The 72,089-nt window shown below is 32.8% G+C and overlaps 6 protein-coding genes and 1 pseudogene across 6 annotated transcripts; 2 read left to right on the forward strand and 5 right to left on the reverse strand.

The window, feature by feature from the left end:
- Window positions 1-517: 517 nt before the first annotated feature.
- On the reverse strand, window positions 518-2,908 carry LOC115979877 (60S ribosomal protein L18-3). The gene is made up of 5 exons (XM_031101953.1): window positions 2,797-2,908; window positions 2,607-2,696; window positions 1,349-1,477; window positions 1,071-1,253; window positions 518-918 (listed from the first exon to the last, which is right to left on the reverse strand). The coding sequence occupies exons 1-5, from the start codon at window positions 2,797-2,799 to the stop codon at window positions 760-762; spliced, it is 564 nt and encodes a 187-aa protein (XP_030957813.1). The 5' UTR covers window positions 2,800-2,908; the 3' UTR covers window positions 518-759.
- A 4,049-nt stretch (window positions 2,909-6,957) lies between these two features.
- Window positions 6,958-8,609, forward strand: LOC115980503 (annotated as a pseudogene).
- A 1,772-nt stretch (window positions 8,610-10,381) lies between these two features.
- On the reverse strand, window positions 10,382-12,475 carry LOC115979879. Its single transcript, XM_031101956.1, has 2 exons — window positions 12,408-12,475; window positions 10,382-11,133 (listed from the first exon to the last, which is right to left on the reverse strand). Exon 2 carries the CDS (start codon window positions 10,950-10,952, stop codon window positions 10,440-10,442), a length of 513 nt encoding a protein of 170 aa, XP_030957816.1. The 5' UTR covers window positions 10,953-11,133; window positions 12,408-12,475; the 3' UTR covers window positions 10,382-10,439.
- A 13,312-nt stretch (window positions 12,476-25,787) lies between these two features.
- Window positions 25,788-30,633, reverse strand: LOC115979878 (malignant T-cell-amplified sequence 1). Its single transcript, XM_031101954.1, has 8 exons — window positions 30,424-30,633; window positions 29,176-29,257; window positions 29,005-29,072; window positions 28,637-28,734; window positions 27,185-27,321; window positions 26,966-27,033; window positions 26,344-26,407; window positions 25,788-26,177 (listed from the first exon to the last, which is right to left on the reverse strand). The coding sequence occupies exons 1-8, from the start codon at window positions 30,432-30,434 to the stop codon at window positions 26,160-26,162; spliced, it is 546 nt and encodes a 181-aa protein (XP_030957814.1). The 5' UTR covers window positions 30,435-30,633; the 3' UTR covers window positions 25,788-26,159.
- A 5,980-nt stretch (window positions 30,634-36,613) lies between these two features.
- Window positions 36,614-40,507, forward strand: LOC115978851 (bidirectional sugar transporter SWEET17-like). Its single transcript, XM_031100727.1, has 6 exons — window positions 36,614-36,755; window positions 36,897-36,933; window positions 37,541-37,751; window positions 38,336-38,497; window positions 38,934-39,053; window positions 39,965-40,507. Exons 1-6 carry the CDS (start codon window positions 36,722-36,724, stop codon window positions 40,301-40,303), a joined length of 903 nt encoding a protein of 300 aa, XP_030956587.1. The 5' UTR covers window positions 36,614-36,721; the 3' UTR covers window positions 40,304-40,507.
- Window positions 40,508-48,367: 7,860 nt separating this feature from the next.
- LOC115980504 (pectinesterase inhibitor-like) lies at window positions 48,368-48,880 on the reverse strand. Its single transcript, XM_031102740.1, has one exon. The coding sequence runs from the start codon at window positions 48,878-48,880 to the stop codon at window positions 48,368-48,370; it is 513 nt and encodes a 170-aa protein (XP_030958600.1).
- Window positions 48,881-53,369: 4,489 nt separating this feature from the next.
- Window positions 53,370-53,882, reverse strand: LOC115980505 (pectinesterase inhibitor-like). Its single transcript, XM_031102741.1, has one exon. It carries the CDS (start codon window positions 53,880-53,882, stop codon window positions 53,370-53,372), a length of 513 nt encoding a protein of 170 aa, XP_030958601.1.
- Window positions 53,883-72,089: the final 18,207 nt, after the last annotated feature.

Here is a 72,089-nt window from a genome sequence, read left to right on the forward strand (position 1 = left end):
TAGCATACTTCACAAACACAAGTTTAGTCGTTTAGCACACACTTCACAGACATCAGCTTGACACATTCACCTAAATTGGCTACGTCCCACCATTTTTAAGATTTATCACTAGTCCCTTCCCATTAGAAGAAAAAATTAGTCAAGGTCAAACTCAAGCTACTCCACACTTCAATTAGGGTTCCTCTACCAAAAAATAGTTGATTTGTTTACGTCCCTTAGGGATTAACAAGGAATGCATGCAACGGTTGTGAGAAGTTAGAACTAGAATGTAGGGGTAAGCCATTTACGGAGGCATTAGATTTTAAAGCTTCCTGATCATTCCATCCTTTGGTAAACCTAGCAAGAAACATTAGCTAACATTTCAAAGCCATTTGATCCAACAAGTTTGTAAACCAAATTTGAGACCTGCTATTTACACCTATATATGCAGTGGGCATGATAAGCAGCATCTAGAATATCATCAGTGCAAGAGTCTGAGACTTCTGCTCCTGAGGACTGGAGCTATAAACAATAATCATTCACTAGATCCGTTTAACAAAACTTGAATATCATAGATGAACCCAGATACACTTTTAAACAAACCGGTTTGTAACAAAAGTAAAAACGAGTCTCTTAAGTAACAAACATTAAATGATCATTGCCCAGAGTGCATATCAAAATAAGAATGACAAATAACCTCAAGTACCTAATAGTCTAGCAAAACTTTGGATTGACAAAGTCAGAAATGACACTTCTTGCTCAACAATTACTAAAATCAACTTAAACTCTAAATCCCCTGCTGTTCCTCTTTCCTCTAGCCCTCTCAAACTTCCTTCCCTTTGCTCGCACATAGGGCTTGGTGTGGCTGTGTGGCACACCAGGAGCGGGACCAAAATGTTTCACCGCTTCACGACCCTTCTTTGGACCTCTAAGAAGAATCTGCATCCAAGATAATGTTTACTAATTTAAATTTTGGACCTCTCAAGTGATTCAATAGTCAGCAATTATGACAATCACCACTATAGAAAAATTACTAACAGAGAACTATACAAAAACATTAAAAACATTCATAGTGGCATCAAAATCAATACCGTGTTCTGTCCCAATGGAGCCCTTAGCGCCAGCTGATCAAATGTCAAGCACTCACCGCCTGCCGTCTCAATCCTGGCCCTTGCAGTCTCGGTAAACCTAAGTGCTGTAACCTTCAAAGCAGGAACTTCATAAACCCGAATATCATCAGTCACAGTCCCCACAACCACAGCAATCTTACCATCCTACAAGGTCAACCACAAATGCAATAAGATTAAAAAGACCAATAAGATTTACAGTTTAGTTTCCAGGAATTAAGTAGACAAAGAAAAATACAAACCTTTCCTTTCATATATCGGATCAACTTAGACAATGAAAGTGGAGGCTTGTTTACTTTGCTCATGAACAAGCGCTTGAGAATCACCGCATTGAAATTGCTGCCAGTTCTCCGAACAAGGAACCGGTAAAGCTAATCAAGTAGCATCAAGTCAGGTTAGATACAATTGACAAACATACACATGTACACACACATGGAAACAAGAACCATTATCAATCCATTAACTACAAACATGTTTTTCGCTTTGAAGATAAAGAACACAATGAACATTATTGAAATACAACCAAACTTATAAATAACCATTTTAAGAAGAAAACATAATCACATAACAGAGTCCTTTTACCTCAAATTACTTGATATGAACGAAAAATCAAACAGGGATAAGCTTTAGCATGGTACAAACTAAGGAAAAAAAAAATATACAGAGCAAGAGCAGAATAGCATTTTTTTTTTAAATGTGATAGGGCTTATAGGGTCAGCAGAGATCTATAAATTCACGACAACTGTGATAACTCACTTTATTTATTATGTAAGTTTATATAATATTTTTAAAATTACATTATGAGTAAGTAATATGTTAAGCAAAGAACACCCCCACACCAGTGGTGTGTGTCCTGGGCTCAAACTAGGATACACAAATCTTTTTTTTTTTTTTGGGTCTCTAATTTCACTTCTTACCTTTCAAGGACACTAAAAAAACCTTAGGTATTAAACTATGGTTGGGTTTTTATAGTAAACACAAAAACAATAGTGAGTCTCCAAGGTTTTCCTCAGACCGTAAGACACCAAAACCACATCTTGAACATCAGGCATATGTCAGAAACATTAAAAACACATAAACACTAAATTAATAACATTTCCTCAATCAATATCTTTCACTCTTTTTATCATTTTTTTAGAGTTCACAAACTTATAAAGTGGCTAGGTTTCAAAATTTTCTACGTCTAAATCCAAATCCTGCCCATAAACAAAAGTGGGTCATCTTCAATATTTCCCCCCAAGACCCCAAAACCAAATCACAAACACATTACACAAGAACTCAAAATACAACATTTCCTCCAAATTTTTTACATTTCAACAACAACCGAGAAAGATTGTCAAGTCCAAATCCTACCCACCAACAAAAGGAGAAGCTAAAAAATGGGTCTTTTCCAATGTTATCCAAAGATTAAAAACCAAATCATAAATATAAAATCACACATACATAGATACAAACATGCGTAAATATACAAAAATAAAAAGTGGGTTTTTGGGGAGAAACCTTGACGAGTAGTTTAAGGTATATATCATTGGACTTTGGAGCCGTACGCTTGCTCTTCTTGACCTTGCCTCCTGCTACTAAATCAATCCCCTAATGAAACACACGAAACATTAACACTGATTCAGATTTACAATCACAAACATAATAAACGGACATACAGACAAAGATAGAGAGAAAGAGAGAGAGATACCATTGGAGCTAAAGGGTATGCTAGAAGAGCTCTCTCTGCGTTGTTGAGGTGGATACGCCGACTGCTGTGAGGAACAAACTAGCTAGGGTTTTGCTTTTGTGAGAGTTTCTGCCTTTTTATGTGGCGTGGCATTAGGGTGTACTGGTTTTCATGGGCTTCGTTTCTTGGGCTCTAGTTGTCTATGGGCTAAACAAAAAAAAAAAAAAAAGGCTGTTCATGTTGGTTGTTGGGCCACTTCACCCAATAATACTACATGGGAATGGGATTGTCTTAGTCACCTCAATAATAACTTTTTCTTTTTCTTTTTTTAATAATGTTTTGATAGGACTACTTTGTAATATTAATTAATGGCTTTTTGTTGTTACTGCAAAAAATAATAATAATAATAATAATTAGTGACTTTTGTTAATAGGTGTCCAAGTGCATTCATTAAGGAGGCTTTTGAAACGACCTCATCTAAAGTTAATAAATAAATAAAAAATATATGGATTTTAGACTAAAAGTAACTCAAATCCCTTTATAAAGTGGCTCGACTGCATTGTTATTTTAATTTTATGGGTGCGCTTCAGTCGTTGTCAACTAGAACCTCATTTAACTAAGAATTTTATTAGTTTTAAATCAACTTTTTCTTTAACGGGTATGAAAATATTCATTATAATTAAAATATATTTGTTAAGAGTAATTTAGATATGAATGTAGTACATGACACCATTCATTGATATGTTCAATTATTTATTTTGTTTCTACTCGCATTGTTTTCTCAATTTTGTGTGGTTTAGCTTGTGTTCATTGTCTACATGACTTAGAGAGAATCATTTGTCTCTAAAAGATGACATGATGTACAAAAGAATCATGACATTAGGATTGGGTTAGGTTGGTTAAATTTCAACTCATGTAACCCAATACTCATGACATTAGGTTGGGTTAGTTTGATTTATTTTGATATTTTTAAGACAATACACATGTCCTTAAAAGATGACATGGTACACAAAATACATGTAACACAATTGCTAATGGTGTTGTAGCTTGACGATATTGTTTGATACCTTGAACTCTTCCACAAGAAAAGCCTAAACTTGAGTTCATATATCCTTCACAATTTTGTAAGGGAAAAAAAATACATGACACAATTCTCTCTCTCTCTCTCTCTCTCTCTCAAATTGATTACATGAGTGTGGACACATACAAAAGAATCAAATGTTTTAACATCCCATATACTAAAGAATCCAATTCATTGACACATAATACACAATTCATGACTTTTGTTGTCTTTTTTAGGGCCAACTCTCGCATATAGGCGACCAAGGTAGTCGTCTAAGGCCCCCCTAAAAAAAGGCCACTCTTTTAATTCATATAATATAATATATTTATATTATATTTCAATTAAGACTTATTTATCCTTTTACCTAATTAAATAAAAAATATTTAAGGTCCATTTATTAGCTAATAGAATGCATTGTATATTAAAAATGCCCTACTATAATTCAAGTCATTGACAACTAGTTTGTAATTTTTTTTTTAAACAATAAAAAAAGAGTCTATAAATTCTAGTCATTATCACATGGATTGATGTATCACATCAACCCACATTCAGCTAAAAATTGTTACATCAAGTCATTTGTTACTTTATTTAAATTTTTTTATATTTTTTAATTAGGGTGATTTTTCCCATTTCTATTGTACCTATTTAAAAAAAAATTGAAGTAATTCATTTAATTTGTATCTTTTAAGTATATTTTCATTAGTTATTTTTTAAGAATAATCTACTTTTTGGACTAGTACCAATTTATTCAATTATATGATGAATAAATTTTTATTTGTACAAGTTTAGAGTGTAAAGTGACTACATCATTTAGTAAAGTTGCAATCTTAATTTTGATAAATTAGGTCTAGTATTCTATATTCAAAATTTGATTTTAGTTAAATTATTATTTTCTATTATAAATCATGCTTCATTTATTTATAATTAAAAAAAATTATAAATATCTACTAGAAAATATCCATCTAGACATGAAATAAAAAATAAAAAAAGGAGAAGAGAAAACTAGAAAAATAAACTGAATCTCAAAATATATTTATAGATAAATTTGTTATTAATATTAAACAAAACAAAACAAAAAATTTAGGGGAAAATATAAGAAATGAACAAGAAATCGAATGTGACAATACAAATGTTATGGGTTCTATTTTGTCTACTGGACTTTAGTGGTCTTGGCCTGGTCATGTGTTGGCTGATATCCAAGCTCTCCTAACTCGTCTATGGTGGTTCTCAGTTTGTAGTGTTCACCGAGATGCTAATTTCATGACTCATGTTTTGGCCCGTTATGTTAGACATATCCTTTCTAATGTATTTTGGTCAGAGGACTCTTCTCCCCCTACTATGGAGGTTCTGTATTCTAATTTGGCTCATTTGCCTTTATAAATGATAATTTGATTTGCTTTCAAAAAAAAACAAGAAACTCATTGATAATAATGTAAATAGTCTTAATTAAATAAATATTATTTAATATTTAAATATAAAAAATAAAATAAAAAGTCTCATTTAAAATTTTTGCCTTAAACCCCTAAATTAATTGTAACATCTCATAAATTTAACCAAATAAACCAAAAGATGTAGTGAATAACCAGTAAGGGTGTGTTCACAATAACAATAATCAAATTTATTGGAAAACTGCCTCATAGACTTGTACAATCTCTTGCTTTAATGCTAAAAGTCTTGCTATGTTGAATATAAGCAATATGTCTACTCTCTACCCAGGTGAAGTTTGAGCAAACCTTTGCTAGACCGACCATGAAAAACAATTTGATGATCACTTTTTTAGCCATAGTTCCCCAATGTTCTCTCTCTCTCTCTCTATTTTTTTTTTTTTTTTTTTTTACAAGATAAAAATTCTACTCTAACTTAATATAAGTATATATGTGTGTGAAACTCCCTCTTGGAGACTTGAACCCCTCCATACCCCACAAATATTTATACTTGTGAAGTGACTATCGCATCAAGGGTGTGCAGTGGTATAGTTCCCCAACGTTCTAACACAAGGGAAAGGCTGCTCTCTTTCATTCTACATTTCAAATATTAGCCATTGACCTTCCATGTAATGATGTTTCCTCCTTCCCATTTTTATCAAACACAATAAATGTACCAAAAACATTTTAAAGAAACAAGAAATTTTAGTATTTATCCTTTTAAAACCTATTTTTATGAACACATCATTTGACAATACAACCTATATTAAAACTTCTATTTTTATTTTTACCATTTCATTCAAATAATGTTTCTTTATTATTTTTCAATAATTTTTTATTTTATTTTCTCTCCTTTGTCTCTCTCTTTCTCACAGCACCGCCGACACCACACTACCAACCACCCATACCACAACCACCATTAACAAAAAAAGAAAAAAAAAATCAGAGTAGAAAGAAACCTCCACATCCACGTCCACCCACAACCACCACATCCACTCAACACCACCAACCACTGTAAAATAAAAAAAAAAATAAAAAAAAAAAACCCTCCACCATCGCCGCCACCAGCAAACCCACCACCACCGACCCACCACAAATCATACCCATCCAAAACCAAATCACAAACCCACCACCCAAAACCAAATCACAAACCTACCAAAATATGCCCAAATCAGAACCCCTGTACAAACTCACAACCTATAAATCGAAACCCAAGGTGTGAGAGAGAGATAATCATTGATTTGAACCAGTGAGGGCGAGTGGGAGAGCAAATTAGAGGCAGCGGCCAAATAGTAGAGAGATTGGCAACGAACTAGCGACATTACAGATGGAGTAGAGAGATCAACAACGAGTAGAGATCGACGACGAGCACAATAGACCATGAACCATGGAGAGAGAAGAGAGAACAGAGATGAGAAGTGAGAGAGGAAAGAAAATGAGAAATGAGAGAACCGTTGGTGAATAAAATACAATTTTTTATTTTACAATACAGCTACAGTGCGCTCTCAAAAACGGGAGAGCACCATAGCAAGATTGTAAATTTTATACAACATAACAGTTTTGATGGAGGGTACGTTTTGGGGTTCAGCTGTTAAAAAATAAGGATTTTAGCATATAGGAGCCTTAATGAGAATGCACTTAAGCTCATGAGAAAGAGCAAAGAGAAAAGAAGAGTTTTTACACAGAGAGACAAGCATGGAGGAGGGGATAGATCATAGGATTGTGAGTGTCAATGGCATCAAAATGCACATAGCAGAAAAAGGACAAATTCATTCTTTGAGCTCACTTGGATACCATGCTATAGCACCAGATCTTCGGGGCTTCGGTGACACTGAAGCACCAACTTCCATCACCAACTACACCTACGATCACATTGTCAATGACCTTGTTGCTCTCATAGAATCTCTGGGTGTGGAGCAATTGTTTCTTGTGGCACATGACTGGGGAGCCATGACTGGGGAGCCATCATAGGTTGGTACTTGTGCCTGTTTAAGCCTGAAAGAGTGAAGGCATTTGTGTGCCTTATAGTTGCATTCACGCCAAGGAGTCCACAGATGAAGCCAATGGATAGAATGCGAGGTTTCTTTAGAGATGACTACTATATATGCAGATTCAGGTTCTTGTTTAGCTAACATAACCAGATTTGGCTTCTTGTATGCTTAAATGATCATGTTTTAGTATAAAATCTAATTTGTTTAATCCCATTTACCTCTTTGGTGCCTAGTTTCTATGAAACAGCTGAAACAGTTAGGTAAGCATGCTTGTTTGATTTGAGCAAAAGTCACATTATTTGCTTTGTTATGATTTTTGCTCAAGATTTTTAGGCTTAGACTTTAGTACACGTTACATTCCAAGTTATAAAAGGCTAATCTTGGACTTTGAAAATTGAAAACCAAAACTTGGTAACTAATATCTTATATTGCCACCCAATTTTACTTTGATATTTCTATGTGTTGCAAGCACCAGGAGAAATTGAAGCTGAGATTGCTGAAATAGGTACAGCAAATGTACTCAAGACCATTTTATCAATTCGAAAACCAAGTCCACCCTGCTTCCCTAAAGGAAATGCATTTGGAATCCGTACCAATGCTTCAATTTCCTTGCCTTCTTGGCTTTCAGAAGAAGAGCTTACTTATTATGTCACAAAATTTGACCAGAAAGGCTTCACTGGAGGATTGAACTACTACCTAGCAATTGACCAGTATGTTACAAACTTCAATGAAAATGTTTCAAAATCTAAATGTCAAAACATTTCTTATGCTAAAGACTTGATATGTAACAAATTCTAGGTGCCCATTTCACGTTTAAGGTTTTAATTCTTAAATCTAACTGTGTATAGAGTCATGTTATTTAAAATGACTATATCTTAGATTTGTAATATTTAATATGAAACATTAGATTGATTCATTTAAGATGGAGATGATCCTCTTTCAAGACGCTCACCTGGCACGTTTTTAATCAACAAAAGAACCAAAATCTTGGGTTCACATAAAATATAAGCATGAAACTTAAATCTTGGCCTTCCTTAACGTTAAATGTCCCAGTACTTTGGTATTCATAAAACAAACGTTTGAGAATTAATTTCTGATTATTGCAGAAGCTGGGAGGTCACAGAAAAATGGATCGGAGTGCAAGTGAAGGTACCTGTGAAGTTCATAGTGGGGGATTTGGACATGGTGTACACCACCCTGGGGACAAAGGAATACATACACAATGGTGATTTCAAGAAAGATGTGCCATTTTTGGAGGAAGTTGTTGTGATGGAAGGGGTGAGTCACTTCATCAACCTAGAAAGAGCAGAGGAAATCGGTTCTCACATCTATGACTTCATTAAGAAGTTCAAATAAATTCTGTTAGTAAATACTGTAAATTGTGCATTGTTTCTATGGGTTCATTAGGAATTCAATCTGTCACTCTTGTGGCACTAAGCTTGGTGGTTGAATAGACATTGTCATATGATCAACAAGGCTGCTTTATTAAGTATGAATTTCTTCTTGAATATCTATTTCTTTACAATTATTTCATTATTATTGAGAAGCACATATTGGTACATGGATTCCCCAAATCCCAGTTATTCATGGCTAGTTAAAATTTGAATTTAAATTGTTGTTTAAGACTCACTGAGTGTGTGTGTGTGTGTAAATTAATAGTAAAAAGAATTATATAGTTATTTTTGTAGAAGTGGAAGTTTAATGGAAGTAGATAGGAGCTTTTGAAAGAAGCCGAAAAGACTTTCATAAATTAAAAAATAAAATAACATAACCAAAAGGCTATATGCAAGAATCAAAGAATGGCAAAATAGAGATTTCTTGCTTGTCACGTCCCAATTATTGTTGGATTTAAGTGCAAAAGCCTAAGTAAATATGATGGGCGTCTAAATTTATTAAACACCAATTAAGCTACATTAATATTTTAGACTCTATAAAATAGATTTGGCTTATCTCCGGTACTTTTTTTTTAAAAAAAAAAATCACCTTTTGTTTTAATAAAAAATTGTAATATCACCCATTAATGAAATAAAATGTGAAAATTTAAACCCACTATCATTTGTTTTTTTATATTTAAAATAAAAGAACATGTTCAATTAAAAAAATACTTTTGAGCTAAGCCAAACCCCCAATGGAATCAGAAATTTGTGGAAATTCTACGCTCACAAGGTGCATTGTACTAATTTTGTATGTGACATACTTATTTGGGACAAGATTATATAACCTAAATGAATTAGAATGCCATCAGCTTCATTAATCTTCTAAAATACTTCAAGTTCTTCATCATATATCACACTACACCGTTCTCACATTGCAATATTTTTCCGAATGAATTTTAAGAAGAGGCAAAAATGGAGAGAATGATCAATAGCTCAGGAAGGAGTTGTGTTTCAAGGATTTGCACCGGGTGCAATACTACTAATTCATCTCACATTAATTTTTACAATCTTATTTTTAAACTTTAACTTTAATACTTTAAATTTTTTTTTTTTTTTTAAATTCATTCGATCTCAAATTGTGTTTCAACACTATGCACATCCACGCACACCCAAAAAAAAAAAAAAAAAAAAACACTCTCAAGATTGGAAATTGTCAACGCTGCAATGCCCAATAAAGAAGATGTTATGGATGTGAAAGGAATCATTTCTACTGGGTGTGTGTGGTAAAGTCTGACCTGTTGAAGTCAATGTTGGATGTGATTCATTCAAGTATCATAATATTAACTACAAGAATCAATTCCTTCATATAATTGTTACTAGTGGCTAGTCACAAGTGCAACAACTTTTCGGGCTGTTTTTTTTTTTTTTTAATTGAGACTGCATTAAATTCTCCTTTTTGTGTTTTTTCAATTCTATAATGTCTAAGCTAGAGGTACGTTGCATTAGACATAAGAAATAACTGGCATTCTATTGCAGCTAATATTGGTTGTGTTAGGGCCTTATGATGCATGCGTTGCTTGTGCTATGAGCCTATGAAAAAAAAAACATGAAATAAGATAATAATAAGATGTATTGAATTGTATTAATTATAAACCATTAGCTAGTACAAACTAGTAGATGTTATTGATACTTTATAGAATATGGGACTTCTATTTAACCTTTTTGGTAACAAAAAATTGGGCAACACGGATATAGATGAGCACCAACTTGATTGTTGGAAATTTTATTCATGTCAACGTGGAATCAAGGCTTAGATGTGAGCGATAATGGATTCCGCATTGTTTTGCATCATGCCAAGTTTGTTAGTCAAGTCAGATATTGGAGACTTGAAGGGTTTACCCTTGAAACCTTCGTCACACTTGTCTCTATTGACCGTGGCCTCTTTCAGCCAGGTTTTAGCACCATCAACGTCGCCATATGCGAAGTAACTTTCCGCGGCCTGTATTTTCTCAACTACAGTTAAATATTTATCAGAGCAATTGCTTAGGACTGGCTTCACGTCCCCCGTTGCTGAATTTATCAGTTGGATGATTTTGTTATCTATATCGGTAGCTTGATTCTCTGTATGTTTTAATGCAACTTTGGCTAAAGTCTTGAGATCTGTAGCTGAATGGGCATCAGAGTCCGGTACAAGAGTTTCTAGGCACAGAACCTTGTAAATGGTATAACCACAAGCTTGTTCAATCAAGGGGGTTTGGCAAAGAATTTGGGTTGGAAAGACAGTCAAAAGAAGCACAAAGACGAGGCTTGAAATGGGATTCATGTTTTCACTATAATGTTTTCTTTTCAGATAAATTTTATGTTTTTGAATAGGTGTGGTCAATCTAGCTATTGGGCTTCTTTTTTGTGTTTTTGAGAAACTTGTAGCTATTGGACTATGGTTATATAGAGAAGTGTTAGGATGTGATTGGTTCTAAGTTCAAATACCTATTTTGAAAGTTGATCTGTAAAAAGTAAATGAAATATTTTAGTGCAGGATTGAATTACATATGACCACACAACCACACTGTTCAATCGGTCCCTTTGACCTTGCAGTGGTTATTACGAGGAGTTTGTATTTAGAATCATCCACTCCCAAGTTTCTAGCAAAACTTTACCATCTTCCCTTTATTTTTAGTTGACACAAGTAATTATTATTTGATTGGGATTAAGTCTTGTTGTATAAGAATGTTCTTCTCTATTTCATTTAATCATCTAATAGAAGATTCGGTACTTGTTTGGATCCAATATTAACCTATAAATTATTGGTTCCATGGTCATGACAATTATTAAGAATGAAGGGGCTTGATTTTACTTTCCTTCCTAAATAGAAATATAGGTGGGGGGAAAATTGATGGGTTCTACCCCTTAGAAATAGGGATAAGATAACCAGAATTGCACATATAAATTAAGAATAGGTTTAATAACAACTTTTTTTTTCCATAATTTGCTAAAGTGATAAATTGTGAATGGTGGTAAATATTTAGTATACTGTAATAGACATTGTAATGTAATAGCTATTCATATGGATTAGCTATTCTTTAGTTAGTTATTTTTACACTACATGAAATAGTCATTCCTTATGAATAGTTATTTTTCAAAATGAAGAATAGTTATTGTTCTTTAAATAATTTGTAGTAGCTATTCTTTAGCAAGTGCAATAATTTCTAAAATTAATATATTTTCAAATAAACAAACTTGTCATATACAAGTAACGATTATAAAAATAAAAAATCATTAAAAAAAAGCTCATTTCTCTCTCAATTTTTTTTAAAAAAAATATTATTTTTAAAAAAATATAATTGTTTGAGTAAGATATTTCATAAAATAAATTTTAAGTTATATTATAATGTTACAGCTCATAACCAAACTTATGAACAGATTTAGTTATTCTATTACAACACATTCTATTCTCAATAATAAATATTACAATTCTTATCGTAATCTTCATTCAGTATACTAAATATGCCTTTAATGATAGGCTTATGTAAAAATAATTTCAACCAATTACAACTGGCCAAAAACAAATTGCAAAAATAAAAATTAAAGAGAGTGAAATTTTGTGTCAATAGTAGAGTTGACAAGAGGAACAACAAATTGCAAAAATAGAAATTAAAGAGTGTGAAATTTGTGTCAATAGCAGAGTTATTAAGAGGAACAAATCCCTTGGTTGAAATTTCTAATTTTATGAATATCACCATAGTTTAAAACTGAAATAGAGAGAAAGAGAGAGAGTCACCATTGGAGCTAAAGGGTTTGCTAGAAGAGATCTCTCTGCGTTGTTGAGGTGGATACGCCGACTGCTGTGAGGAACAAACTCGCTAGGGTTTTGCTTTTGTGAGAGTTTCTGCCTTTTTATGTGGCGTGGCATTAGGGTGTACTGGTTTTCATGGGCTTCGTTTCTTGGGCTCTAGTTATCTATGGGCTAAACAAAAAATTAAAAAAAAGGCTGTTCATGTTGGTTGTTGGGCCACTTCGCCCAATAATACTACATGGGAATGGGATTGTCTTAGTCACCTCAATAACAACTTTTTCTTTTTCTTTTTCTTTTTCCTTTTTTAATAATGTTTTGATAGGACTACTTTGTAATATTAATTAATGGCTTTTTGTTGTTACTCAAAAAAAAAAAAAAAAATTTAATTAGTGACTTTTGTTAATAGGTGTCCAAGTGCATTCATTAAGGAGGCTTTTGAAACGAACTCATCTAAAGTTAATAAATAAATAAAAAATATATGGATTTTAGGCTAAAAGTAACTCAAATCCCTTTATAAAGTGGTTCAATTGCATTGTTATTTTAATTTTATGGATGCGCTTCAGTAGTTGTCAACTAGAACCTCACTTAACTAAGAATTTTATTAGTTTTAAATCAACTTTTTCTTTAACAGTAATGAAAATATTCATTATAATTAAAATATATTTGTTAAGAGTAATTTAGATATGAATGTAGTACATGACACCATTCATTGATATGTTCAATTATTTATTTTGTTTCTACTCGCATTGTTTTCTCAATTTTGTGTGGTTTAGCTTGTGTTCATTGTCTACATGACTTAGAGAGAATCATTTGTCTCTAAAAGATGACATGATGTACAAAAGAAACATGACATTAGGACTGGGTTAGGTTGGTTAAATTTGAACTCATGTAACCCAATACTCATGACATTAGGTTGGGTTAGTTTGATTTATTTTGATATTTTTAAGACAATACACATGTCCTTAAAAGATGACACATGGTACACAAAATACATGTAACACAATTGCTAATGGTGTTGTAGCTTGACTATATTGTTTGATATCTTGAACTCTTCCACAAGAAAAACCTAAACTTGAGTTCATATATCCTTCACAATTTTGTAAGGGAAAAAAAATACATGGCACAATTCTCTCTCTCTCTCTCAAATTGACTACATGAGTGTGGACACATACAAAAGAATCAAATGTTTTAACATCCCATATACTAAAGAATCCAATTCATTGACACATAATACACAATTCATGACTTTTGTTGTCTTTTTCAGGGCCAACTCAAGCATATAGGCGACCAAGGTAGTCGTCTAAGGCCCCCCTAAAAAAAGGCCACTCTTTTAATTCATATAATATAATATATTTATATTATATTTCAATTAAGACTTATTTATCCTTTTACCTATATTAAATAAAAAATATTTAAGGTCCGTTTATTAGCTAATAGAATGCATTGTATATTAAAAATGCCCTACTATAATTCAAGTCATTGACAACTAGTTTGTAATTTTTTTTTTTTTTTAACAATAAGAAAAGTGTCTATAAATTCTAGTCATTATCACATGGATTGATGTATCACATCAACCCACATTCAGCTAAAAATTGCTACATCAAGTCATTTGTTACTTTATTTAAATTTTTTTATATTTTTTAATTAGTGTGATTTTTCCCATTTCTATTGTACCTATTTAAAAAAAAATTGAAGTAATTCATTTAATTTGTATCTTTTAAGTATATTTTCATTAGTTATTTTTTTAAGAATAATCTACTTTTTGGACTAGTACCAATTTATTCAATTATATGATGTATAAATTTTTATTTGTACAAGTTTAGAGTGTAAAGTGACTACATCATTTAGTAAAGTTGCAATCTTAATTTTGATAAATTAGGTCTAGTATTCTATATTCAAAATTTGATTTTAGTTAAATTATTATTTTCTATTACAAATCATGCTTCATTTATTTATAATTAAAAAAATTTATAAATATCTACTAGAAAATATCCATCTAGACATGAAATAAAAAATAAAAAAAGGAGAAGAGAAAACTAGAAAAATAAATTGAATCTCAAAATATATTTATAGATAAATTTGTTATTAATATTAAACAAAACAAAAAAAAAAATTTAGGGGAAAATATAAGAAATGAACAAGAAATCGAATGTGACAATACAAATGTTATGGGTTCTATTTTGTCTACTGGACTTCAGTGGTCTTGGCCTAGTCATGTGTTGGCTGATATCCAAGCTCTCCTAACTCATCTATGGTGGTTCTCAGTTTGTAGTGTTCACCGAGATGCTAATTTCGTGACTCATGTTTTAGCCCGTTATGTTAGACATATCCTTTCTAATGTATTTTGGTTAGAGGACTCTCCTCCCCCTACTATGGAGGTTCTATATTCTAATTTGGCTCATTTGCCTTTATAAATGATAATTTGTTTTGCTTTCAAAAAAAACAAGAAACTCATTGATAATAATGTAAATAGTCTTAATTAAATAAATATTATTTAATATTTAAATATAAAAAATAAAATAAAAAGTCTCATTTAAAATTTTTGCCTTAAACCCCTAAATTATTGTGAACACACCCTTACTGGTTATTCACTACATCTTTTGGTTTATTTGGGTAACATCTCATAAATTTAACCAAATAAACCAAAAGATGTAGTGAATACCCAGTAAGGGTGTGTTCACAATAACAATAATCAAATTGATTGGAAAGGTCGTTACCTAACTCTAGGACTGGTGATGTATTTTTTTTTTCTCCTCTAGGTTTCTCTAGAAACCATAGAGCGGTGAAACACTTTTGCTATCTGTGATAGCCTCTTTCCCCGACAGGTGGGACCTTTTACTGCCACACTACCTATCCCTACCCTTTCCTTCTTCCCACCCATCTCACCCATCTACACCTTTACCGAAAACTCAATCTACCTGACACCATGGATGAAATCACTTGCAAATGGGACCGATTATCCTTAAACCAAAGAGAGAGCTAAATTGTCCCCTTAACGTCTGATGTGATTGGTGATGGCAAGGTACTCGTAGCCAAGTTTTTCACAAAGCAACATATCAACATGGAAGCAGTTTTTCGGACACTCAAAAGCATGTGGAGAACAGAGAAAATTTTTGACATCCGTGACCTAGGATCAAACTTGGCGATGATTCTTTTTGACGATGAGTACGACTTGGACCACATTCTGATGCGTGGACCATGGTCTTATGATAAGTACTTACTGGGCCTGTACAAACCAAGGAAAAATGAGTCAATAAAGCACGCTCGTTTCGACAGAGAAAGTTTCTGGGTACAGATCCACGATCTCCCAATTCAACATATGAGCAAGACAAATGCAGAGGCTATAGGAAGCTCTCTTGGGCTGGTTGAACAAGTTGACGCAAGTCCTACAGGTGACTGCCGAGGACGTTGTCTCTGAGTACGAATCAATATTGACATTAGCCAACCACTCTATCGGGGGATGATGGTAGACATTGGAGAGTTGTCCCCCTCGTGGGTATCTTTCCAATACGAACGAATGTCCATCTTCTGCTACTGGTGTGGACTCCTGAACCATGACGAAAAGGATTGCAAATTTTGGATACGTAGTAAGGGCACTCTACGCAAGGACGAACAACAGTACGGAGCATGGTTGCGAGCAAGCACTAAACGTAACTAGAAATCCCATGCGCAGTCAACTCACTCCAGTACCCCGACTTAGACTGCTAGCGTAGCGCCATCAGAAACAGCCACCGCCACCGTGGCCAGCAAGCCACCATGCATTCCAGCTACTGTTTCAACCGTTACAAGGGAAAAAGCAATCGCGGAAACTACGGTGACGGTTACTCACCAACATATCCCGTCAAATACGGAAATTTTGAATAACCCTAAAACTTTCCGCGTGCATCTTGCGAAGATTCATTAAATGCTAAAGATAAGCTGGCAAAAGGTAAAACCATGATAATGGATGGGGCACAAAATGAGGAAACGCCTGCAATTAAAGCTGCCATGGCTGACGTAACTATGATTACGTCACATGAGGAGGCGCGGATAACTAATGGACCATAAGATGGGCCTTCCACAGCCCCACATGACTCAACAGCCCAGTCCCAAAGGAAACAGAAGAGAATTGTCCCAGCCCAAACTCCTAGCCCTACGACGACTAACCAAGACGTGTTAAGCTCCAAACGCAAACTTGATGACACAGAGGGCTATGTAGACAACGAGAAAAAATAGAAACTTGATATTGAAACATGTCTTCTGAGCAGGATCTTTACAGAGCATTTAGGATCGGCGGTTGCTGCTACGCAGCAGCAACCGCCAGGTCCAATGAGTACCATCAGTTGGAACTGTCGAGGGCTTGGGAACCCTTGTACAGTTCACGCTCTACAGAGAGCACTCCACACAGAAGCTCCCCAGTTGGTTTTCTTGATGGAGACCAAACTGTCACAGGAAGACATGAAGTACAAGAAGCAAGAACTTGGCTACACTCAAGGACTGGTGGTATCCAGTATTGGCCAAAGTGGTGGCTTAGCACTATTATGGAAACCAGAAACCAAGGTGGCAATCCAAGGATTTTCACGATGGCATATAGATGCTCATATTACATGTGCTATTACTGGTGTAACTTGGCATTTAACTGGCTTCTATGGGCAGCCAGACACAAACAAAAGGGAAGAAACATGGTCCATCTTAGAATCACTTGGCCGAACAAACCAGTTGCCTTGGCTCTGTATCGGGGACTACAATGAAATATTAAGCCACTCAGAAAAATCCGGCGGTAGACTAAGGCCAGCTAGGCAGCTTGATCGATTTCGCCGTGCCATTGACTTGTGTGGATTTCACGACTTGGGGTTTGTTGGCTCGCCTTTCACCTAGTCCAAAACAGATCGCTTAGAGGGTAGTTTGAGAATAAGACTAGACAGAGCACTTGCCAATAATGCTTGGAGACTGATCTTTACTAGTGCTATCGTCCACCATATTCCCATGTCAACATCAGACCATTCCATGCTTTCTCTCCACCTTCAAGATGACAACCACAACCGCTGAAAGAATAAAATACTTTTCTGATTCGAAGAGATGTGGCTAAGAGACTCTCGTTGCTCTGAAGTTGTTCAAGAAGCTTGGCAAGAAGGGCTTTATAAACCTGATGGCTTCCCTATCACAAATTGCCTTGAAACTTGCCGAGATAGGTTGCAACAGTTGCAAATGTTGGAGGCTCCTCTGACCAGACTACACTAATTCATGAACTACAGCATTTCTTGTAATTAAATATAGTTTATAGTAGCCCACAAAGCAAGCTTTTGCAAATGGAGGTTCTTAGTTATTTCCCTTTCATATTAGTATCTTGCTAGTTACTCTTACACCTCACAAGAGAACACTCAAAGAGTAATAAGTGTATACTTTTAATACATCTCATACAGAACACACACAAACTATCACCAATATATCCCCTCTAAATTTAATCTTATACTATAAAGCATTTAAACTTTTTTGCGCAACATAGATCATTAAACTATTAACTTGAACTTTTTTTTTTTTTTTTTTTTGAGAATCTATTAACTTGAACTTGATATTTGTCAATAACAGGCCTTTTTAAACATACACATATTAGTAAACATAAAATTGGTTTTAAACATGTGAAAGAAATTAATAATTTTTAGATTAATTCCACATGTGTATTTATTTTTAATATGCTATGTATATCTTTCATTTTCACCATATTGAACAATATAAAAGGTGAAAAAAAAAGGGTTTAGGTTAAACACTTGAAATCATGTGTAAATAACGAGTGTCTAATAAATATTGCTAAAAAAGTTTTAGATTTGCACAAGGTGGCTTCTTTAATGGAATATTATTTTTAAAGAAAAATTCTACTCAAATTTAGTTTTTTCTTAACTATGGTGAATTCTATCCAACTAATGATACTTTCCATTTCCTTATTCTTGAAAAAAAAAAAAAATCTTATTCTAGAATATCCAACAAGCATGCCAACATGACTAGAGTACAAAAATTCATTGTGCTGTAGTAATGATGCATATCTGCGACCTCTATTTAAAAAAAAAAAATATATATATATATATATATATATATTAAGTTTCACTACATATGTATTCGTCATTTTCATATATATTAAGTTTCACTACATATGTATTCGTCATTTTTATTTATTTGTATTAATAACATCATAACATTTAACTCTTGTCAAGTAATACTTCTTTGCCTAAGCAGGTTGTCTCTACCATTTACATTCCAGCACCACTTAAAAATACAAAATAAGTAATTCGTGTTACCTTTATTGTTCTTCTTTCTTACATAGCCGCCCTAGAAAGAGAATGTTTAGTTATTTCTCCTTAGGGAACCTTTGAAATAAATTGAATTATAATAAATTTAAATGGTTTCAAATTATATTATCAAGGCAATTGTACAATAAGTGTTGCATATCTTACTTTCAAGTGAGAAATATTCTTTAAAACTTGACGTATTATTTAGTGCCTTGTTTTTTACCTAACATTTTTTTAATAAATATTATCCACAAATAAGGATTAAAATAAGAAAAAAAGATATAAAAAACTTTTAAACTCAATAAGTATAAAGAGCTTTTATACAATAGCTTCCTCGATTGTATTCCTTTCAAATATTTAATATAAAATACTCTATCATTTGTCAATACAAATTTGAAAAACAAAAAATATTTATCATAAATGTGAAGTGAATGTAAAAATTAATTATCTTTTTAACATGTTTAAAATTTATGTTTAGAATTGTCAACAACCTTGTACCTCGATTGACAACTCCTTTTTGTTTTCTACAAAAATGACTAGGGTTCAAATCCTCCCAACCCATGTTTGTAACAATAGTTATTGAAAAAAATGTTTACATTTAAGTATAAGTTTATGTTTAGGAAAAAAATTTGGGCTATATAATGCAAGAGAGAGATTATATAAAAACCAATGTTATAAATTCATTATATATGACTAAAATAATGAATATCGAATAATAAAATTGTTTTTAAGTTTCTTAAAATTTTAGGTAGTTGAATTTTAATCTGATATTGATTCAGATATCTATTGTTTTGTTAATATCTTTGATTTGCTAATCAAATCCAAGAAACCCCTCTCTGGAAAGTTCCTTTCTCCGCATTCTAAAACAACTATGATTAAAATAGTACACTAGCTTATTTTCTTTATTTTTATTTCTTTTTGAGAAGGAGCCCGTTTGATGTTGTTGGAGAAGAATATTGAGTGCTGATTTTCTGCCCAACTTTTTAAATTTTTATGGGTGTAAAACATTGGGTTGGATTTTCAGACTTTTTTTTTTTTTTATATTATCTTTCATACTTTATAATAGTTTTTTTTTTTTTTTTTAAAAAAAACTTGGACAACGAATCTTTGACAAACCAAAAAAAACTGAAGAAGTATGGTGTCAATTATCAACTAGATAAAATGGATATAGGATTTAAATGTGGCGAGAGAGAGAGAGAGAGAGAGAGAGAGAGAGAGATGAATATATTCAAATCAGCCAGGGACATAATTGTGGCCAGTGTCATCATTTTTTTTTATAAGGAGTATGAAAGTATTAATTTGTTTTCTCCAACGCTTTTGTTTGATTAAATTGAATACCCATTTTTCAGTCTTTGTCAATTGGGATTATATTTTTGTTGTTGAGTTTTCCACTACTTCTTATATATTTGTTATGCTCAAAATCCATAACTTCCTCAAATCTTGACATTGGTAACTTGGTCCCTATAACAAATTATAAATACCACAGATTGTAATTCTTCAATAATTAATATATCCTTGATAACATTACCAGGATATTTTTAATGGCATTACCAGAATCAATGTAATGTAATAACACATTATTATTTATTTTTAGGCTAAAATGCAAAATCCACCTTTTAAGTTTCTCTAAAGTTCATTTTAGTCCTCTAACTTTACTTTCGTTCATTTCAGTTTTTAAGTTGTAAGTTTATTCAAGGCATTGAGTGGCATTTTTTCATTGTGAACATAATATTTGGGAAGCCAAAACTGAGACTCCATTTTGGGCTTATGATATGGCCCAAAAGCTATCAGTAAAATGTGAAAAACCCCATTTTTGCTCAATGTCCTGATTACATCCAATAAAGATTATAACAAGGCTCCAAAAATATTTTTGGCAAAGATAAGTTAGCAAAAAAGATGACCCACCACAATAAGTGTTTAAATAATAGTATAGGACTCCAATAGTATATAAGAGAAACGTCCAACGGTTAGACCACTGACAAATTAATAAATGAATTCACATTTTAAAAATCATGTATTTCCTCCATTATTATTATCCACTTAATAAACTATTTAGAGAGACCAAAACTAAGACTCAACGTTGGGCATTAAGACATGGCCCAAAAGGCTTTCAGTATCATGTGATGGCATGGTTTCATCCTTAGCTTGAGATATAGGTTGCATTTGAGTAAGAACAAAAACAAAACCCAAAATATAAAAGTAGGCGCATTTTAATAAGTACACAAAGGGAAGTGATCCAACAGTGAAATAAGACAAAATAAGACTTGTAGCAGTGAAATAAAATATGATAGATCTCTAGTGGTCAATTATTAAGTAAATTGAACCACCGGGCCTAGTTGCCCAAGTGGTACCCGCTTCCTCAAGTGACCTCTAGCTCGGGGGTTCGATCCCCCGAATAAACAATTACCCAGCGAAAAAAAAAATATATATTAAGTAAATTGAGAAATACATTATATCCTTCATTAATAAAACAGTAAACAACAATTAGAGGTTCCAAGAAAGGGAAATTTTAGTATGGAATGGGGGGAGAGAGAGAGAGAGAGAGCAGCTTAATGTAACAGATATTTAACCAAGGGTTTTATACCACCCATGATGGAATATGTGGAAAGATGCACAATAAGTGATGGAAACTACTTTTGTGTGAGTAGGTGAGTACATATGGAATAATATGGGAAGAAAATGGTACAAAAACTTGGCTATTTTTGGCCATGGTGGAGAGAAGGCTGCTTATGGCTAACTAGAGAACATTAATGGTCCTAGGATTTGTTAGAAAATATAATGAATGTTTGTGGGTAAATGAATATGGGCATTTATGGACTAAAAGAAGCTATTTATGGACCAAGAGAGTTGATCTATGAACTAAAAATGAATTTTTTTCTAAACTAAAGGTTGAAAATAGCAAGATTGATTGAAAATTTAAGAGGAGGTGGTGTGTGTTGGATGAGTTGATGGTGGTTTCTTTTTCTAGTGAAGTTTAGGGAGCAATTAGCAAAGGCCAAAAACATTAGGTTCGATTAGCAAAAAGAGTGTTAGAGTATTCAACCTAGGATTTGGCCAAATGGTGTGAATTCCTTTTGGGATGCTTTGCTCTTTTGGGTAATGTCAGATGGAGTTGAGATTTGGCTAATCTTAGCATTAAATCCTAGGATTTGGGGTTCGATTACAACTACTGAGATTAAGGCAAGTGTTAGGCCTAGATCATTGGCTACTACAACTAAGATTTGAGCTTCAAAGAGTAGGGGTTGTCATCCCAAGTTAGGTGTCAAGCTTTGAGCCTACTTTAGGGAGCTCTGTTGAAAATCTCTTTCTGCCCTCCAAACCACATTTCCCTAAGGGTACATTTGGTTGGAGAGATGGAAAAATGGGAGGATAGAAAATTAGAAGAAGATCGAAAATTTTTTAGTTTTCCTCATTTGTGTTTTGTTGGAGGGGTGGAAAACTCATTTCTTTGGTTGAGAAGAAAAGTGAGGGGATAGAAAGTATAGTTTGTATAAAATTATTCACATGCCCCTATTGCATAATTAAGAAATAATTTCCTTACAATCATTAAAAAAAAAAAAAAAACTTATTATCAATTAAAATTAGAAGAATAAAATCTTATAAAAATTAACACATCATTAATATTATAATATTACTTTATATATATATATATATATATATATATATGTATAACAATTAGAGGCGCCTTCTAAAAAAAAGTGAAAGACACCAAGAACATCATTGATTAAAAAAGAAAAAAAGAAAAAGCAAAAGCAGCTAAAACATTGGAAAAAAGAAAAGAAAAGAAATGTAAACGTAACTCAAAGATGTTTAAAAAAAAAAAAAAATCAAGGAAAACTTAACACACTAGCACAGTGATGGGGCAAATTTGGTCTTTGACTATCATCCATGTTTTGTCTTTAGTTTTCTCCTCAATTTGGAGAGAAAACATTTTAGTGGACCCTAGGAGAAAATATCTAGACCCTACTAGTTTTCGTTCTACAAACCCACCTAACCAAACACCCCAATAAATTTCTTTCCCTCCCTATTCTCTCTCTCTCTCTCTCTCTCTCTCTCTCTCTCTCTCTCCCTCTTTTTAACCATCTTCCCTAAAATCCACCAAACCAAATGAACCTTAAATTTCCCCTTTTGGAATTCAAGGGCTTGGTTCATGAATTGGTTTTAGGCATTTTTAGCACTTTACAAGCCAATTTGTTGAAGCTTGGATGATTTTGTTATGGCTTCCTTCAGCTGTAACCGAAACTTGGGGAGGAAGATGTACATTTACTGCCCATCAGCTTTTAGGTGCCAGCCCACTGGGTACTATTCACATAAAAAATGACAGTGGTTGATGGGTTAATGAGACAAGTGGCTAGCTTCTCAACTTAGCTTGGGGCTAGGTTGCTTCTTGAGGGATTGTTTTGTTGGAGCTTGGTCAGGTTTAAACTGAAGAAGGGGTTGTCCAGCTAGGTTGGTTGCTTACTTTAGGTTGTTTTGGCTGAGATTTTGGGTTGGGCTTGGTCATGAGGATTGAGCATTTCGGTGGGATTCTAACTTGGTGGTTCTCTCCACTTGAGCCTACCCCTTTGCTTTCACCTTTTGAGCCCTACAAAATGGACAAATTTACTATATATTACCATGATTTTTTATTCCACATGTGCTTTAGTTGTTAGTAAAAATTGAATATGTTTTTGGGCTTCAATGAATAGGTTTTGGATATTAATTTCCATGGGCTTTAAATAATTTTGTATAGTTTCTCATAATATTTAATAAGCTTAAATAACATTTGCTATAGATTATTTTGTAAATAATGTTTTCTATAGGGCTTTTAAATAATGACTTCCATGGTTTTTTGTGAATAATATTTACCATGGGTTTAAACTTTTAATAGGGGCAATATCCATGGGTTTCAAATAAGAAACGATAAACAACCACTATGATGAAATAATGTGATATTCCCATGGGTTTTTATATAGATAATCATAATGGGCTTGTAGAATGAATAATCACCATGGGTTTTGAAAATAAATATAATTGTTAGAGATATGAGTATTGAGGTATAAGATAAATAGTAACCATGAGGTTTTTTAAAACAAATTCCATGGATAAATAAGTGACATGACTTTCCATGAGTGTCATTGGTTTAAGATAAATAATCACGACTTTCCATGAGCTTTTATAAAATGATTACCATGAATTTTGAAAATAGATAATTGCCATGAGTTTTTGAGATAGATTCCATGAGCTTGTAATATGATGTAAAATAAATTATAGCTGTGGGTTTAAAATAACTTTACTTGTCAAGAATTGTTCATCAATGGGGCTTTGATAGTGCCAAATAGTTAGTTTGAGCTTTTGATGGTGTCATGTAGCAATGAGCTTTGATGGTGCCATGTAGCAATGGGTTTTGATGTTGCCAATAAGAATTGGGTTTTGATGGTATCATGTAGCAATGAGTTTTAATAAATAATTTGCCATGAGCTTTGAGTATGAGATTTGAATTCCATTGATAAAATAGTTTTGTTATAGACTTAAATCATGGACTTTAAAAAGAATAAGATATGTCCATTGGGCTCATAGGGCCAGTTTTAGACATAGCTAAATAATGATGATGAAATTTGATAGGATATGAGTTTTTGACTTTTTGTGATAGTTTATATTACGGCCCAAATTAGATAATGAGACAAGAAATATTTGTAAACCAATTTATTAATGGGATGAAAAATATTTATGGAGACTCCAAATAATTTATGGGTGATATTTGGATCTTTCTTGGTAAGTGGATAAATAATATAGAATAGGATTGGGCATGTGGCATTTGAAGAAAAAATTTAAAAAAATTGGACAATTAACCATAACATATAGAAAAAGTTAGCAAAAAAGGCTTAATTAATAAATTTGAAACTTAGAAGACTGAAATGAAAAAAAAAAAAAAAAAATACAGTTAGATGACTAAAATGAATTATGATGAAACATAGAAGGTGAATTTTGCATTTTAGTCTTATATCTGTTATTAATTGTTGCTTCAATAAGTTATCCCAAGGATATATACTAAGCTGCTTTGATGATAAGATGCTTTTTTTTTTTTTTTTTTTTGAGGGAAAACATCGAAATTTTTTATTAAAAAGCGCCTCTTAAATCGGCTTGAACTACAGATGTTAAGATTACATCCATAAGATGTTAGATGATAAGATGTTAAAGTAGTTCTATTACATCTTAGAGAAAGCTTCCATAAGATTGCTTTGTTTATTTATGTGATTTTCATCATAGTTTTTTCTTCACTATTACAGATTTAGTGAGTAATTTATTGGGCCCTATTTTATTTGTTAGCGGGAGTGAGTCTTGATGCTACTTAAAAAATGTTCTATCGATTGATACTCACCAATTTTTAAGGTATATTATGGGTGTACGTCCAATTATTGAGAGGCAAAGAATATGCATTTTTGTCAATGAACTTAATGATCTAATGGCACCTCCCGGGGAGTAGGTGTTGGTCTCATGTTCAAGAGCCCCCGAGGGTAGGGGTGGGGGTAGATTTAAGTTATTTCTAACCATGATATGATGTTTCCTCTCACCCATTTTTATTCAAGAATAATTATAGGATTTTGAACTATCAGCCCTTGTTTTTGGACAAGGGGGTGGTGCCCCATTACACAATTAACCTTGGCCAGATAACTCTTAAACAAGGCTTACAAAAGGTGGAGCTGCTTTTTGCATATATGAACTTGGCCAGATAGAGCTTGTCAAGCATTTGCTTACATATCAGGCAGGGCACACTATTATTTCTCCCTTAGGCTTCCTTAACTTCACATCCAGTAGTAGAGTAGGATAAACTAGCAGCATTTTTGGAAAGGAGAAGAGAAATGGAATGGAAAGGATTGAAAAAGGATTTTAAAGGAATATACAATTAACGAGTTCCCTCTAGTTGACTTTGTGGTTAGATATAAACTAAAGTAGGTATGAAGTATGATACAGAACATGTTCTTGTTAGCGCTACCAATACTGGCAGCAAGTAAAGATAACCAGCACTAATTGGTTTCCCAAAAGGCAAATAAATCCCATCATCTTGTTAAGTTAGTCCATAACTAATAAATCTGTTGTAGGCATGTGCTTCACACTAACGTAATTCATGTGATATAAAATTCAAATTGAATCATTCAAACTTGATGTCGTTCAAGCACAAAATTTAGGATTGAATCAGGCAAGCATTGACGAATTCAGCTCTAACATTTCTGCCAACTAACAAAACAAAATTCACCAAAGTTACATGAAATATGCATGATAAACTGATCAAAGGATCAATCTATACTGCAAGAAATGATTTCTTTACTGTATACAGCAACCAAAAAAGGAACAAGGGGCATGGTATACATATAATCTCTCTATCCGCACAGTAATGTCAAGAATATAGTACACCATGTTGCATAGATGAAGAAATAACATATGTTACTTCTTTATCCTGAAATGAGGGTACTGCAGTGGTTCTTGCACATCCTCAATTAAGTCGCTCCATCTGCAAAGACAAAACTCAAGATTATTGAAACTCAAAATACCATACAAAGCGTCATAATAGGCAACAATCAAATTGTTTATGATGAGAATCATTACTGATGTGATAACAATCACAAGTCACAAGTAGTGTAGAAAAAAGGAGAGGTAAGGCTTTAACCATTACATACCTTCCAAAGACCATCATTAAGATAATGCATGTTGTCCACTCCAATTCCCTTGTTGATTGATTTTCTGTAGATTATGCAAATGGTTCAACTTATTAAATATGCCAATCAGCAAAGGAATTACCTCTCTACTTCCCAAACAATGCTAGGTACACAAATTTTTTAACAACTTATTTAGGTGGGAAGTTGTGATTGGAGCAACATCATTATAATATGGCCTCCCCAAATAACAATTTTATGATTCACCAATCACAACAGGCCACATCAATAGTGGTGAAAAAATTTGTTAAAAGTTTTGTCTCCCTAGACTTTGACACTTCCCAGCAACAGTGTACATTTGATAAATAAATAAATAAGCATGTCTGCATGGGTGTGTGTTTAGCATGATATTAAGAAAAATAGGGAACATAAAGTATGCTACTAATAGGTAAATAGTGTATCCCTAGTTTTTGCTCAATAAGATTGACAGCAAAATGTTATAGGCATGTGCTTCACACTATTGTCATAGTCACAAATTGCTCCCCTAACCTTCTAGGAAAAGGAGGGGGAAAGAGAACTTATAGTTATCTACTTTCCATTTCCACTTTTGAACTCTTAATTAATTGAAAATACAACAGAAACTTACATGTCTTTTGCTGACATTTTTGTAAATCCAATTGCAAGGGCATGTTGCTTTCCTTCAGCCATAATGGCCTGAGAGTATTCAGTTCTACAGATCAGAAACATATATAACAAACTAAACTTTAACACTTTCATATGATATAATTATAATGGATGATGGATCATAACAATCCAAGTGCAACATTATACGACAGTAGCCACAGACAAAATGTAGAATTCATACCACAGGAGTTTCTGCCTCCACCTCTTCATCCAAAGCACCACCAGGAGATGTAAGACCAGGACACATTATGTTGGCACCAGCAAGAACAAATTTTATTGCACCTCGGTCAACTTGAAATTTTTTCATTATATTTGGATCTGTAAAACCAATAATACAAAACCACATTATGGGCTTTGACTTTAGGGGATAAGCTTCTATTGCTAGATGAGAACATCAAGTCATATGATTAGATGATCCATAAAACAATAAAAAAATTCACTGAATTCAGTGAGAACCTAGCATCTCAATTGAGGTTTCATAGATACTTCCTGTCTAACTGGGAGTAGAAAAGAAAGGGTTGGTCAGAGAGCTCTCTAATTTGGGTATGAAGACAGGTGTATGGAAGAGAAAGGGGAAGAAAGCAAGGATGAAAATTACAGAATACGTGGTCCTTTTCCTCTACAATGTGCAACTTATAGAACTGATCCCCTCTCCTGTATGTGAGTCAGAGCACTTTAGTAATCACCAGAACCTTAATGGTTTTGCAATGTCAATACCATTTCTTTTTCTTATCTTTTATTATAATTTTCCCCCCTTTCTGAGCTGTGTGTAAGCATTGCCCTTAGGATACAGTAACAACCCAACTTTTTATGGGGTTACTACTTGGACACTAACATCATATAGGGAGCCAGCGAGTGCTGATAGACCATGAGGCCTGTGGTGGGTGCTACTTGGATGATTAGATGAGTCAAGAATATTGAAGAAAGTTTTAAATAAAAAGTCTAAAATTACTAAAAAAATTCAAATCAGTGGTATACAGATTTGCAACATCCCCCAAACATATAACCTTTCATCTGCCAGAAATCAGACTCTGAATCAGAAGATAACTATATAAAGAAGTTAAAGTGAAAGTAATCTGATGATATACAATGAGGTGTATGATTGACAATAGGACTCACCCACACATTCAAAGCCTCATTCATATGTCACTTGGAAACAACATGCCTACCAAGGGAAGTAAAATCTAAATAGATCATTACCCAAGACCCATTGTCATTTTATTACCACACAGTTCTTTTTAATTGCTTCTGAGGCATACAATTGAGAAATCTATTGATTTTTTCTGTTTCTTTTTGATTAGTATGACACGTACGCATTTAGTGGGTCTTGAACCCATGACTACACCCATGAAGGTGCTATTTGAGCAAGAGCTCATAGGTGAAATCAATGGATTGTTATTATTATTATTTAAGAACCATGCAGCCTTTGATACAATTTTTAATGTTTCATAAATCAAATACAATTTCCACACCCAAAATTCACTTTGAATTCATTTCAAGACGTTCATATCAGATTAAGACAATATCACAAAAAACATAATAAGTAATTTGTAAGTCACAAAATTATAACTGTTGCATTAGAAGTGATAATGTAGATAAGATACTACTGTCAATTAAAAAAGAAAATACTTACATTGATGAAGGAGTCGTAGGGTAGGCATGTATGGTCCATCACGAATGTTAAAAAATAGCGGCACATCATTCACCAATACCAGATTTAGATGGTTTTGACTATAAGGCAAGGGGAGAAAAACAGTTATTCAGATTTATGACTTAATATATTTGGTTACACAGTTTTTTTTTTTTTTTCAACAATTCAATAGTTGAGGGAGGGGGAATTTGAACCCTAGACATTTCCGTTGGAAACACCAAGAGGTGCCAGTTAAGTTACAAGACTCTTGGCTTTGATAACACGGTTATCATTAAAAAAATTTGAGGGGAACATATCTGGAATGAGAACTGCAGATAAATTACAGAAACAGGACCAACAGGATTACAAACCATTTAGCAACAACGAGAGCGGACTTCTTTGGAAGCAACTCATCCAACACCGGTTCAAGTCCTGGGTACTGCAATGGAGGTGACAATGAGTCATGCACGTACATAAATAATTTTTGAAACTTTTTGTTAAGAACAAGGAATGAAAAAAAAAAAATCACAAGTAACCATCACCTCCTCTGCAATACTTTGTCGAATTTTACGTTGCACAGATGCCTTGACTTGATTTTGTGCAGAGACTTCTTCGGAGGAAAATCTAGATGAAACAAAACATGCATGGCTCATGATGAAATTGTTGCCTTTATTAATAAATGGAATCATATTAACAGATAATAAATAAACAATGCATAATAGGAATTACAACACACCAAAGACTGTTTTTGTAGAGTTTTGCCATGGGATTAAAGAAAAGCTTACTACAAAATCAAACCAATGAAACGAATGGTACACTACTTTTTGGTCAAAAAAGCAGTAAACAGTTAGTAAATCCATGGACTTCAATCAATATCATCCAATTCCTCTAAAAAAAAAAAAAAAAAATTAATAGCACCAGAAATGCATAACAAAATCCAATCTTGAAATTTCCAACATCGCCACCAAGCCTAAGTCTCAAAACATTTTGGTCGACTATGGATCCTTAATAGACCAATAAGGGTTGACCACATGTATTCTTCTTTGTCATTCTATCCTAACCACACTCATACTCCAGTCACTTCCTTAATTGACATGTCATTTTTTACTATTTCTACTAATTATTATTTTAGGTTTTCCTCTACCTTTTTCTTGTTCAATCGACTTGAATCAACAGACACCATCCCATATGCAGACACATCAAGAAATCCTGGAAGAGCCTAAAACAAGGTGATCTCCACAGTCCATGAATCTATAACCTCCCCAAACAACAACTTATGGATTGCCCCATACCTAAATGTGGTACTTGATTACTTAAGCATGGCCCATAAAGCTTCAGAATGCCCTCTACAACCAGCAACAATGTGCACCTCCAAATCCCAAAAGAAACAACCACCATATGGTAACACACACACACACACACACACACTAAATAAGCCAATATCCATAAAACCCAGCTACCCAATTTCTCAAAGTCACTCCCCAAACATGGCATGGTTCATTGTTCAAACATGATGAAAGCACCACCACCAATAACAGTCAAGGCATCAATGAATTGCAAACTGCGAACCACAACCGCCAATACCCCCAAAACACACAACCTTTGATTCATACATGACAAATCCAACACAGAAACAAATTAAAAAATAAAACTTTATCATAGTCTAATCCAAATTACAAAAAACCCACAAATAATTTGCCCAAAATAATTAAAAATAGATACATATAAATATACATTATACATAGACACATACCTACAAACAAAGAGAGAGAGAAAAGAAAAGAGCTTACTTTTTGAACATTTTGCAATTCAAAGAGGAGAGGGTTAGAGAACTTGACAAACTGAATGAAGCTGGTTTTGTATTTTTTTTTTTTTTTTTTGTTTCGTGGGGTTTTAGGTTTGGGATCGATCTAAATTCTAAAACCTTTTTTCAAACTCAGTTTTTGGAACAGAGAGAAGTGTAAGAGAAAGCTGGGGTGGAACACTTAGCTCACCGCGCACTATAGCCAGCGTGGTTGCTAAGCCACTTTTTTTTTTGTCAGTCTGGGCTGGACTCATTTTGGAGCTGTGGTTGGGACTCGGGTCACAACAAGTCCTCTTTTGGGGCCGAGCTGGGCTTTGTGAAATGGGTTTAGGGTTTCCTTGTAGGGGCCTAGTGGTCACAACAAGTCCTACTTTCTTTTTATGGTACAATTAACCAAATAGGGAACATGGAAGTGGGGGTGACTCTAGTGATGCATGTGATCACGTACAATTAACCATTTGTAATTTATATCATAACTGGTGGGTTTCAATTATCACAATTATTAAAGTCTTTGATGATTGAATAAGAGATCTAGAATTTAATCCCGGCTTATACTAAAACTCGATTGGTGTTTTGGTCTCATAATAAAGAGTTATAATTAGGAATGGACATCATAAGTTGGAACTCTCTCAAAAAAGTCATTATATAACTCCATCTATGTTCATGTTCAATTACTTCAGTATCATACTATTATTATATACTTTGTTCAAACTAAATTCTAAATTTATAAAAAGAAAAAGATTATGGTTGGTTGACAGTTAACGAAAAATTTAATCATCGTTTTATTATGATAGTTGCTCTCAAAGTTTTGAGATAAAAAACTTGGTTGTTGGTATGATTAAAACCATCATATGATAATCTTAATGTGATCTTATGGATAGGACTAATTGTGTATAGATAGGTTTAATTTGAATGAATTAAATATATTAGCCTCATTGCACACACTTAATGTGTGTGATGAGGATCTTTTTATTTGGGGTATGGGGCTAAAATTTTCTATTTATCCCAATCTGAAGTTTACACATTTGCTCACTTAGGAGTGTCATGACTCACAAGGCTAGCTTAAAAAAACTGAACAAATTAAGATGAGAAAAATCTATAATATGAGAGATTTAAAGATGCAATGTCTACTTTTATGAAGGCGGAGTAATTAGAGAAAGAGAGATAAAGGGAAAGAGAAAGCAATATAATGAAATTTATTAACAACAAATAGTATGTTCATACCTTTTTAATTGAGTTTTGAGTGATTGCCTTCTTTTTAAATTAGTGGGAACGTGGGAATAAATGTGCATGTTGGATTTGTTTTTAGAATTTGAAGAAGAAAGAGAAAGACGACAAAGATGGAGAGACATGTATAATGAAGTAACTCTTTGCTATTGAGAGTATGAAGTTAGTGGGAACGTTGGAGTAGATATGTTCAAAAGAGCAAAGGGGAAAAAAAAACCTAAAGAAAAACCGTTAACCTTTTGTTGGTAAATTGCTTTTTTAAAAATTTATATAAAATTTAGGAGTTTTAAAATTAGTAATTTTACATGTCCAATCCTATTATTTGAACTTTCTAAACAAGTGAATTTGACAGTATTTTTGGATATCAAAAAGTAGGAATCCAATTGAAAGAAATTTCCTAAATAGTAGTATAGAATAAATAAAATAAGAAAATAATTTTTACTTTGTTTATCTTTGAATAAGAAATTATTGTGATCATTTTTTTACGTAGTTAAACTCGCACACACAGGGGTACAGGGAAGGGGATTTTTGAAAGACTTATAATATGTGGTGCACACTCATAAGGGCCTTATATGATGATTGGTACAATCATAAAAGATTAAAATGTTTTTAAATCAAGATCACTTTCTCTATGTTTTATAAACACCACATATACCTGCCATGTTTAAATTCCACATTTGTCCAATCCCAAATTGTTTAGTGTTCATTTGACTATAATTTTTGTGGAATCTTATTTGCCGAAAGTTGGTTAAAAATAATTGTATCTACAAAAAAGTAGATTTTAAAACGTTGTACATACATAAAGAAATGAATTAAAAAATAAAACTGTTCACAAACACAAACTTAATATGTGAACCAAGGAAAAATCTGCATGAGATAGCAGCTCGAGAACCGAACATCAGGTCGGTACGTAGTTCTCAAAAAAAATAAAAAAAAAGAGAAAGAAAAAATCAGGTCGGTAAAGTACCTTTGAGTGTTAGTAGCAACGATTTATTTCGTTGAAATTAAATTTTTTTTACTAAAAATATTATAAATAAAAATAAAAACTATTTGAAATAGTACTAAAAATTATAAATAATAAAAGAAATATAGTGAAAATCATAAATAATAGTGAAAATAAATTAAAGTAGGTTAGGTGCGTTTGTTTTGGCGGTTGTATTTGCAATTGTTTCCGGCGTGTTTTTTTTATCTTGTCCATGACATTGTTTATGGACCAGTCAAGTGCTAAAAACGGTTTGTAACAATAAAAAATATTTTGTGATAATATTTTTAATAATAAATTTTTAATTTTCAACAAAATAAATCATGGGGTCCGTTTGGATTGAGCTTATTTTTGCTGAAACTGAAAACTGAAATTGAAAACACTGTAGCGAAATAATTTTTAAATGTGTAAATAGTGTTGTGGGACCCATTTTTAATGAAAAAATTGTTAAAAAGTGTAATTTGTGGGTCCATAAACAGTAAATATGAATACTGTTCATGAAAAATCTGGTCAACAACTGCGACTTAGAAAAAAAAAAAAAAAAAAAACGTAGAATTACTGAACGTGGACGCGCAATCCAAACACTGTCCATATCTAAACGCACATCAAAAATATAAAAAAAACATATTTTTCAGCAAGTGGGAAAAAGTACTCATAAAAGCAAGGTCATTCTCCAGTTGAGTGTCAATTCGCTCCCCAAACTCTTGACAAAAAAAGACAAGTTGTCGTCCCATCCCATCAGTCCATGGAAGTCAATGAATTCTACAGATAAGCCTCAATTATTTACATCAAAGAATTTACTAAAAAAATGATTCACATTAAAGCAAAAAGAAAAAAGAGATAAACAAAGTCTTTTGTGGCATAAAAAGAATTAAATATATAATTTTCATCTACAACATTTTACCTTGTACATATGATGAAAGAACAAGTATTTTGTATTCAAACAATAGTGGTAAGGACTTCTCAAAAAAAAAAAAAAAAACAATAGTGGTAAGGATTGAAGAAAATGACCACTTGTTAGGAAAATACTTTCACATATTCCATATACCTTGCTTCATCAAATAAAAGATATTGGTGATTTAAGAACCACCTCTTGTTGTGTGTCATGGCATGTTCTTAAACCCAATTTAGATATGGCAAATAGTGATTTTCCCATCACTTCCCACCATCATGGAGTACCTAAAAGACTTGAGCCTTTTGTAAAATGGTAAAGCTTTTGTTGAGTTATCCTACGTACTTATATGTTTGCTATTAAGGCTGCGTTTGAATCGACTTCAAAGTGATTCCGAAAATGATTTTTCGGAAAATACATGCGTTTGGCTGTCACGGAAAACATTATTTTCCGGAAAATGATTTCCGGTTGACCACGAATTTTCCGTTTGACCACGGAAATCCATTTCTGCCTTCATTTTCACTTCAATTCACTTCTGGAAAAAGAGAGAGAGAGAGAGAAGAGAGAGCCCAGATCAGAGAGAGAGAGGGACGATCGCGCCGACGAGCGCATCGCGCGGACGAGCGACGCGGTGCACGATCGCGATCGTCGATCGAGCGGCGCGATCGACGATCGCGATCGACGAGATCGCGTCGGATCGAGATCGTGATCGACGGTGCGATCTCGCGAAGCGTCGTTCGCGAGATCACGCCGTTGATCGCGATCTCGCCTTCGCGAGATCGCGCCGAATCGAGATCGCGATCGACGGCGCGATCTCGCGAAGCGTCGATCGCGATCTCGCGACGTTGATCGCGATCACGCCAGCGAGATCGCGACGTTGATCGCGATCGACGGCGCGATCTCGCGAAGCGTCGATCGCGATCTCGCGACGTTGATCGCGATCACGCCAGCGAGATCGCGACGTTGATCGCGATCTCGCCTTCGCGAGATCGCGATTTTTCTGGGTTGTGACTTGTGTTTTTCAGGCGAGATCGCGATTTTTCTGGGTTGTGGCTTGTGTTTTTCTGGGTTTGTGTTTTCCTTCTTCTTTTCCAAACACCAGAAAATATTTTCCGGAAAATTTTTTGAAATGCAACCAAACACACAAAAATATTTTCCTTTTCCGGAAATTAGCATTTCCAGAAAATATGTATTTTCTGGAAAACGTTTTACGGCAACCAAACACAGCCTAAATTTGAATCCATTTCTTTTAACAGAAAACAATAATGCAATCAAAGACCAGTAGATAATGCAATCAAAGACCAGTAGTGTATTGTAAGTTGTAAGTTGTAAGTTGGAAGTTGTAACACGTTACTTTGCCATCAATTATTTTAAAGTGAAACTTACAAAATATCTCAACACCAACCTATCTTGTTGTTTGGTAGAAAAGTCTATAAATTACTTTAAAATGACTAATTTCTAAAAAGTGATATTCCTATTGATTATCTTAAAGTTTGTGAAAATGAATTAAAGAATGTTTGTTTGTATTTGAATTAAACTCAGCAGAGTTATTATTCCACCATTGCGACAAAACAAAAATGAATTAATTAACAATATTAGATATTCAAGCTCAAGATGAAACCTACCGCCATTGGCCTCAGTAGCCTATTGGCACCCAGGTACCCTTGTGTCTTGATGCTCAGGAGTTCTAGCCCCCGCAAAATCACCTAGCAAAAAAAAAAAAAAAAAAAAAGATGAAACCTACAATCATCAACTAATTGTAAATTGAGTTTTAGAAGGCAAACAGATCCAATGTCACTAAACACTACCTAACAAATTAAAATGAAAATCATCTTTCTTTTTGCCAATCAAAACAAAAACTTTATAATTTTCTTTCTTTATAATATATCAAACCCCTTTTATGTAACACTAAAGGGACCGACAATAAAGGACCACAGAAAATTTCCATAAACTTTGCAGAAACATGTGAAGATAAATATCCTGTACAAAAGAGACTGGTCCACTGGGCATGATGACAAATTGAAAGAGTGGCAAACAGAGACACGATGCCTAGAGGAATGCCGAAAGTACAATATCAGTCCAAGTGAGTATTATTGGTCCTTTAAATTTAAAAAATAAGCAATGATAATATTTTTATTAACTGCCGTTAGCGTTAATACCTATATGATTAACAGTATATTGATGTGACATATTTTTAATTGATGTGACATTTTTTTTTTAATATTAGTCTTTTTATTTAGTGTTAGCATTAATTCCTTTTTCTCATCACCGGAATGGCTTCAAGCTCTAATCTTCAGTCACCTGCACTTAGACCAGCACCAGAGAGAAAAAGGAGATGATGACGATAATGAAGAAGTAATGGGTTTTTTAGAAGCCAAAGAATAGTGGCTATTACGAATTACAAAGAATTTCTTCGTTTGTCCATAAAAAAATCTGCCTTCACCTGCACACCAGGCTACAACAATCTTTGTTCCTTTTTTTTAAATCTGTGCTCCTCCTTTGCTCACAATCTATCACCTCCAAAAGATCCAAATCTTAATAATAAAATAAAAGAATTTCATGCTTCAAAAAACCATAAAAACATCCAAAAGAAAGAAAGTAAGATCTGGGGAGTTTTTGGTAGAACGTCCAGCTTGACTGGGTGGGTGGTCACCGAAGAGATACCGACAGTGAAAATTGGGGTTTTTTTTTTTTTCTTCAAAATGTTTTGGTGTTTTACTTTTTTGTTTTAAATATGAATAAATTATTAACTTAAAATTGATTTGTAAGTTTTTCTTCAAAATAGCTTATGTGTCATAGATACACGTTTGTAAAGATTTTGTAGTAAAAGTGTAAATCTTGAAATAGTTTTAGCATTTTAATATATAAAAATGCCACATCAATTAAAAAGAAGATATATTAATATTTCATTAGTCATATAGGCATTAACACTAATGACAGTTAATAAAAAGACTAATATTTGAGTCATATAGGTATTAACACTAACTGCAGTTAACAAAATAACTAATATTTGAGGACCAATAGTGATTATAGGGGACCAATAATGTAGTTTTGACCGGAAGAATCTAAAAAGCTATATATGCATCAGGTTTCAATCGCCATCACATCCTCTTTTATCCTTTACATGCAATAACCTCCCATCTCCACCGCTTCATTTCTTCAATCTAGTGTACTTTTCTATCCATGGCTAGCTTAAGCTTCATCATTGGCATTATTGGTTAGTCTATGCTGTCTCACACACAGTTTCTTTAAGTTTGTTCCGTGGTTACTTATTAGTCCTTTGTTCTCTGCTTATTTTATTAATTCTCTTCAAGAAAAAAAAATTATTAATGCCATAATTTTGTTTCTGTATTTGCAGGCAATATAATTTCAATACTGGTTTTTACTTCTCCCATGTAAGTGAGACCATCAAAAGAAAGATTGTTTTATAGTAGTTCTTTATTTATTAAGACGTATGATAAGCCGAGCTAAGATGGGTTATTTTATATAAAATTGGTTTTAAATTTAATAATGGAAGGTCCAAATATGATCCACTTCTTAAATTATTTTATATGCTTATATGTTTGATTTTCATGATTGTAATCAAAGTACCATTTCTAGAACTTGTTTTGTATATCTTGGTACTCTACTTATGATTGTAAATTTGTGTGAGGTGTCCAAATATGACTACAAGATATCATGTACTTGTCATCAGAACTGAATCTTTTGTTTCTCCAACAAAGTCCATGAACAACATAATCACCAGTTTGTCCTGCTCAATCTTTAACTATAGACAAGCATAGAACTCATTGACAAGTTCAGATTAGGCATCAATTAAGTAGTAGCTTCAAGCCTTCAAGTGTGTTTGGCAAGCCTTAAAAAAAAAATTTACCTTTTCTTTTACGAATAAGCAATTCATCAAAGTGCCTCCAAATACACTCACTTCCCATATAACACCAATTATGGGTTTTTTTTTTTTTTTTTTTTTTTTTTTTTTTTTTTTTTTTTTTTTTTTTTTTTCAGAAAGACATTTTGGCAGGTGGTGAAGAAAAAATCAACTGAGAATTACAAAAGCACTCCATATATAACTACTTTGCTGAGCACAAGTTTATGGACCTTTTATGGACTTCTTAATCCCGATGGTTTACTTGTAACCACGGTTAATGGAGCTGGTACCGTCCTTCAAATCATATATGTCACTCTCTTTCTCATCTATGCTCCCCAGGATAAAAAGGTGATATAAATGTCTCATTGCTATCATGTCAACTACTTTTATAAATGCTAAAAAAAAAAAAAATCAAGAAGCTCACTTTGACAATATAAATATTTAACCATATTAATGAATTCAATTAACTCTTTTTTTTTTTTTTTTTTAATTCACATGTTTTTATGTCAATGAATTAACTCAATAATGAAAGGTCTATTCTGGAACCTAACTCATTATTGTTAAATCTTTTTTTTTTTCAAAAATATATATATATATATATTAATTGTATAATTGTTTATCCCTATCTTCCACATTTTCTTAATTATATAATTTCTTTCAATTGAAGTTGGCCCTTTGCCAATTTAGGCTTTGTGTGTTTGTCATGAAATACTGCTTTCTCTTTTGAAACCAGGATAGACTATTTCTTGATTGAAAGAAAAAAAAAAAAAAAAAAAAAAAAAAAAAACAAACAAAAACAAAGAATTTTTTTTTTGAGAAGAGAAAAACAAAGAAATTATGTCTAATATGAGTCATATGACTAATGTATCGTATATTCGTATGCATCAATTCTTAGTAATTTTTTGTTCAATAAAGCGAATGTGTGAATGCAGGTCAAGACGGCAAAGTTGTTTGCCTTATTGAATGTGGGATTTCTTGGGTTAGTAATTGCAGTAACTTTTCTAGCAGCTCCGGGACGTGTCCGACTTACCGTTGTTGGAATTTTATGTGCTGGATTAACCATAGGCATGTACGCATCACCTCTATCAGTAATGGTAAGATCTTTAATTCCCTTCACAAACTTTGTACTTTGTTAGTGAAAAGTAGTCACTTCTCAAGAAAAAATTGATATAATTATCATTACAATTATTTTTTTTGTTGTTGTGGTAAGTAACATTATTTGCAATTTTGCATGTTACTTCTTCACACGGTGATGATGCCACATGTTGTATGTAAATCTCACATGGCACTGATCCATATCACTCTTTTAGTAAGGAAATACACTTTTCAAGGAGCATGGTCTATAAAAATAAAAGAAAAGTACATTAATCAATTATATAAAGAATTGATTATCCAAGGGTTTTTTTTTTTTTTTTTTAATGTGGAAAGGGTATTGTCCTTTTAAAAAAAAATTTGTTTCACTTTCTTTGATTTTTTTTTCCTTTTTTTGGGTAAGTCTTTATTTGATGTTATTTTAACTTTATTCAACAGAGAATAGTGATAAAGACCAAGAGCGTGGAGTACATGCCCTTTTTCCTCTCATTTTTTCTATTCCTTAACGGTGGTATTTGGTCTGTTTATGCGGTGCTTGTCAAAGACTTCTATATTGGAGTAAGTTTTCTCATTCATCTTCTCATAGTAATGGTGCTAAAGATTCTAGTACTTAAGCACTATGACATATAAATTTGAAACAGTCACAAATTTTGATATCAACCTTGCCGAAAGGAATAAATAAAAAAAGAACTAGAATTAAGCAAGACTAAACACCAAATTTCCCCTACAAAGTTGGTAATGGGCACAATTAAATGTGGGCCAAAGCTTCCATACTCTAAAAGAGAAGGGCACTAGTGTCAATGGGGCCATGAGGTCCATATTAGGACCATGTGAAGGAACATTCTGAGCCCAGAATGTATGGTCGAATTGCATAAGAAAAATAATGCAACTATAAACCCTGAATAATTGGAATTAGCAAAATTTGGTTGGGTTGGGTTTGAAACCTTAAAAATGGTCCTACATAGCTCATGCTATGTAACCCAACAAAGACAAGGTGTTTTGTCTTGCTTTTGTTTTGTTTTGTTTTGTTTTGTTTTGTTTTCTCCCCTTAGAAAAATTCATTTAAAACTCTATATTTTATGGAGTGTACAATTAAATCATATAGCTTCAAAAACAACAAATTAAATTATAAATATTTAAAAAGTAACAAATTAAATTCTATAGTTTCAAAACTAACAACTTTAGCCTTCATGATGTTTCGAAAAATAATAAATTCAAATTTAGTCCATTTAAGTTGAATACATTTTTATTTGTGGTTTAATATAGGTTGGGAATTTAATTTACTATATTTAAAGTTGTAGGGTTTAATAAAATTACAAGTTTAATTTGTTATATCCCTAAATTTTAGAGTTTGAAATATAGGTTTCTCCTTTAAAACTTTCATTAAACATTAGAAATTTCTATTTCTCATACTTGCTTTTGTAAATGTCCCAGGGTGCTAAATTTTTACTTTATTCAAACAATTTTAGGTACCAAATGCTGTTGGCTTTGTGTTGGGGTCAATTCAGCTAATCATATATGCAATCTACAACAAGAAGTCAATTTCAAAAAAATCATTGGAGATGGTGGAAGAAGAGGGCTCTGCCCATCTTGTCAAAGAAAATGAGATGGGAGCATTTGAGGACTATGAAGAGGCCAATGTAAAAATTCGAAACCTCCACAAAGGAAGCAGCCTCCCAAAACCATCTGTAAATCGACAATATAGCTTCCAAAGGATCTTGAAGACACTTTCTTTGAGTCCATATGAAAGACACCCTAGTTGGCCCTATGAAGAAGATGTTGGAAAGGGAGAAAAGAATCACAGTTGATTATGAGGTTTTTGTTTGGTGGAAAACTTAGAAATTATGTGTTGACCCTGTGAAGTAGATGTTAGAAAGGGGGAAAAGAATGACAATTAATTACGAGGGTTTTGTTTGGTGGAAAACTTAAAAATCATGTGTTGCTTAGCCTCGTAGTTAATGATTTTAACATTGAAAAAGAAGAGGGAAAAAAAAAAAAAAAAAAAAAAAAAACCTTGTAGTGTGGGATATTGTAATAACTTGTAAAGTTGTGATTGAGCTTTCATAAATAATGACATAATTAGTTTCTAGCTTTTATGTTTCAACAACTAACACTACTAGAAAAAGCCCTATTGCAACGAAATTTTTTGTTATAATAAACTTAAAATTATTACAATAACACCAATTGCAAACGAAAAAATTTGTTTACACACTGTTGCAAAAAGTTTGTGGCAATAAATTATCGTAACAAAAATTTTGTTGCAATAGCATTTTGTTGCAATAAATGATTTTTAATAATTTTAAAATTAGGTTATTGCAACAAAATAAATCATTGCATTGGTCTATCACTCAATTGAAATTAGTTTGCAATTATTAAAAAAAAAAAAAAAGTTTCAACGTATGATCCATATATCTCTTAATTTTTGACATGGATGTGTGTTAGATTTTTATGATTGTACCCTTATTACCGATCAAAACACCATTTCTAGAGCTTGTTTTATTTCTTGTAACTCAACTTCAGATTATAAATTCGTGTGGAGTGTCCAAATATGACTACAAGATATCATGTACTTGTCATCGGAATTGAATCTTTTGTTTCTCCAACAAAGCCCATGAACATAATCACCAGTTTATCCTGCTCAATCTTTAACTGTAGTCAAGCATAGAACTCATTGCCAAGTTCAGACTGGGCATCAATTAAGTAGTTGCTCTGAGTGTGTTTGGCAAGCCTTAACCAAAAAAGAAAAAATAATTACCCCTTCTTTTCTACAAATAAGCAATTCAGCAAAGCCCCTACAAATACACTCACTTCCCATCTAAGTATGTAATATCAGTTATGTTTCTTTTTTCGAGAAAGACATTTTGGTAGGTGGTGAAGAAGAAATCAACTGAGAATTATAAAAGCATTCCATATATAACTACGCTACTAATCACAAGTTTATGGACCTTATATGGACTTCTTAATCTAGATGGTTTACTTGTAACCACTAACCACGGTTAATGGAGCTGTTACTGTCTTTCAATTCATTCATGTACATGTCACTCTCTCTCATCTATGCTCCTCAGGATAAGAAGGTGATATAAATGTTTCTTTGCTATCATGTCAACTACTTTTATAAATGCTCAAAAAAATAATAATTAAGAAGCTCATCTTGAAAATATAAATATTTAACCATATTAATGAATTAAATCATTAATTTTTTTTAATTCTTATTTTATTTATGTCAATGAATAAATTAACTCAATAATGAAAGGTTTATTCTGGAACCTAACTCATTCTTGTTAGGGTAAATTGCAAATTGCATTCCTAAAATTTGGGGGTGTTTGGATTTTATATCCTGAAGTTTCAGAATTTGGATTTTACCCCCTGAAGTTTAGGGTGTTTGGATTTTAAACCTTAATGTTTCAAAATTTGGATTTTATCCTTTAAAGTTTAGGAGTGCTTGGATTTTACACCCCTAAATTACGAAACTTTAGGGTGTAAAATCCAAACACCCACAAACTATAGGGAGTAAAATCCAAACACCTCTAAAATATAGGGGTAAAATCTAAATTCTAAAACATTAGGGTGTAAATTTCAAACATCCCTAAACGTTAGGGGGTAAAATCCAAATTCTAAAACACCAGGGTGTAAATTCTAAATACCCTCAAACGTTAGGGGGTAAAATCTAAATTCTGAAATTTCAGAGTGTAAAATCCAATTACCCTCAAACTTTAGAGGTGTAATTTGCAATTTACCCTTCTTGTTATATCATATATATTAATTGTATAATTATTTATCACTATCTTCCACCTTTTTATGAATGATAGAATTTCTTTCAATTGAAGTTGACCTTTTGCCAATTTAGGCTTTGTGTGTGTGTCATGAAATACTGTTTTCTCTTTTAAAACCATGATAGACTATTTTCTTGATTAAAAAATAAAATATGTCTAATATAACTAATGTATTGTATGCAAATGAACATCAATTCTTAGTAATTTATTGTTCAATAAAGCACAGGTGTGAATGCAGGACAAGACGGCAAAGCTGGTGGCCTAATTGAATGTGGGATTTCTTGGGTACGTAATTGCAGTAACTCTTCTAGCAATCCCTGGAAGTGTCCAACTTACCGTTTTTGGAATTTTATATGTTATATTAACCATAGGCATGTATGCACCACCTCTATCAATTATGGTAAGATCTTTAATTCCCTTCACAGACCATGTACTTTGTTAGTAAAAAATAGCCACTTCTCAAGAAAAAATTGATATAATTATTATTATCATTATTTTTTTGTTGTGGCAAGTAACATTATTTGCATGATACTTCTTCACACGGTGATGATACCACTTGTTGTATGTGGATCTCACATGGCACTGGGCCATTTCACTCTTTTAGTAAAGAAATACACTTTTCAAGGAGCATGGTCTATAAAGAATAAAAGAAAAGTGCATTAATCAATTATATAAAGAATTGATTATCCAAGTTTTTTATTTTTTAATGTGGAAAGGGTATTGTCCTAAAAAAAAAATCGTTTCACTTTCTTTGATTTTTTTTTTTTCGGTGAGTCTTTATTTGATGTTATTTTAACTTTGTCCTACATGGAATAGCGATAAAGACCAAAAGTGTGGAATACATGCCATTTTTTCTATTCTTTAACGCTGGTATTTGGTCTATTTATATGGTGCTTGTCAAAGGCTTCTATATTGTAGTGAGTTTTCTCATTCATCTTCTTAGAGTAATGGTGCTAAAAATTCTAGTACTTAAGCACTATGGCATATAAATTTGAAGCAGTAACAAATTTTGATTAACCATGTCGAAAGGAATAAATAAAAAGTGGAGCTAGAATTAGACTAAACACCAAATTTCCCTTACCAAGTTGGCAATTGGTACAATTAATATGCATTTGGATTTGGATGAAAATTATAAATTATTTTACTATTTAGCTTATTTTTTCTATTATTTAAGAGTCATATTACACTTTTTGGTACTATTCATGAGTCTCATTGCATTATTTCAACTAACTTTTACTTTTATTTATAATATTTTCAACAAAATAAATAGCATTCAAACAGATCCTAAATGTGAGCCAAAGCTTCCATACCCTAAGTGAAGAGCACTAGTATCAATGGGGGCATAAGGTCCATATAAGGACAATGTGAAGGAAGATTCTGGGCCCAGAATATGTGGCCGAATTGCATAATAAAAACCATGCAACTAAACCGGATAATTGTAACTTGCAAAATCTGGTTGGGTTGGGTTTAAATCCTTAAATGGTCCTACATAGCTCATGCTATGTAGCCCAACAAAGACAAGGTGTTTTATCTAGATTTTTTTTTCCTTCTTGGAATGGTACTTTTAAAACTTAAAACTCTATAGTTTATGTGTGAAATTAAATCATATAACTTCCAATTTTTTTTTTTCAAGTAAAAAGTTAAATTCTACCGTTTCAAAACTAACAATCAAAATTAAATTATAAAATTTTAAAAAGTAACATATGAAATTCTATAGTTTCAAAATTAAGAAATTAAGCCTTGATGTTTCAAATAATAATAAATTCAAATTTAGTCATTTAAGTTGAATATATTTTTATTTTTGGTTTAATTTAGGTTGAGAATTTAATTTATTATTTTAAAAGTAGGGTTTAATAAAATTACAAGTTTAATTTGTTATATCCCTATATTTTAGAGTCTTAAATATATGTTTCCCTTTTAAAACTTTCATTAAACATTAGACATTTCTCTTTTTAATACCTATCTTTGTAGATATCCCAGAATGCAATATTTATACTTTATTCAAACAATTTTAGGTACCAAATGCTACTGGCTTTGTGTTGGGGTCAATCCAGCTGATCATATATGCAATCTACATCAAGAAGTCCATTTCAACAAAATCATTGGAAATGATGGAAGAAGAGGGCTTTGCCCATTTTGTGAAAGGAGAATTCGAGGACAATGAAGAGGCCAATGAAAAGTCGAAACCTCCACAAAGGAAGCAGCCTCCCAAAACCATCTGTAAATCAACGATATAGCTTCCAAAGGATCTTGAAGACACTAACTTAGAAATCCATATGAAAGACACTCTAGTTGGCCCTATGAAGAAGATGTGGGAAAGTGAGAAATGAATCACAACTGATTATGAGGTTTTTGTTTTGTGGAAAACTTAGAAATTATGCAATGCACAGGAATAGTTACTGGGTGAGTTTCAGGAAAAAAAAAAAAAAAACCATAATTTTTTAGTTTAAGTAGTAAGCAAAAATGCATGAACTTAAAAAAATGGCAAATTACAACTTATTCACCTGTGGTTTAGCTGAAATTTAAGTTGCTTACATGTGGTTTAAAAGTTGGCATTTTGCCTACTCGAGATTCACTCTGTTAAGCTTTCGTAACTCACCTCTATATTTTAACTATTAAAAACACAAAAAATATAACAAAAACATAAAAATAAAGATCTAAAAGCATATTTCTTAAAATGGTGAAACTTTGGCTTAAGAATACTTTTACCAAATATAACTTTCTTGGAACCAATGTTAACTCATTGCTTACCATAAAGAATCACTGCAAAACATAGAATTACTTACAACGCAAAGAGATTTTTTTCACTAGATTGTAAGGAATACAATGGGGAACATTGCTCTTTCTTGTATTAACAAATTCTTAAAATGTATTAACAAATTCTCTAAGTCCTAAACAACATAGAAGGTATATGCTCTAAGAGAATTATTAAATAAATAAATAAATAAATATATATATATGTAATAGTGATAACTCCGAACGGTACACCAATATGAACCGGTATCGAAATATTTTGTTCCCATAACCAAACCGAAATGGCCTCCGGTACGGTATTGATTCCCTTTGTTGTATGTATAGGTATATACAAGATGGGTTGTAATATATATTACCAAAAGGTGCCTTTGCATAACTCTTCAAATTGAATAAACCAAAAAGTGCCTATTGAAATGTCATAACCCTTCATATTAGATATACTAAAAAGTACCTATTGAAAGGTCATAACCCTTCATATTGGATATATATTAAAGGTGCCAATTGGCCGAAAAGGTGCCTATTAAATAAAAATGTGTCTATTGACCGAAAAAATGTCTATTGAATGAAAATATGCTTATTGACTAAAAATGTGCATATTGAATGAAAATGTGCCTATTGAAGGGTCATAATCATTTGGGTATAAATAGTGGTTCATATTCATTTTTTACCTTCTTCTTAACTTCTTCTCTTTTATCTTTTTTAGAAATGCTAGAAGCCTGTGAGTCTTCTCCAAAATTCCTATTTGTAGAATCCAATAAATTTAATTGTATCCCGAGGACAAATTTGTAATAACCTTTTAGCAACTCTTGTGTGGGGGCAAATATTATGTAAGGATAGCATTCAATTGTGCCTCTAAGTCAATCAAATTTTATGTTTGTCTACTGGATCATTTTGTTATTTCATTATATTACTCCTTTAAATTCCCAACATTTTGAGCAGTTAATTATTTATTTATTTATTTATTTATTTCAGAAATCAAGCCACACCAACGATACCAACAATAATACTGAATGATTTCTTTAAACTCCTTACAGATGTATTTCTTCTTAGATTTCTTGTTCTCTTGCCTAAGCTTTAGTCCCATCAGAAACCAAATGTTTTGGAAAATAAAGAATTTTTGCAATGAATACTGAAATTGAATGCCCCATACTATTCCAGAAATTCATTCACATTGAAATATAAAAGGTCAATATCACCAACCTTGTAACAAACGATGGTATCATTTGGGTACATCACAAATAGTTTAGTTCCAGCGCGGGCATGACAGGAATCACCAAGAGTTTCATCATTGATCTAGACATGTCTTGATCTTTCCTCCAATCTTGCTAACCTCACATCAAGGTATACAACACGGGACACATTACACACTATCTAAAATTTTCATTTAGGTATAGTTCAATTTTTTTTGAGAGAGTTTCAACCTATAATTCCCGCTTCTGATGATAGCTCTTTACCATTAGACTAAGACACCAATCGGTCTTTGGTGTAGGCGGGAATTGAATCTCAGATCTTTTACTCAACCATAAGAGACTTTATTAATTAAGCCAACTGGAATCCACATGTATAGTTCAAATTAAATATTTTACAATAGGTCTAATTTTGTTTTATTAGTAAGTTTACACACCTTGAATCCTTGGTAAGATTGGGATATGTATTAAATTTCCTTGGTAAGATCACCTTGAATCCTCAATCTTTACTACCTTCTTTCTTTTTTGTTGTTGTTGCCCTAATCTATTTGTTGGTGAATAATTTTTGGTCTTTGTTTTCATGGTTTTCGTACATTCTTGTTCTCAATGATAGTTTTTTGTTGTGTCTCATGTGCCTATTGAATGAAAAGGTATCTAACTATTGAATAAAAAGGTGTCATTTGATTAAAAAATGTGCCTATTGAATGAAAAAATGTCTATTGACTGAAAATGTGCCTATTGAAAAATTAAAAAGCATAATTGTTCGGTGTTTTCAAATGTATACGTGGCATTAATTTATGTAAGCACGTGGCGCAATAAGAAGTGGTCAACAAAAAGTCAAACATTTAGCTTTTATATTATATATAGATATAGATGTGTTACATTTTTCTCTATATTTTTTTTTATACAATTAACCTTTTTAAAGTTTTAGTTCTGAAAAGAAAACTTTTTAAAGCTTCAAATTAATTGATCAAACTTCTCATTCTCTTAAGAAGATTATTATGATAATCAAATCTTATCACAAATTTTTAATTGATATTACTCAAATAATTGATAAGCACATTTAAATACATAGCCATGTAAATTGTATTTTGATATAAACTTAAATTCTTACTTACACAATATCTAAGAATTAACTAAAACCAAAATTATAAGAGGTAGAGAAAGTACATGTGATGAGAAACTCAAAAAACACAACACCAAACTGTATTAACCTAATGTAGATGTATAATAAACACAAAAAATATCAATCTAAAGTAGAGTTGCAAGAAAGAATAATAATAAGAGAGAGAGAGAGAGAGAGAGAGAGAGAGAGAAATAACTTTTTTAAGGAGAGAACACAAGAGAAATTGCAAATTTTTATAAAAGAATACAAAAGAAAATGTATAGTTATAAACACCAAATTATCCAAGTAATGTGACGTAATAGAATAATATTATATCATTACATAATGTCATAAGTTAACATCTAACAATCGAAGAAATGAAAAGAAAAAAGATAACCAATTAAAACACAATCAAATCGCATCAACCCGAAGTAGAGTTCAATACAAAAATTTATCAACCTAAATTAGAAAAGTAATAAATAATTAAAAATCCAGAGAGAGAGAGAGAGAGAGAGAGTCCATTAAAAGTGGGAGGTATATTGAAGGAATTGGAATTGTAAGGTGAGAATTTAATAAGGAGAAAATAGTTAAAAATAAGAGAAAAAAATATTGGAAATAGGTGGATGTTGTGGCCACTAATGTTACTGGTGGTTAGTCACTAGTGCACCAACCTTTTGGACTCGTTTTTCTTTTTTTTGAGACTTTGCATTAATTTCTTCATTTTTTTTTCTATTCTATAATGTTTACGCTATTAGACCTAAGAATTAACATGCATACTATTGCAGCTAATATTGATTGTGTTAAAGCCTTAGGAAGCATGCATTGCTTGTTCTATGATCCAATGAAAAAAAAAACATGAAATAAGATAATAATAAGATGTATGGTATCAATTATAAATCATTTCCTAGTACAAACTAGTAGATGTTATTGATACTTTATAGAATATGGAAATTTTATAGGTTGGCAACCTCTGCGCGTCCAGGACAACACGGAAGTAGATGAGCACCAACTTGATAGTTGGAAAATTTATTTATGCCAACATTGAATCAAGGCTTAGAGGTGATTGGTAATGGCTAACACATTGCTGCATAGCTGACTAAATGTGGTACTTGAAGAAGTTATTGGAGACTTGACGGATTGATCTTCGAAACCTTGGTTACACGAGTCTGCATCGTTCATGGCAGCTGAGACCCATGTATTAACATCATTATATTTCTTAGATCCCAAGGCACCGGTCGAGGATTGAATTTGATCAATTGCATCTCCATAGTTCTCAGCACAATCAGATAGGGCTTGCTTCAAGCCCTCGTCCGTTGCTGAACCTTGCTGTTTTTTGACTTCCGCATTTACTGCCTGAGCTTTAGTCCCTGCATGTTTTAGTGCAACTTTGGCTATAGTCAGGAGATCTTTTGCTGATTTGGCCTCAGAGTCCGATTGAAGAGTGCTTAGGCACAGTGGCTTGTACGAAGTGTAACCACAAGCTTGCGCAATCAAGTTCTGGCAAAAAATTTGGGTTGGAAAGACAGTCAAAAGAAGCACAAAGACGAGGCTTGAAATGGGATTCATGTTTTCACTATAATGTTTTCTTTTCAGATAAATTTTATTTTTTTAAATAGGTAAAGTCAATGTAGCGATAGTACTTTTTTTTTGGGGGTGTTTTTGAGAAACTTGTAGCTATTGGACTATATTTATATAGAAAAAAGTTGGGACGTGATCGGTTCTAAGTTCAACTACCTATTTTGAAAGTTGATCTATAAAAAGTAAATGGAATATTTTAGCGCGGGATTGAATTACATATGACCACACAACCACACTATTTAATCGGTCTCTTTGACCTTACAGTGGTTATTATGAGTTGGTTGAATAAAAAGTAACTTCGACCCAAAACACGATTATTATTTATGAACAAATATTCTGTGAATATAATATATGAATTTTACTAATGCGTGCAATGTAGACCATTTTTTGAAACTTTTTATGAAAATATAAAAAAGTGATCAACTTTTTTGTCAGCCTTTTTAATTTCCTATAAAAGGATTCCTAAAATGGATGGTAAATATGTGCCATAAGGCATACATTAACCTGACTCATAATAGTTATATATATATATATATATATATATATATATATTGTGGTGGCATTTTCCTAACAACCCTAAGTTGAATGGGCTCAAGCCACCAATTTATTTGTATTCTTGGTTAGGTTTAGTCCATTATGGGAGATCTCTAATGCAAATAATGCTATGATGGACAACACCCTAGTTCTTTTTTACTATTAGGCTACTTTGAATCAAGCCTAGTCGAGAAGGCTTTCAAGCAGCTGAGTAACCGATTTCCCTATTTGAAATCGGTAAGCTTGATTCGAACTTAAAAAAAAAAAAAAAAACATAATTTTTTAGTTTGAGTAGTAAGCAAAAATGCATGAACTTAAAAAAATGGCAAATTACAACTTACTCACTTGTGGTTTGGCTTAAATTTAAGTTGTTTACATGTGGTTTAAAAGTTGGAATTTTGCCTACTCGAGGTTCACCCTGTTAAGCTTTCGTAACTCACCTCTATACTTTAACTATTAAAAACACAAAAAATATAACAAAAACATAAAAATAAAGATCTAAAAGCATATTTCTTAAAATGGTGAAACTTTGGCTTAAGAATACTTTTACCAAATATAACTTTCTTGGAACCAATGTTAACTCATTTCTTACCATAAAGAATCATTGCAAAACATAGAATTACTTACAACGCAAAGAGATTTTTTTTCACTAGAATGTAAGGAATACAATGGGGAACATTGCTCTTTCTTGTATTAACAAATTCTTAAAATGTATTAACAAATTCTCTAAGTCCTAAACAACATAGAAGGTATATGCTCTAAGAGAATTATTAAATAATAATAATATATATATATATATATATGTAATAGTGGTAACTCCGAACGGTACACCAATACGAACCGGTATCGAAATATTTTGTTCCCATAACCAAACCGAAATGGCCTCCGGTACGGTATTAATTCCCTTGGTTGTATGTATAGGTATATACAAGATAGGTTGTAATATATATTACCAAAAGGTGCATTTGCATAACTTTTCAAATTGAATTAACCAAAAAGTGCCTATTGAAATGTCATAACCCTTCATATTAGATATACTAAAAAGTGCCTATTGAAAGGTCATAACGCTTCATATTGGATATATTAAAGGTGCCAATTGGCCGAAAAAGTGCCTATTGAATAAAAATATGTCTATTGACCGAAAAAATGTCTATTGAATGAAAATATGCTTATTAACTAAAAATGTGCATATTGAATGAAAATGTGCCTATTGAAGGGTCATAATCCTTTGGGTATAAATAGTGGTTCATATTCATTTTTTACCTTATTCTTAACTTCTTCTCTTTTATCTTTTTTAGAAATGCTAGAAACCTGTAAGTCTTCTCCAAAATTTCTATTTGTAGAATTCAATAAATTTAGTTCTATCCCGAGGACAAATTTGTAATAACCTTTTTGCAACTCTTATGTGGGGGCAAATATTATGTAAGGATAGCATTCAATTTTGCCTCTAAGTCAATCAAATTTTATGTTTGTCTACTGGATCATTTTGTTATTTCATTATATTACTCCTTTAAATTCCCAACATTATGAGTAGTTAATTTTTTATTTTTTATTTTATTTATTTATTTCAGAAATCAAGCCACACCAACGATAACAACATTAATACTGAATGATTTCTTTAAACTCCTTACAGATGTATTTCTTCTCAGATTTCTTGCTCTCTTCCCTAAGCTTTAGTCCCATCAGAAACCAAATGTTTTGGAAAATAAAGAATTTTTGCAATGAATACTGAAATTGAATGCCCCATACTATTCCAGAAATTCATTCTCATTGAAATATAAAAGGTCAATTTCACCAACCTTGTAACAAACGATGGTATCATTTGGGTACATCACAAATAGTTTAGTTCCAGCGCGGGCAAGACAGGAATCACCAAGAGTTTCATCATTGATCTAGACATATCTTGATCTTTCCTCCAATCTTGCTAACCTCACATCAAGGTATACAACACGGGACACATTACACACTATCTGAAATTTTCATTTAGGTATGGTTCAATTTTTTTTGAGAGAGTTTCAATCTATAACGTTCGCTTCTGATGATAGCTCTTTACCATTAGACTAGGACAACAATCGGTTTTTGGTGTAGGCGGGAATTGAATCTCAGATCTCTTACTCAACCATAAGAGAGTTTATTAGTTAAGCGAACTGGAATCCACATGTATGGTATAAATTAAATATTTTACAATAGGTCTAATTTTGTTTTATTAGTAAGTTTACACACCTGGAATCCTTGGTAAGATTGGGATATGTATTAAATTTCCTTGGTAAGATCACCTTGAATCCTCAATCTTTACTACCTTCTTTCTTTTTTGTTGTTGTTGCCCTAATCTATTTGTTGGTGAATAATTTTTTTTGAACATTCTTGTTCTCAATGATAGTTTTTTTTTGTGTCTCATGTGCCTATTGAATGAAAAGGTATCTAACTATTGAATAAAAATGTATCATTTGATTAAAAAATGTGCCTATTGAATGAAAAAATGTCTATTGACTGAATATGTGCCTATTGAAAAATAAAAAAAGCATAATTGTTCGGTGTTTTCAAATGTATACGTGGCATTAATTTATGTAGGCATGTGGCGCAATGAGAAGTGGTCAACAAAAAGTTAAACATTTAGCTTTTATATTATATATAGATATGTATGTGTTACATTTTTCTCTATATTTTTTTTTATACAATTAACCTTTTTAAAGTTTCAGTTCTAAAAAGAAAACTTTTTAAAGCTTCAAATTAATTGATCAAATTTCTCTTTCTCTTAAGAAGATTATTATGATAATCAAATCTTATCACAAATTTTTAATTGATATTACTCAAATAATTGATAAGCACATTTAAATACATAGCCATGTAAATTGTATTTTGATATAAACTTAAATTCTTACTTACACAATATCTATGAATTAACTAAAACCAAAATTATAAGAGGTAGAGAAAGCACATGTGATGAGAAACTCAAAAAACACAACACCAAATTGTATTAACCTAATGTAGATATATAAGGAACACAAAAAATATCAATCTAAAGTAGAGTTGCAAGAAAGAATAATAATAATAATACAGAGAGAGAGAGAGAGAGAGAGAGAGAGAGAGAGAGAGAGAGAATAATAACTTTTTTAAGGAGAGAACACAAGAAAAATTGCAAATTTTTATAAAAGAATACAAAAGAAAATGTATAGTTGTCAACACCAAATTATCCAAGTAATGCGATGTAACAGAATAACATTATATCATTACATAATGTCATAAGTTAACATCTATCAATCGAAGAAATGAAAAGAAAAAAGATAACAAATTGAAACACAATCAAATCGCATCAACCCGAAGTAGAGTTCAATACAAAAATTTATCAACCTAAATTAGAAAAGTAATAAATAATTAAAAATCCAGAGAGAGAGAGAGAGAGAGACCATTAAAAGTGGGAGGTATATTGAAGGAATTGGAATTGTAAGGTGAGAATTTAATAAGGAGAAAATAGTTAAAAATAAGAGAAAAAAAATATTGGAAATAGGTGGATGTTGTGGCCACTAATGTTACTGGTGGTTAGTCACTGGTGCACCAACCTTTTGGACTCCTTTTTCTTTTTTTTTGAGACTTTGCATTAATTTCTTCATTTTTTTTTCTATTCTATAATGTTTACGCTATTAGACCTAAGAATTAACGTGCATACTATTGCAGCTAATATTGATTGTGTTAAAGCCTTAAGAAGCATGCATTGCTTGTGCTATGATCCAATGAAAAAAAAAACGTGAAATAAGATAATAATAAGATGTATGGTATCGATTATAAATCATTTCCTAGTACAAACTAGTAGATGTTATTGATACTTTATAGAATATGGAAATTTTATAGGTTGGCAACCTTTGCGCGTCCAGGACAACACAGAAGTAGATGAGCACCAACTTGATAGTTGGAAAATTTATTTATGCCAACATTGAATCAAGGCTTAGAGGTGATTGGTAATGGCTAACACATTGCTGCATAGCTGACTAAATGTGGTACTTGAAGAAGTTATTGGAGACTTGACGGATTGATCTTCGAAACCTTGGTTACACGAGTCTGCATCGTTCATGGCAGCTGAGACCCATGTATTAACATCATTATATTTCTTAGATCCCAAGGCAGTGGTCGAGGACTGAATTTGATCAATTGCATCTCCATAGTTCTCAGCGCAATCAGATAGGGCTTGCTTCAAGCCCTCGTCCGTTGCCGAACCTTGCTGTTTTTTGACTTCCGCATTTACTGCTTGAGCTTTAGTCCCTGCATGTTTTAGTGCAACTTTGGCTATAGTCAGGAGATCTTTTGCTGATTTGGCCTCAGAGTCCGATTGAAGAGTGCTTAGGCACAGTGGCTTGTACGAAGTGTAACCACAAGCTTGTGCAATCAAGTTCTGGCAAAAAATTTGGGTTGGAAAGACAGTCAAAAGAAGCACAAAGACGAGGCTTGAAATGGGATTCATGTTTTCACTATAATGTTTTCTTTTCAGATAAATTTTATTTTAAAAAAAAGGTAAAGTCAATGTAGCGATAGTACTTTTTTTTTTTTTTTTTGGGTGTTTTTGTGAAACTTGTAGCTATTGGACTATGGTTATATAGAAAAAAGTTGGGATGTGATCGGTTCTAAGTTCAACTACCTATTTTGAAAGTTGATCTATAAAAAGTAAATGGAATATTTTAGCGCGGGATTGAATTACATATGACCACACAACCACACTGTTTAATCGGTCTCTTTGACCTTACAGTGGTAATTTTGAGTTGGCTAAATAAAAACAAACTTCGTCCCAAAACACGATTATTATTATGGTTATTATGAGTTGACTGAATAAAATGTAGCTTCGACCCAAAACACGATTATTATTATTATTATTATTATTATTATTATTATTTATGAACAAATATTCTGTGAATATAATATATGAATTTTACTAATGCGTGCAATGTAAACCATTTTGTGAAACTTTTTATGAAAAAAAAAAAAAGTGATCAACTTTTTTGTCAGCTTTTTTAATTTCCTATAAAAGGATTCCTAAAATGGATGGTAAATATGTGCCATAAGGGCATACATTAACCTGACTCATAATAGTTATATATATATATATATTGTGGTGGCATTTTCCTAACAACCCTAAGTTGAATGGGCTCAAGCCGCCAATTTATTTGTATTCTTGGTTAGGTTTAGTCCATTATGGGAGATCTCTAATGCAATTTATGCTATGATGGACAACACCCTAGTTCTATTTTACTATTAGGCTACTTCGAATCAAGCTTAGTCGAGAAGGCTTTCAAGCAGCTGAGTAACCGATTTCCCTATTTGAAATCTGAGCAAGATTTATCTGATCCCTAGACTGTGTTCTCACTTTTCTCTCGTGTATCCTTCTCCCAATTTTCATTCCAACCCCTTATTTGGTTTTCCTTCCTCCTTTTATACCAAACTCTTAGTGGAGCCCTTATGATGGCAGAATATTCCACACGCGTGTGGGCCCTACCACCTTCAGGGCTTAAGTGGTTCTTTGTGTCTACAGTACTATTCATACTTGTCAAATCATTTATCAAAGGTGGGGCATGAAATTATGACATTGTAAAGATCATTTAGTAACTTGTGCTTAATGCCAATTTTGTGCTCAGCAAGATGTTTGTCCCCATATTAACACATGTCCTCAGCGAGGCCAGTTATCATCGGCGGGACCTTCCGAGGTGAGGCATCTTTGACCATGTTTCACCAAGCTAAGGTGGATGACAATAGGACCAACTGGATTCAGATGGGCCAAGCCCAAATTAGGGGCGTGCCTTTCTTTTTACCCCTACTATATATATTATACTAATAACAAGACTCTCTATTTAGGTTTCATCACTTTGTATATTAAAATATTCTCACACAAATTCTTAAACTCTCTAAAATACCCTAACCTTTTATATATATATATATATATTTTCTTTAGAATCTTTTTGTAAAATGTAAATAAGTATAAAATGGTTTTTTGGATTGTTAATTTTGGTTTTAAAAGGAATTAAGGCCCTGTATGGTTATCATTGGGGGTGAATTCATTTTCTCTTTTCATTTTTTAAACTCTTTTTTTTTCTCAAATCTTGTATTCATTTTCTCTACCCAACCCATTTCATGTTTGTCATTATTTTCTAGTCTAGTTTTTACTTTGTTTTTTCACTTTATATTTTTCGATTAAAAATTCAACACAATTGAGAGAGAAATTGTGTGTTTTTTGAGGGGACAAGTCAATGTTAGAGGGACCCATAGATTTGGTTTTTTACGAAAATGCCATTGTATTCATTTTCAAGAAAATAAAAACACCAAAAAGTTGTATTCAGTTTTTGTATTCAAATCCCTTTTTTTTGGATATTGAAAATGAAAATTGAGTGCAAATACAGAGTCAAACAAGTTTTTTAGTGGCAAGTCCCATGAAAATTGAAATGAATACAGAATACACCCTTTTTCGCTCAAACCAAACAGGCCCTAGGAGTATAGCTTTGAGGATACAATTTTCATTTTGATACAGAAGCCCTACTTCTTCTGTAGAAGGACTTTTCAAGATTACGGTTTTAGCACTTTGATCTGCCTCTTTGCTCCCCGTTGTTTATGCACCATGCCAATATTCCAGGGTTTTTGTCTTCTCTGTTCTTTATTTCTTTTGGGTATCCTTATTTTGAGTCTTTTTCTGTTTCTGCGGTTTAAATTTCTCACACGGGTTAGGTTCAGGGCGGGTTTTTCTTATGCGCGAACCCAACTTGCGGGCCTCCCCCCATTACCTGATCCCACCTTGTTTAATAAATGGGTTTTTTTTCTAAACCCCAAACCTGCCCCATCGGGCCCTGCAGGCCCCGTCCCATCATGCTCGGCCCAAAATCATAAACATAAATTGAGAAATCAAAAACACAAATTTTAGATTTATGATTTTTCCTTTCAAATTCACAAACACAAACACAAACACAGAAATCCTGATACAAACACAAATCCTAACACAAACACAAACACATAAATCCTAATACAAAAACAAATCCTAACACAAACACAAACGTAGAAATCCTAATACAAACACAAAAATTTCAGATTTGTGATTTTCCCTTTCAAAATCACAAACATAGATACAAACCCTAAATAACACGTTGTAGGGTTTAATAAAATCACAAGTTTAATTTGTTATATCCCTAAATTTTAGAGTCTAAAATATATGTTTCCCCTTTAAAACTTTCACTAAACATTGAACATTTCTCTTTTTAATACTTGCCTTTGTAAATATCCCATAATGCTAAATTTGCTCATTTTGTGAAATGAGTTGAGATGGGAGCATTCGAGGACAATGAAGAGGCCAATTTGAAAAGTTGAAACCTTCGCAAAGGAAGCAGCCTCCCAAAACCATCTATAAATTGACAATATAGCTTCCAAAGGATCTTGAAGACACTTTCTTTGAATCCATATGAAAGACACTATAATTGGCCTTATGAAGAAGAGGTTGGAAAGGTAGGAAAGAATCACAATTGATTATGAGATTTTTGTTTTGTTGAAAACTTGAAATCATGTGTTGCTTAGCCTTGTATTTAATGATATTAACATTGAAAAATAAAAGGGAAAAAAAAAAAAAAAACCTTCTCTTCTATTTTTTGGGTAAGGATTAATTTAGAGTATTTATTATAATTTGGGATTACTACATTATTCAATCACAAAAAAAACCTAGGGGTATGATGAGTATTATGTGTGGTGAAATAATTTTTCATCACACCCTAGGTTTTTTTTTTTTTTGGTGATTGAATAATGTAGTAATCACAAATTATAATAAAATGCTCTAAATTAACCCTTACTCCATGTTAGGTTCTAAAGTTTAAGATTTTATGTATTTAGAACTCTAATGTGTAATGTTGGCAAACCATGATCAAAACAATGTGTTTAGAAGTATTTAAGTCTAGCTCAAAGTTGTGATTTTATGTAAAGTTGGAATCGAGTGAAAGCAAAAAGGATTGTGCCTTTCGGCTTGGCTCAATCGATCGAAGCTTAGGCTCGACCGATCGAAGCTCTGGCAGAATGCTTTTCTGCAGATTCGTCCAACTCAGCCCTATTTGTTTTAAAACGTTTTTAGGGTTTCTTATTTGTCCTAAGTATAAAAGGCAAACCCTAACCACGTTTTAGTATTGCTCATATTGCGGTTTGTGTAAATCTCTTGTGAGATCTAGATGAGCTTTCCTTTACACAAACTTAGGGTTTTGAAGGAGGAGATATTTTCTACACCTTGATGATCAATTCAGTTGCTGCCATTAAAGCTTAAAGAATACACAAGCGGGTGTGCTTGTATTTGGTGGTGAATCCAAGAAAGAAGGAGTCCGTGGATTCTGAGCTTGCACGTGGTCGTATCAGTAAGTTCTACTGGTTGGTAGTAATAAGAAGTCGAGCGTGGGGGCTTGTAAGTCTTATTGTATGAACTTCGATTCTTTCAAGATAGTGGATTCAAGTTTACCTTGAGGATAGTTAGGTCAAATCCTCCCTAGGTTTTTATCGGTTTGGTTTCCTGGGTGATCATATCTTGTGTTATTTATTTTCCGCTGCTTTGCATGATTTGATCTTTTATATTGTGATAACCTAGACTTGTTTAATTGGACTAAGTAACAACTTGGCTAATTACCTAGGTTAATCAATTGTTTAAGGGGTCTAAAAACTGTCAAGTGGTATTAGAGCGGGTAGCTCTTTTGTTGTTGATCCTTTGATCACTGAGCTGATCCTTGACCCCTGTTGTCATGGAACACGGACACTCTCTAGTTATTCCTCCTCACTTTGATGGGAATAATTATGCTTACTGGAAAGTAAGGATGAAAGCATTCCTGAAATCCATTGATGAGAGGGTGTGGAACTCCGTTGAATACGGATGGGAGAAGCCCACTACTCCTGTTAGTGAGTGGGAAACTTCTCAGAAAGAAGCAGCTTCGTTTAATAGCAAGGCTATGAATGCGATTTTTAATGCTGTTTTTATGGAGGAATTTAAGAGAATCTCGAATGTTGAGATTGTTCATACTGCTTGGAATATCCTCCAGACTGTGCATGAAGGCACAAAGGCTGTCAAAATAAACAAATTGCAGCAATTGACTTCTAAATTTGAAAGCATTAGGATGTCTAATGATGAATCTTTTGATGAATTCTATGCTAAACTGAATGATATTGTTAATTCTGCTTTTAACTTGAGTGAAATCTATGATCAACCTAAAATTGTTAGGAAGATTCTTAGATCTTTGACTGAAAACTTTAGACCCAAGGTGACTACCATTACTGAAAGCAAGGATGTGGACCCCATCCCTGTTGATGAGTTTGTAGGATCTCTTCAATCCTATGAGTTAGATCTACCCAAAACTACCAAATCCAAATCAATGGCTCTTAAGTCAGTTGATGATGTTGAAGGTGGTGGATTTGATGATGAGCTCTCTGCTATAGAGATTGACTATCTTGCCAAGAACTTTAGAAACTTTCTCAGGAATAGCAATAGAAAGGCAAGAGGCACAAACACTGTTGAACCTAGAAATTTTAGGAAGCATGATCCCATTAAGGTTAACAACAATGATAAGCCTAGAGAAAGAGTAGGTCAAGCTTCTAATAATTCCTTGGGCTCTCAGTGTTTTGGGTGTCAAGGGTATGGACATATGAAATCTGAATGTCCAACCTATTTGAAGTCTAAAGATAAGGCTATGGCTATAACCCTTAGTGATGGTAAAGTTTCTGACTAGATCTTACGCTTACAGTTCAAAGTGTCAGAGGCTTCCCTACACTTATCATTCTTAAACAGCTCAACTCTAGTGGGAGACTCAGAGGAAGTAGAAGTGGTTCTATGGGCTCTAGTTTTCCTAGGCATGGTGCTAAGATAAGGATCAAAACACAGAGCGAAAGAACAAAAACCACAAAACCAAAACCAAGGGCAGACTGTAAGTTAGCACAAAAACAAAATATAGAATCAAAATCTATATGATGCATGAACAAGTTTAAATGTCATGATGCATGTTCTAATGCATTGAATTAAGTCCAAAAGGTTCAAATTACAAAATTGGCTTGAACATTAAGGTTTTTAATACAAAAAACCAAAATTTGGAAAACCACTTGATCAATTTGAAAAATATTGACGAATTGATCATTACACATGATATAATAACAGAAATAATGACCAAATACATCAATTGGATAAGCCAATTTCATCAATTTAAGCCAATTTGACAAAATCCCCAATTCGGATCAAATTCAAAACCCTAGAATTTTCAATTTTTCAAAAACCACAAAATTGATCAAATTAAACTATAGAGAACATCATTATAACATCATAGCACAAAAACCCATTGATCAATTTCACAAGAATAGGTTCGAATTATCAAAAACCCCACTATGTTTGAAAGTGCCGAAAATACCCATGATAATGCATGAAAAATGCATGAAATAAAGAAATAAACTTGAAAAAGAAGGGCAAAAAGGACTTATCGGCTTCCAAGGACAAAAATCTTGCAAAAATCTTGAAGGAAAACGACAAAAAAATGGATGGTGGAGCCTAGAGCCAACGCGGAGAGAGAGAAAAGCAAAGAACTATTTGAAAAGTGCCTTTGAAAAAGTCTAATTCTGCTTTTTAAAAAACCTGATTCACGAGTTTCGATCGGTCGAAAATCAGCCTCGACCGGTCGAATCAGGCAGAGGCTCACCATATTTTTGAGAAAAAACACAATTTTTGAAAAACAAGTTGATTTAACTCAAAGTATTGAAATTTAAGAACAAAAATGCATGAGTATGAGATGATATGATTTTCCAATCAAGAAATTTAAACCCAATATTCCCAAAAACAAAATTTCTTGCATTCTCCACAAATTTTCAAGCAACAAATTAAGTTTGCACATAATTCAAAGTATTTGCAAAAACTTGGTTGGTCAGACCATAAACACACACAATAACATGTACAATGTTTAGCAAAGAGTAACTCGTGTAGTGTGTGCAACTAGAAAAAACTTGAGATACATGTGAGGTGATATGTGAATAGCAATCAATTACAAAGTCTACAAAATTCATCACAAAGAATTTGAAAGAGACTATCACTTAAAGAGTTACATCATATAACTCCCACATCTCCTAGATCATAAGCTTGCAATCATGTAAGTTTCTTGTATTTATGCCTCATAATATACATTCCAATTTTAAGTTATGTGAGTTTGGCATCAAGCCTAATAGTACACACCAATTTTGATTTTAAGAATTAAGCACTTTAACCGAGGCTTCACCTTATGTTCTTTTTGTGCATGTGCTACACTTTCTCGAGCACGAAATCTTATGATATGCACTAAGGTGTTCATGATTGGCTAGTGAACAGTGGTGAGATGGTTATTTATGCCTTTCTCTAAAAGTTCAAGTCCAACATTTAAAAACATGTGACTTCAAGATTAAGACATAGTAATCAAAAACCATACACATCTTTCCCACACAACATGCACTACAAATTTTCAACTAGTAAAGTGCAATAAATAAGCTCATCAAAGCTAAACAAGGTACAAAAGATATGTTATATGAAAATAAATTGACCAACCTTGTTCTCAAAAACCAAGAAGAATAGTGCAAAACAAAATGTGCTTCCTTTTTCTTCCTTTTTTATTTTTTATTTTTTTTTTTATTTTAATAAAAATAAAAAAACACCTAGAATGAAATGCATGAATGTTATGCTATGCAAATCCTAGAAACAAAAAGAACAAAACAAAAACCAAAGAACAATGGTCGCAAAGGGTAGAGCAATGAAGCACAAGGACTATGAGGCCAAAGACAAATCAGGGACACAGAATCACACCAATCACTTGACGAAGAGTCTCAAACTTACTTCTATCAAGAGGTTTGGTAAAAATGTCGGCATTCTGACGCTCAGTAGGAATATACTCAAGACACACAATTTTTCTTTCAACAAGATCCCTATCTTAGCACCATGCCTAGGAAAACTAGAGCTCATAGGACCACTTCCACTTCCTCTGAGTCTCCCACTAGAGTTGAGCTATTTAAGAATGATAAGTGTAGGGAAGCCTATGACACTTTGAACTGTAAGCGTAAGATCTGGTCTGAGCGAGCTGTTGTGTTAGATGCGCTTGATCCGGCCATTAGGGCCAATTTTGAGTTTAGAGGTTGGTTGCCTCTCGTAGAGATAGATCATCCACCCCCGACCGCCCTGATTAGAGAGTTCTACTCGAACCTCTCTTGCCACATCTATGATTCCAACACCCTACTTAGGAGTTAGATACAAGGTGTAGAGTTCACCATTATCCCTCGGGTAGTGGCTGAGGCTCTTGGGTTGCCGGTTGTTCGGGATGCTGACTATCCCTATGATGAGTCACCCTCATTAGACGTTGTCATGTCTTACATCACTGGGTCATCTATCCAGTGGGGTTCTGATCCTCGGATCACGTCCGCTGAGTTTACCGAGACGGCCTATCTCTTCTTTAGGATTGCGTGTCATTCCTTGTGGCCTATCTCTCACTTCCACACCATCCCTTTAGAGCGATGTGTATTTTTGTATGCCTTTGCTTCTGGAGCGACTATCAGTTTTCCTCACTTGTTCCTTCGTTCTTTGAACGAGGTTCATAGGAGTTCTGCCGTAGGGCATGCACTGATTCATCCTATTTTCATTCATAGGATTTTGTTTTACTTAGGTCTAGATGGTTTTCCGTCTAGTGAGCCTATTCATGTGATTGCTCCCATAGGTGCCACCTTTCTTCATCAGAGGGCTGCTCAGTTGAGGGTTGCTCCTTCTCGTACTAGAGGTGGGTCATCTAGTGGTGTTCCCCCTCCTCCCTCTTCTACAGGTACTGTTGCTGTTGAGACTTCAGGTGCTGCTGCTGATGCTGATGTTCCTCCACTGACTGCTTCGGATGATTCAGACATTCGTCGCACGTTGGATCATGTCTTGATCGTTCAGGCGGCTCAAGGACAGATTTTGGTGGACGTGCTTGATGAGATCCGTGCCTTGCGTGCGGAGTTGGCGCAATTTAGACCACCTCCCTTTTGATGATGGATATCTTGTTTGCCCTTTGGCATTCCGTCACAAAAAGGGGGAGTACTTTGGAGTACTTTGTAGAGTTTTTGTTTTTAGGGGGAGTTTATTTGTTTTTGGTTGGAGCTTGTGGAGTTTTAGATTGTATCTAGATGCTTCACTTGTACTTATGTATTTTTAGCTCTTACCTTGTTTTTGATGGGATATTCATGTTAGGGGGAGTTTTATGTTGTGTTGGTACTTTATTTGTTTCTTATTTCAAACTGCTTATTGTTTTATATTTATGAGTTATTCATTGATATATGTCTTTATTTCTGTGTTGTTTGAAATCAAGAAGTTATTTTGTTTACTTGTATTATTTCCACACATGCGGTTATGCATTTTGTTTAGTGTTTTAGGAAATATACAGGTTGATTCAATTGAGCTGCTGTCTACACTTGCAACTGATGGATAGTAGTTAGGATTGAATTTGGTTTATGAGCATTATTTTTGTAAAGGGCTTTTCATTTTGTAAACTTTGAGCTTCTAAGTTGTGTTTTGTCATGGATTGCCAAAGGGGGAGTTTGTTAGGTTCTAAAGTTTAGGATTTTATGTATTTAGAACTCTAATGTGTAATGTTGGCAAACCATGATCAAAACAATGTGTTTAGAAGTATTTAAGTCTAGCTCAAAGTTGTGATTTTATGTAAAGTTGGAATCGAGTGAAAGCAGAAAGGATTGTGCCTTTCGGCCTGGCTCGATCGATCGAAGCTTAGGCTCGACCGATCGAAGTTCGGGCAGAATGCTTTTCTGCAGATTCGTCCAACTCAGCCCTATTTGTTTTAAAACGTTTTTAGGGTTTCTTATTTGTCCTAAGTATAAAAGACAAACCCTAGCCACGTTTTAGTGTTGCTCATATTGCGGTTTGTGTAAATCTCTTGTGAGATCTAGATGAGCTTTCCTTTACACAAACTTAGGGTTTTCAAGGAGGAGATATTTTCTACACCTTGATGATCAATTCAGTTGCTGCCATTAAAGCTTAAAGAATACATAAGCGGGTGTGCTTGTATCTGGTGGTGAATCCAAGAAAGAAGGAGTCCGTGGATTCGGAGCTTGCACGTGGTCGTGTCAGTAAGTTCTACTGGTTTGTAGCAATAAGAAGTCGAGCGTGGGGGCTTGTAAGTCTTATTGTATGAACTTCGATTCTTTCAAGATAGTGGATTCAAGTTTACCTTGAGGATAGCTAGGTCAAATCCTCCCCAGGTTTTTACCGGTTTGGTTTCCTAGGTGATCATATCTTGTGTTATTTATTTTCCGCTGCTTTGTATGATTTGATCTTCTATATTGTGATAACCTAGACTTGTTTAATTAGACTAAGTAACAACTTGGCTAATTACCTAGGTTAATCAATTGTTTAAGGGGTCTAACAGGCCAAAAACTATAGATTTTCTCAAAATAATAAGATTCCAAGTAATGAAGAATGTTTAAAGATACAAAACTATAATCTCACCACTAACTTCTTGCATAGCCTTATGCTCAATTGGCATATTGCATGCCAAGTTACGGATATGTGTAAGCCGACGACTTCGTCTAGCCTCATGATTAGGTGGTATTAGTGATGCGTTTGTTGATGTTGAATTAGAATGCGCAACATCTTCTTCATTTAAATTTTCTAGCTTCCCACTAAAATGTGATCACCACCTAAAGTTTGTTGTCTTTGTCTTAAGTAATTAGCACGATGTCTTGCCAATTGAATATTTCTGCTCTCATTGTTTTCTCGTTGGCTTCTCAGGTGAGGATAATATCTCCATCATTCTCAACAACATTCTATGTCATAGTTATTCACCATTGCTGTATTTTGCAAACTCATTTCTACATAAACTTAAATTAAATTTATAGTGGTTGTTGCACATACATACGCAATAAGCAATAAATCTTTCCTTGTCATAGATAGCATGTATTAAAAGCTTAAAAAATTGAACTAATTTTGAACAAATTAATCACATGAAAGAATTGTAATAAAATGTGCAATTGTAATAAATTTTTACTAAAATAGGAGAAATAAGTTACACTTCTTAAAATTATTAAATTATTATTTCAGGTAGAAGTTTTGAGAATATATTTAAATTTAGGTTATGAATTGTTAGATCAATGTGATCAAAATATAATTTTAAAAATGTTTATTTTATTTCCCAAACTCATTTCTAGTTAAATTAGATTAAATTGCTATACTCATTTGACACACTTTAAAACGAAATCATGCCTTTTTTTAAGGCCATGTTCAAGTTCTAGTTAGCCAGTGAATTTGCTTACCCACTGGAGCTAATATTAACATTTATCCACTTACTACACATCCATAACAAAAGTAAAAAGAGCTTATATTTAAAATTTAGCAACTAACATTTTTTTCTTTTATGGCTAAAGACTCAAATTTTTTTAGTTTTAGTTTTTTACCGATGTGCATCCACACTTTTTTTTTCTTTTCTTTTTAGTGGTGGTGTTCTTTTTCTTTTATTTATGATAGTTATCAAGTTGTATCTAATCCTAAAATTTAGCCATGTACTACACATCCATATCAAAATTTTAAAAAGTGCTTATATTTAGAATTTAGCAACTACCATTTTTTTTTCTTTTACGGTAAAAGACTCAAATTTTTGTTGTTTTAGTTTTTTTGTTTTGTTTTTGTTTTTATGACAGTTATCAAGTCATACGTTTTATCCAAAAAAAGCTACCCCCATTTTGAAAAAAAAAAAAAAAAAAAAACATAAAACTATCCCACGTTCTATCCAAAAAAACCTTACCTGGCCAACTTTTTTTTGTTTTGTTTTGTTTTTGTTTTTTTTTTTTTTTCAAATTCAAAGTTTAAAAATACCTTATCCTTTTCCCACGGTAACCTACATCAATAGTTCTATCCAAAACAAAAATCATCCGTACATAATGAAAATGATTGCGGAAAAGAATATAACAAAACCAAAAAACCCTCATTTGTACATAACATGAAAAAGAAATATAAAATAAAACCTAATTTTTAGGATATTTGATTTTGAAAGAAAATAAAAAGCTAAATTTTAGGGAAATTTAAAAGATTAGCATGGGGAATTGGTGTGACCCCTATCCTTATTTAAAAGTTTATCAAAAAAGAAAAACTACACGTTCAAAATTTTCAGATTAAATTACTTTTTTTTTTAATCTCATGTTCTATTCAAAAAACACTACTCGGCCATTTTTTTTTTTTTTTTTTTTTTTTTTTTTTTTTTTTTTAATTCAAAGTTTAAAAATACCTTATCCTTATCCCACAGTATCCTACATCAAAAATTCTATCCAAAACAAAAATCATCCATACAAAATGAAAAAGAATGCAAAAAAGAATGTAACAAAACAAAAAAACCCTCATCTGTACAGAATTAAAAAAAAAGGTGAAAATGAAATATAAAATAAAACCTATTTTTTAGGATATCTGATTTTGAAAGAAAATAAAAAACTAAATTTTAGGGAAATTTAAAAGATTAACGTGGGGAATTAGTGTGACCCCTATTCTTATTTAAAAGTTTATTAAAAAAGAAAAACTACATGTTCAAAAATTTCTGATTAAACTATTTTTCTTAAAAAAAAAAAAAAAAAATCCCAGGCTCTATCCAAAAAACACTAACTGGCCACCCTTTTTTTTTTTTCAAATTCAAAGTTTGAAAATACCTTAGTCTTATCCAGTGGTAGCCTACATCAATAATTTTATTTAAAACAAAAATTATCCGTACAAAATGAAAAAGAAAACGGAGAAGAATAGGACAAAAAAAAAAAAAACCCTCATCTGTACAGAAGAAAAAAAAAAAACGTGAAAAAGAAATATAAAAGAAAAACTAATTTTTAGGATATCTTATTGTGGGGCCAAAGGATTTGACAACCCCGGCCCACCTCATACTAAACCCAAGGCCCACGCCGAGGAGGAAGGAATGGCCGAGGACGAATGAAGAAAGGCCAAGTGGCCCAGGAACATCGTCGAGCAATTCTATCCTCGACTAAACCAAATCCTAGGAGGAAAGAACGGCCCGCCATCAACGGTAGCCTCCCAGAGTGTCCCAAGAAAAAGGACAAGTACTGTAAGACAACCACAGGAACATGGTATAGGAACAACTCAAGGAGAAACTTTCACCTCCGCATTAAATGCCCACAACTAACGTTCTGGCCGCATTAATGAAGAAATGACCCCTGAACAGTGCAGTCTTGGTTGCTACAACTCACTGAAGGTTTGGAAAGGTGGCTGATGGGACAGACACTCGAGTAGTGACCTGCATGATCAACAGATGGAGGGCCAAAATCGACTGGGGAGGGATATATAATGTGAGAAATCCTCCAGAAAAAGGGGCGGAAAAAAGAAAGGAGAAGACTGTAGCAATTTGCATAATCTTAAAAACCTTTGTTACCTAGCATTGAAGAAATAATAAGAATACTAAGTTCCTCAAACAAAATGCCCGAGGACAGAATTTCATACTTTAGTCCATATCCTTGTTATTCAATCCATTCATAACTGTGTCTGGTTGTTATAATCCTTACTAAGACCTAGTTCTTAAACCTACTCTCTATAAATCTATTGTATTGGGCTAGTTGAGCTTGAGTCCACTCATCTAGTAGTAGAAGTGCTCAAACCCAGTCCCTACACTTATTTTGAAAGAAAATAAAAAGCTAAATTTTAGGAAAATTTAAAAGTTTAACGTGGGGAATTGGTGTGACCCCTATCCTTAAGTTAAAGTTTATCAAAAAAGAAAAACTACAAGTTTAAAAATTTCGGATTAAACTATTTATTTATTTATTTTAAATCCCACATTCTATCAAAAAAACACTACCCAGCCACCTTTTTATTTTATTTTATTTTTATTTATTTAATTCAAAGTTTAAAAACAGTACACATTTGTGGATAACTCCATCTTGAAAATTTTTGGATACAACTACCAGTCTCCCACGTTTGCTTAATGCATGATTTATACATGTGGGTTGCAATAACACTCCCCACGTTAAAAACTTCTCATTTAATTCTAAAATGTTGTGTTTTAATTCTAAAATTTAACCATGTTCTACATATCCATAACAAAAAGTGGAAACAACTTATATCTAAAATTTGGCAACTATCATTTTTTTTCTTTTACGGTAAAAGGATCAATTTTAATCCTAAAATGTAATGTTTTAATCCTAAAAGTTAGCCACTTACTACACATCCATAACAAAAGTTAAAAAGAGTTTAAATTTCAAATATATTTCTTTTACGGTAAAAGGATCAATTTTAATTCTAAAATGTAGTGTTTTAATCCTAATAGTTAGCCACTTACTGCACGTCCATAATAAAAGCTAAAAAGAGTTTAGATTTCAAAGATATCAACTACCCTTAAAACTGAGAATGGGTACGTAACATTTTTTATGGAGCAGTAAATTAATAATTATAAAAAAAATGTAAATTGAATTTTACATAGAATTATACAAATGATAAATATAATTTATGTTGCAAAAGAAATTTTTTTACAACAATTTCTTAGATAACAACCACTTCATATGAGGTTTAAATTGGATAACCATTAACATGATACATCAAATATATAATAACACCCTATATAAAAAAAGTAGCGTAAAAAAGGTATCTTCCTTTCTACACCTACCCCTAAACCCCACACAACCTCACTGCAAGCCTTCAAAATAGAACCCCAAAAATCCCTGCTTTTTACGTCTTCACTAACACAAAACAAAAAATCCCTCCTCTGCTTTACCAACTTGAAAATCCCAGCCACCATACAACTAGCAAAACAAAAAGGAACGTAACAAAAAAAAAAAAAAAAAAAAAAAAAAAACCCCAAAACACGTGAAAAATCCCACCTTTTTCCCATTTTCACCAGCACAAAACAGCAGCCAAACCTCTCTACAAAATCCCAAAACAAAGCCAAAATCCCAGTAAGAAAGAACCCCAAGACAGAGATAACCCAATAGCACTTCCTTACCTTTTTGAAGACATTAAATGTTTTCTTATATCATCACACATGCAAAATGAGGCTTTTTCAATTATGACTCAATCTTTGGAATAAAAACTGGTGTATAATTGATGATATGCCTTCGGTCAAAGAAGCGTAATTCCTATAAAAAAAGAGTAAATTCCTATAAATAAATAACCAAACCAAGTAGCTTAATTCCCTTTAAAAAAAAAAAAAAACGTAAATTCCCAAAAAAAACCCAAAAAAGAGTTTGTGTTTAATTCTAGACCAAAACAAAATAAAAGAACTCTTACCAATATCCTTGTTCAAGTAGCCAGTTCAAGTACAAACCCTCCTATTTGAAATCTCAAAGTCAACCACAGTAACAAGCCATTGTCAAACACCCTTGAATCCCTAATCACATTCACTCACAAGTAAGTACTCCTCAAACTATGAATACTTGGCAGCCATGGCAGGTAAGAACTCAAAGAAAGTCAATGATAAACAAAACAAAAGAAAAGAAAATAAAGAGGAACTTGCAAAAGATAGAACCTGAAAAGTTGTTGGAGCCTTTGACAGTAAATGTCTTCAATCTGAAGAAAAAGAAATGAGAATGTAGAGCTAAACTAAATGTCTTCAATTTGAAGAAGGATGAGAGATAGAAAGTGAGATAGAAACTGGCAAAGTGTACGTGTGTGAGTTTGTGGATCTTAAAGTGTATGAGTTTTAATTTACATATTTATCCCTATTAGTTATGATAAGGGTATTTTAGGCATAAAAAAAATGAGGAATCCAAGCAGGGGAAATCCTTTAAATAATAATATAGATACTTTTTCTAAAAAAGTATAGGATGAATTATGATATTCCCACTAAACTACATTAAATATTTTTTTTAGCAGAGCAAATCAATTAATTAAACTACAAAATCAAGTATTTAACTAATTTAATGTTTATATGCACATAGTCATAATTCTCTGTTAAATTCAAAATATTTACAATAGAAAGCCTTTCTCTTTTTTTATTTTTTTTTATTTTTTTATTTTTATTTATTTTTTTGAGATAATCGATAGAATTTTATTAAAATGAAGTAAAGTCACGTATACAACTTGAAAACAGGAACCCAAGCAAGCTGAACTTGTTCCCCGATAATAGGACAAGAGAAAGTAATAAGAAAACTCCCCCCAAACTCCCCTGTTTCCCCTGCTTCTTGAAATGCATATTCAGGCTTATTGTATTTTTACAATGGTCACTTATGCAATTATGCTTCTTTGACCTATAGGCAGTTGAGGCTGTTAGTGCGATAGGGCAGGCAGGGTATGTAACCAGAGGGTCCTCGGGGGATGTGCTCCAAGGAACTACGCTAAGATGAATAAATGTATTAAAGGTAGGAACCAACGTTTAACTCCTATGAATAGGCTTGCAAGGGAGTGAAGTGACTCATGATATGAGAAATAAACGCTCTCAAATGGATAAGCGAAGCAAAGCAAGCCAGTAAAGACTTAGGAGCTTCACTCCTTAATCAAACTATTAGTAAACTAAGGAGCTCAATTGCTCTCAATCCTCTTGAGGGGGGACTTAGGGGGGTAACAGTCCATACTATGAGTTATGAGCTAGAAGTACACTATGAGTTATGAGCTAGCTGTACTAGTCTAACAATAGCTGTAATAGGAATAGCAATGATAGGAATAGCTACAGGACTCTAATACCTTACTACAGTTCTCTCTTAGCCTTTTCATCTATTAAGAATAGGGCTTTCATGGAACTCTTTTTAAGGAGTACTACTACTACTATGAAGTTTCTTGTATTAACTACCCCTTTATGGTAAGGTAAACCTTACCCCCTCTCTTTAAGGAGTGAGGGCTGTTGCCACTCTGATCTCACCACCGATTAGTCATATGGAGCCTTCGAAAAGCTTGTGTTAAGCAAACAGCCATGTCACAAGATTTTCGAGCAGAACCATATACCTAGTTTAATTGTATGGAGCTGACTGTCCTAAGCACCAAACACACCCAAAGTTTGTAGCAAGGAAACAGGAAGGTTCCTCCTTCCCCTACCTATGAAAAGGGCTACATGAATCCTATAGCATCTTTGGATAACCATTGCCTTCTTGTCTTATAGCATTAATACCAGATACCACTAGGGAAGATGTACAAGCTATCCCTGGCACCGTTCCTGCAATAGCAGGTGAGTGAGGCGCTGTAAGGTTCAATGGTCAATTACGCAATTATGCTTCTTCGACCTATAGGCAGTTGAAGCTGTATAAAAATTAATGTATTCTTAAGATTACCTATTCCCACTAAAATTTCAATAAATCCTCCCATTAAAACCAAACCCTATTGGTCCATGATAAATCAAAGCGCATCCACAAACCCAAAAACACTTTGAAGGAGTGGGCTATATAGGGTCAAAAAATAAAAATAAAAATAATAGGCCTTGGTACTAAATCTCTATGGATACGTTGATTTGGTTGGAAAATTTCATGTTTTAATTTAATTTTTGTTTTGGGCCTTGTTTTAAGGAGTTAAAAAAAAAAAAAAAAAAAACACCTTTCTACCATTTTTAGTCTCAAGAAAATCTAAATCTTAAAAATGATAGAAATATTTCAAAATTATTTAAAATGTCCATCCTAATAATATTCTCAAAACCCTCAAATTAACATCATTGAAACCTTTAAAATTAACAAAATATTGTAAGTTGAAACCTAAAAAACACAAAAAATAATTCAAAAATCCCTAAAATAATCAAAATATCCTTCTAAATTGATAGAAATAAACAATGAGAGAATTTGTAGAGTCCAATAGTTTAGACTTCACAACAAGACAGTCTTGAAAGGAAAGGAGTAGGCAGATAATAATGGTAGGCGGGCTTATTGTTTTTGAAAAAGAAAAAACATTTTAATTTGTTTATAATTCTATATCCTACGAGCCTTTGAAAGTGTAAAACTAAAAAGTCCTCTCTTTTTCTTTCTTTCCTTCTTCAAAATACTCTACCATTTAGCCCTATAAATATTGTTTTCGATGGCTGCAATTTCAAAAGAAATCATAAAACTTTTTCTATAATTAAATTTATCTCAAATTGCTACAAAAGTTTTTGCGATACAATTGCATAAATTTATGTCATATGGCTCTCAACAAATCTCATAATGTAAGGCATACCGAGTTACTAACATATTTGCACACTAACATAGACAAACATATCTATTTCACGTAATGAAGATAGAAATAAAACAATTAAATTTTGATAAATTCATGTTAAAAAGTTTTGCATTTTGATTTAAATCTCACTCATGACCCTTGTGCATTAATGTGTTAATCACTTAGTCTATCCATTTATCCATTCTGTTTTAAAAGACTTTATAAGACTGTAATTTTTCCAGGTATTAAAGAGAGATGTGAATTTAACCTAAAATTATTCTTAAGCATGTTGACAACTTGATATTTGCTGAAAATAATTGCAAATTTGCAACTATTGGATCCACTCAAGCAATGATATTTCTAGAAATTTTAATCAATTTTAAGTGAAGATGTGGCAATGTTCAATTTGGGTGCATTCATAAATGCATTTACATTATTTTTATTGGTTGATTTTTAAGAATCGGTAGACCGGGTCACATACCTATGACCATTACATTCATTTTGTTTTGTATAATGGATGAAGTGGTGCTAATCATTTATCACATTCAATTTATGGTTTTCAAGTAGCTTTTCGTAATGACAACTCTTATAAGTTATTTTTAGTGTATGACAATT

The sequence above is a fragment of the Quercus lobata genome, chromosome 3, assembly GCF_001633185.2.
Source record: "Quercus lobata isolate SW786 chromosome 3, ValleyOak3.0 Primary Assembly, whole genome shotgun sequence".
NCBI lineage: Eukaryota > Viridiplantae > Streptophyta > Magnoliopsida > Fagales > Fagaceae > Quercus > Quercus lobata.

What these genes read in the sequence shown, in the direction of transcription:
- LOC115979877 (XM_031101953.1), bottom strand. An exon ending in TCCGATATATGAAAGGAAAG is followed by an intron (nt 1,254 to 1,348) that starts GTTTGTATTTTT and finishes TTGACCTTGTAG; the next exon opens with GATGGTAAGATTGCTGTGGT. An exon ending in CTCCATTGGGACAGAACACG is followed by an intron (nt 919 to 1,070) that starts GTATTGATTTTG and finishes TCTTGGATGCAG; the next exon opens with ATTCTTCTTAGAGGTCCAAA.
- LOC115979879 (XM_031101956.1), bottom strand. Translation starts at nt 10,952, where the DNA reads ATGAATCCCATTTCAAGCCTCGTCTTTGTGCTTCTTTTGACTGTCTTT.
- LOC115979878 (XM_031101954.1), bottom strand. An exon ending in CCTACGACTCCTTCATCAAT is followed by an intron (nt 27,322 to 28,636) that starts GTAAGTATTTTC and finishes TTGGTTTTACAG; the next exon opens with ATCCAAATATAATGAAAAAA. An exon ending in TGGAGGCAGAAACTCCTGTG is followed by an intron (nt 27,034 to 27,184) that starts GTATGAATTCTA and finishes GAATACTCTCAG; the next exon opens with GCCATTATGGCTGAAGGAAA.
- LOC115978851 (XM_031100727.1), top strand. Translation starts at nt 36,722, where the DNA reads ATGGCTAGCTTAAGCTTCATCATTGGCATTATTG. An exon ending in CTTCATCATTGGCATTATTG is followed by an intron (nt 36,756 to 36,896) that starts GTTAGTCTATGC and finishes CTGTATTTGCAG; the next exon opens with GCAATATAATTTCAATACTG. An exon ending in ATGCTCCCCAGGATAAAAAG is followed by an intron (nt 37,752 to 38,335) that starts GTGATATAAATG and finishes GTGTGAATGCAG; the next exon opens with GTCAAGACGGCAAAGTTGTT.
- LOC115980504 (XM_031102740.1), bottom strand. Translation starts at nt 48,880, where the DNA reads ATGAATCCCATTTCAAGCCTCGTCTTTGTGCTTCTTTTGACTGTCTTT.
- LOC115980505 (XM_031102741.1), bottom strand. Translation starts at nt 53,882, where the DNA reads ATGAATCCCATTTCAAGCCTCGTCTTTGTGCTTCTTTTGACTGTCTTT.